The 72,089-nt window shown below is 38.8% G+C and overlaps 2 protein-coding genes and 1 pseudogene across 2 annotated transcripts; 1 reads left to right on the top strand and 2 right to left on the bottom strand.

Annotated features, from left to right (window-relative positions):
• Positions 1 to 11,240: 11,240 nt before the first annotated feature.
• LOC105056164 (uncharacterized) lies at positions 11,241 to 13,024 on the bottom strand. The gene has a single exon (XM_073248026.1). The coding sequence runs from the start codon at positions 12,999 to 13,001 to the stop codon at positions 11,388 to 11,390; it is 1,614 nt and encodes a 537-aa protein (XP_073104127.1). The 5' UTR covers positions 13,002 to 13,024; the 3' UTR covers positions 11,241 to 11,387.
• Positions 13,025 to 33,792: 20,768 nt separating this feature from the next.
• LOC105056141 (cytochrome P450 81Q32) lies at positions 33,793 to 48,330 on the top strand. The gene is given in 4 exon segments (XM_010938225.4): positions 33,793 to 33,823; positions 33,826 to 33,926; positions 33,928 to 34,737; positions 47,345 to 48,330. Coding segments are annotated over 4 exon segments (1,548 nt in total). The 5' UTR covers positions 33,793 to 33,801; the 3' UTR covers positions 47,960 to 48,330.
• A 919-nt stretch (positions 48,331 to 49,249) lies between these two features.
• Positions 49,250 to 50,310, bottom strand: LOC105056165 (probable xyloglucan galactosyltransferase GT19; annotated as a pseudogene).
• Positions 50,311 to 72,089: the final 21,779 nt, after the last annotated feature.

Below are 72,089 nucleotides of genomic sequence, written 5' to 3'. Positions count from 1 at the left end.
TGTAGCACCTCGTCGACCCGGTCGACACTCGGCTGCTCGAGGTTCTCCACGAACGTCTGACCCAAAGAGTCGAAAGCCGAAGTCGCCAGTCTGGAGAGTGCGTCGGCACTGGCGTTCTCCGACCTAGGGATGTGGAAAATTTTAAAATACCTGAGGCGTGCCACGAGGTCCTTCACTTTCTGAAGGTATTTGACCATGGTCGGATCTCGCGCCTCGAATTCGCCCCTGACCTGCCCCACGATCAGCTGAGAGTCGGAGAATGCCCGGAGGCTGTCGATGCCCAGTTCCCTCGCCATCCTCAAGCCAGCGAGGAGTGCTTCGTATTCGGCTTGGTTGTTGGAGGCCTTGAAGTCGAATCGGAGGGCGTACTCGGTGACCACCCCATCCGAATTTGTGAGCAGGAGCCCGGCCCCGCTCCCCTGAGCGTTTGAAGCTCCGTCGATGTGCAGTACCCAGGTGGAGGCCGGATCTGGCTCGGAGACCGCGTCTCATCCCGGGTCCGCAGCTCCGACCCTTGGTCGGTTGTCGGGCACTCGGCGATGAAGTCGGCCAAGACCTGAGCCTTCAAGGCAGGGCCGGTCGGTACTGAATGTCGAACTCGCTGAGCTTCATCGCCCACTTTGCCAGTCGTCCAGATGTATCCGGTCGGCGCAATATCACCCTCAGGGGCTGGTTGGTGAGAACCACTATGGCATGAGCCTGGAAGTATGGACGGAGTCGTTGTGCGGAGACGGTCAGGGTGAGAATCATCTTTTTCGTCTCCGAATATCTGGCTTCGGCACGTGGAGCACCTTGCTGGTATAGTAGATAGGCTGATGGGTTCGGTTCTCGTTTTCTCGGACGAGCACCGAACTGACCGCCTCAGAAGATGTCGCCAAGTAGAGATACAAGGTCTCCCCGACCTGCGGCTTTACGAGCAGCGGTGGGGAAGCCAAGTACTTCTTCAGGTCTTCGAAGGCCCGTTGGCACTCATCCGACCAAGAAAAACCATTTGCCTGGCGCAAAGTTTTGAAAAATGGGAGGCACCTTTCAGCTGATCGAGAAATTAATCGGCTAAGAGCGACGATTTTTTCGTTCAGCTGTTGGACCTCCTTCTTGGTGTTCGGATGACGCATGTCGAGGATCGCCTTTATTTTCTCAGGGTTGGCCTCAATCCCTCTCTGAGAAACGAGGAATCCGAGGAACTTCCCTGAGGTCACGCCAAAAGCGCACTTGGTCGGGTTGAGCTTCATTCGATGTCGTCGTAGGGTGCGGAAGGTCTCTTCGAGATCCCGAACATGATCCGGGATCTGCGCACTTTTCACCAGCATGTCGTCCACGTACACCTCCATGTTGCACCCGATCTGGTCTTTAAAGACCTTATTGACAAGTCACTGGTAGGTGGCGCCGGCGTTCTTCAGTCCGAAGGGCATCACCCGATAACAGTAGAGGCCCTTGGGAGTCACGAAGGCAGTGTGCTCCTCATCTTCAGGCGCCATCCGGATCTGATTGTATCCGACGAAGGCGTCCATGAAGCTGAGCAGTCGAAATCCGGACGTCGCGTCCACCAGCTGGTCGATCTTTGGAGTGGAAAGCTATCTTTTGGGCAGGCTCGGTTCAGGTCGGTATAGTCGATGCAGATCCTCCACTTCGTTGGCTTTTTTGACCATGACAACATTGGCGAGCCAATCGGGATACGTGGATTCTCGGATGAAGCCCGCTTCGAGTAGCTTGTCCACTTCTTCGTCGATGGCCCTCTGTCTCTCTGGAGCGAAGGACCTTTTCTTCTGCCTCACCGGCCTCATCGTCGGGTCGATGTTGAGTCGGTGGGCTATTGTCTCTGGGGGGATGCCCGACATATCGGCTGCCGACCAAGCAAATATGTCGCATTGGCCGTCAGCAGCTCCGTCAATCGTCGTCGTTCGGGGTCGGGCAATTGAGACCCGACCCATACCTTCCGGTCAGGATTTTCCGCTATCGGGATCGCCACGAGCTGCTCGACCGGCAATCCCCGCTCTTCCTCCTCCCGTTGATCCAGCTTGTCGATCGTCAGGGAGCCCTTCAACTCGTCTTTTGAGCGGAGATCTGGAAGCATCGTCGGGCGAGCTGTTGATCCCCGCGCATCTCCCCGACCCTGTTTTTGGTCGGAAACCGAACGAGGAGATGGTACGTCGAGACGATTGCCTTGAGGGGTTTAGTCCGGGTCGTCCAAGTATGGCATTGTAGGCCAAGGCACTTGGACGACCGCAAAAGTTAAGTGGACGGTGCTTTGCCGTGGTTCGGTGCCGGCCGTCACAGGCAGGGTAATTTCTCCTTCCATCGTGACAGCGTCCCCGGCAAAGCCGATCAAGGGCATAGAGACCCTCTTAAGTCGGTCGGTTGACAGTTGCATCGGGAGAAGGTCGAGTAAAACAAAACATTCGTCGAACTTCCATTATCAACAAAAATTCTTTTTACATCATAATTTGCTATTGTTGCCGAAACAACAACAGCATCGTCGTGGGGAGTTTGGATGCCCCGAACGTCTTCCTCCGTAAAAGTGATTACGTCGTCCGGGCGCGACTTTTTCATCGGCTCCCCTCCCGCAGACGTCCCCGGGCCCAGCCGCTTGGAGATCATGTTGATGACTCCGGCCGTCGGCTGATTAGTCGCCGCTTCTTCAGTCGGCCGGGATCGTCGATCGGCAACTGGTTGGGTCGGCGGGTTCTTCTGAAATTTATCGAGATACCCCCGGCGGATGAGAGCTTCGATCTCATCCTTAAGCTGGATGCACTGCTCGGTGTTGTGGCCGTGGCCTCGGTGGAATCGGCAGTACTTCCGACGGTCGAGGCCTTTTGCCTTCAGAGGCGGAGGCCGTCGCAGGTATTCTTCCCCCTCGATCTCCATTAGAATCTGTGCACGAGGAGCGGAGAGAGGAGTGTAGGAATCGTACCTGGGACGTGCCGGCCTTGGAGTCTGTTGCCGGGGTGACTTTTGGTTTCGTCGGGGTGGCGAGACCCGACTTTCGGTCGGGGGCCTGCTGGGTTCGGCGGGTTCCCGACCCTTCCTCTGCTTCTCCTTCGGGCCTCTGGGTTCGGCCAAGCATCGGTCGGAAGCTCCTTCATCCGCGCGCATGTACTTGTATGCGCGCTCCAGCAGCTCGACGTACGTTCGGAGGAGGGTCTTGTCCAGAGAGTAGGTAAATCGGGACGCCCTCAGCCCCCGCTTCATGGCTGAGATAGCCATGTCTTCGTTGAGGTCCCGGACCTCAAGCGTGGCCGTGTTGAATCGCGCCACGAAGTGTCGAGCGTCTCATTTTCCCCCTGTTTAAGGGAGAAAAGGCTGTCCGACGTTCGCGGCGGCTTCCGGCTGGTGCTGAAGTGGGCCACGAAAGAGTGCTCGAGCTGCCCGAAGGAGTGGATGCTTCCCGATCGAAGATCGGAGTACCAGGCCCTGGCAGCCTTGCGGAGTGTGGCGGGGAAGCCGATGCAAAAAAGAGCATCGGTTGCCCCTTGGATCGTCATGAGAGCTTTGTAGCTCTCAAGGTGGTCGATCGGGTCGGTGGAGCCGTCGTATGGCTCCACGTGCGGCATCTTGAACCGACTGGGAATCGGTTCGTCGAGAACTAGTCGGGAGAGAGGTTGGGCGGTCCGGAAGTCGACGTCGTTCGAAGACTTCTGGCCGTCCACCTGCAACTGCGCAAGCCGACGGTCGATTTCTCGAACCTGCGCTCGTAGTCGTCTGTCCGTCGGTGCTGGGAAACCCCAGGAGTGGAGTCTCCGGAAGATTCCGACAGGGAGGCGGACGGCGTTCGCGGTCGCTTCTCCTTCCTCGCCCGTTCCAGCAGGGAAGGAGAGGGCCGCTGGACCGTCGGTCGTCGCGCCATGGCCGTCCCTCCTCCTCTCCGTGGGAGCGCTGTTGCGGGCCTCGCGCGGAGGCGACGGGATCGGCGGGGCGTCGGCGGTGCTCCTGGAGGGCATCGGACGGGCCGCGGTTGTTGCTGGAGGCTCTTGACCGCGTCCGTCAGTACGGTCATCTGCCGTACGATGGCCGCGATCTGCACCTCCGTGGTCACCGCGGGGTGCGGAGAGCTGGGCTCCGCCGCTGAGGGGGGGGGGAGGCCTCTTCCCGACGGGAAAAGCACCTCGCCGACCCGGTGATCTTCGATCGCTGGGCTCTTATCTTCGTCATCTTTCTCCTACCTGGGCGCCAATCTGTTGCGGCCAATCCCCTCGTCGCCTGGTCGCCGGGAACGAGCGCCTGCAAAAAAGGAAGTCCACACTGACCGGAGGTGGCTCCGGCGGGACCCTCCGACGGTCAAGTCAGAGAGGTGACTGGGCAACAGTGAAATGAAGACAGAGAGCTCAATCGAGAGAGAGAGAGAGGAGCGAGCCTGTGGTTTCGAAGTCGAGAAGTGGAGATCCCCTGCACTGTTGCCTTCCCCGATTTATATAGTGGAGCACGGTATGGCACCGTCATTAATGACGCGGACAATTGAGGAATTGTCAACTCACTGTAGACTGTCAGAGTCGCCGTAAAAGTATCATGTCGCCGTGGGGCTGTCAAATCACTAGGGTTGACAATGCCCTAGGCGGGACAATGCCCCTAGGTGGCAGTGTCGCATGTTGCTGTCAGAACTGACAAGCTCTGGCGGCTGTACGGCGATCGGAGGAGTCGACCGACCCTAGGTCGGTGGCCAGCTGAGCGGCGTCGGGCCCCTCCGTTGGTCGGCGAGTCTTACGTGAGTCGGCCATCAGGCTTCCAGGTCCAGTCGTCGGAAAAGTATGCCCGACCGACACATCCTCAGTCGGTTGGGGGGCCGTTAATTGGCCGGTGATGGCGTCTGCCGGTCGGTCCCTCCGCCTCAGTCGGTCGGTCGGTCCCTCCGGCCGTCAGTCGGTCGGTCGGTCCCTCCGGCCGTCAGTCGGTCGGTCGGTGGTATTCCCCAACAGGATGAATGTAGGGTTATGGCAGGAGGACTAATGATCACTTTTTTTCTAGAATATCTGGCATCTAGTGAGGGAGTACATTGCTTTCACTATGAGGTATATTTATCGGAAGGTGAACAGGTAGCCCACTGGTTGGCTTCGTTCGTTGCTAACCACTCTGAAAAGATGTTGTGAATCATTTTTGGTTGTGCTCCGAGGGCATTCATGTTAGGATTGTATGAAATACTCGATTTAGCAAAAAAAAAAAAAAAAAGAAAAGAAGAGAGAAGGATTGGATGAAATTTTCTAGGCATACGGTGAAGCTGCTTTGAAGCTTACAATTTATCAAGTTCAAATGTTTTGTACTCATGTAATATGATTTATCAGAGATTAGTAGTATAACACACATAATAGGTGTTTTTAAACATCGAACACAAATTGAGATCTATGATCTATCAAAGTGTTTTGTCTTTTGCATCCATCCGATTGGCTAGCGTATAGTGTCCTGCCAAAAGAAATGCGAAACCTGAGCATATGAAAATAGGCTACTTATATGGTTTTGAAAGGCAGTGGAGATAGTTGATTTATTGCCATAATTGCAGTTTATATACGTGCATCATAAAAATAACAATATCTAATTGTAACTAGTACTTTAAACTTTTTAACTATTCTGTATGAATGAGTATAAGTGGCCAGATTGGCGCAATTTTAGGGATGTAGGTTCGAGGATGAGTGAATTCGGATGACCGTGAATGTTGAAGTTTATTGGTTAAGTTCTATTGTCCTAGCAAATTTGTACCATCAAAGTCCAGCAGAACAACATGCATCAAGGTATGATTGCTTCATAAGCGTCAAGACTGGGAGCTAAAAATGTAAAATTGCAAAAACATGAACCTTATCATTTCTGTTGTGGGGTCACACCACGTTGGTCTTCATCCTTCGTCTTTATCTTCGGGACATCATCTTCGGCCAGCATACAAGGATATCATTGGGTTAATACCAACCTCACAGTCAGATCCCAACCTACAACTTATGAAATCGGCGTAAGAGTCAAGCCATTATATATGAAATGTGGGCCGGCACCATTTCTTAAAATTTGAAGGTTACGATAAAACATAGCTCGCAAATTAATACCACTAAATATCCACTATCCACGATGGCATCGTGGACTATAATTCTCCATGATATCTATCGATAAACAAGGTAACATATTCTTTCCCCTCTGTAAAAGAAAAATATAGAAGATTCTTCGATGAGCTTTTTTGATGGAAAAAAGTGCTCTCTTGCCAATTCTCTTTCATAGTTTCCAAAGCTCCGACTAACTTAAGTATTGGAGAATCCTCTATTGGAGAACTGAACAGACTTTTCTTGCAAGTCCAAGAAACATCCAACCACCCTCAGGTCATCACCGACCATCGAGCTCCACCTCAGAAATACACCGACCCTAGCTACTCCTCCTCGGTCTGGAGCCTTGTGGTAACAGATAGGCACTAGAAGAAGAGTCAAGCCCATTGAAAGAAGGAGACTATTGCAAGGACTAAGGCTTGCAACAACTCCTTTGCTTCTCATCTATAATTTTTCTGACAAAGCGTGGGAGGTGCTGTGCAGGCACCCGCTTTGCAAGGGCTTGCGCAACCACTAGTCATGGCAGACCCCCAATAATTTAATGCCTTGGTCTATCAGGTCCAAGCATTGGCCAGCATCGTTTCACACCTATAACAGACCATGGAGCAGTAAGGACAACCCTAGCAACCTGCTCCTCAAGCTATGCCCTCTCGGCATAGCCAATGGAACCGCTCACTGATCCTGAACAATGCCCCTTGGGATGCACGCCGATCTGTCCTGATTGATCGGTTGGTAACCTTCTCACTGGGGTTCCCAAAATGAAGAATGACACTGGCGCTTCCTAGCCTCCTCCGATGGAGATTTAATCCTGGGCTATTCTCCACACCCCAAAAAATATTTCCTAAAGAAGGACCTCAAACAAAAGGTCCAAGAAATCAAATGCCTTTTGGGCAAAGTGCAAATGGGTAGCTAAAGGAACGATGATGTCCTCAGCTTCAATTTTCAGGTGTCTTTTGCTCGCTCTATTCTCCAGGAACCGATCCTAGGTCAGTTCAAGATGCCATAGGTAGAGCCATATGATGGCTCTACCAATCTTCTAGATCACTTGGAGGGTTACAAGATTTTCATGATGCTTTAAGGTGCCTTAGATGCTCTCCTCTGCTCGTCTTTCTAGCAATCCTAAAGAAGGCGACGTGTTTGGTACTCCAGACTTCAATCGAAGACTATTTACTCTTTTTAGCAACTTGAAAGATAGTTCATTGTTTGCTTCGATAATAATCGAGTTCAACTAAGAAACTCGGATAGCCTCTTCTTAATTCATCAAGAAGAAGACGAATCCTTGTGCTACTATGTGGCACGTTTTAATATAGTCACCTTAGAAATACATAATTTTAATGAAGTAGTTGCCATATCAATATTGAGATGAGGCTTCCGCAACGAGCACCTCGTCTACTCCCTTGATAAGATATTTTTAAAGGACTATGCCGATCTTCTAGCATGTGCTCAAAAGTATGCACAAGCTAAAGAAGGTCGAGTCGCATGTATGTGGGAGGGAGGTTGAGCTCTCCCAACAAAAAGTATGGAAGGGAGGACACAGGCATGAATCGAGCTGATGGAAAGTCCTCCTGACCCGTGAAGGCCCCTTAGCCAAGGAGTCCACCTTGGTGCTTCAACAACTATGCTTTGCTGACCACTCCTAGAGCTTAAATTTTGATGAAAATCGAGGGCCAAGGATACCTTCACCGACCTCCACTAATGAAGTCTCCATCCATAAGGAGGAATAAGCGAAAATACTGCCGCTTCCATCATGACTATGGTCATGATACCGAAATCTACCTCCAGCTCAAGGATAAGATTGAGGCTCTCATCTGACGAGACTACCTCAATAAATATATTTGGGCGGCACTAGTCTGATGAGGAGAACAACAGTAATCGACTAACAATTGGCATCATTAATCTGATCTCGAGCCTCGAAGGTGATAAGGGGACAGAAGACCGAGTTGAAGGTTCGAAGAAGTCAAAGACTGAGGGAATGATTTTTTTTTGATGAGGATATCCGAGAAGTCCAAACTTCTCATGATGATATTATTGTCATATCAATGATGATAGCTAATTACGACATAAAAAAAATTTGTAGATAATAGAAGCTCCACAGATGTATCATTTTATGATACGTTCCAACAAATAAAATTGCCATTTGATCGGCCAAAGAGAGTTAATATCCCCTTTGTCGGATTCTTGGGAGACTCTATAGCAGTTGAAAGGGAGATTATTGTACCTATGACCGTAGGAGTAGAGCCTCGACAAAGGACCATCCAACTTACTTTCCTCATCATCTGCATGCCTTTGGCCTACAATGTGATCCTCAGACGATCTGGGCTAAATGCACTTCGAGCAATCGTCTCTATATACCATTTGTTAGTTAGATTGCCAACCTGAAATAAGATAAGAGAAATTTGAGAAGGCCAAATGCTCGTATGACAATATTTCCTCACTTCCATCAAAGGGAAAAAATCAATGGAGGCCCTACCGATCGAAGATCACATAGAAGAATCAGAGAAATCTTAAGGAGAGCCAGCCAAGCAACTTGACACAATCCCCTTCAAAGATGACCCGACCCACACCATTCGGATCGGTTCTCAACTAATGCCAAACCACAAGGATCAACTAATGATGTTTCTGTGGGTTATCAAGGACATTGTTACCTGATCGGTGTCGCACATGCTAGGTATTCTCTTTGACATAATTGTCCATGAGTTGGATGTAGATCCAAAGTACCAATCAGTAAGATAAGAGAAGAGAAACTTCACCTCAGAGTGACAATGAGCCATCAAAGAGGAAGTGAACAAACTTATATATGATCTCAGAATTCGTCTGAGAAGCTCACTACCTTGAGTGGATTTCAAATATCATCATGATAAAAAAAGTTAATGACAAATGGAGGATCTGCATCGATTATACTGATCTCGATAAAGTATATCCAAAAGATAGCTTTTCAATCTTGAGGTTTGATCAGTTTGTAGATGCCACCTCGGGACATCAGTTATTGAGTTTTATAAATATCTTTTCGTGATACAATTAGATTTAGCTGGTGTCCGAAGATGAGGAAAAGATAGTATTCATAACTGATAAAGATTTATACTGTTACAAAATAATACCTTTCAGATTAAAGAATGCAGATGTCATGTACCAACACCTCATCAACAAGGTGTTCAAACATCAAATTGGCCACAATATGAAAGTCTACATTGACGATATGCTCGTCAAGAGTACCAAAATATATTGGTACATTACCAATCTAGAGGAAGCATTGGGTGAGCTGAAGCGACATCAAATGAAGCTTAATTCGAACAAGTGCCTCTACGGCGTCACCTCATGAAAGTTCTTTGGATTTATGTTGACCCAGTAAAGAATAAAAGCTAACCCAGAGAGAATTCGAGCACTATTGGATATGAAGCATCCCATTACAAAGAAAGACGTGTAGTGCCTGGCAGGTTGGATAGTGGCCCTTAGTCGATTCATTTCAAGGTCGGTCGAAAAATACCTCTCGTTCTTCAAGGCCCTGAGGTAGATGAAGAGTTTTGAGTGGATGAACGAATGTCAAACTACATCCGAGGAGCTCGAAAAAGCAAAGGGCTACCGATGCAGGAGAAGGTGATGGCACAGACGATGGCGAGAAATGTTCCGACAAGGTTGGTAGCGAGACTATGGTAGAAAGTTACTGGCAAAAGAATAAGAGAGGAAGGAGGATAGGCCTATTTATATTGTAGCTCAATGGTTCGATTTGGAGCCTTGGGCCATCGGATTCAATGAAATTGCACAAATCATGGCTGCCTAATCAAGTGACTCTTCATTGCACCCCTCTTTGATTCAGCCATGTAGAATGATCCGCGAGAAGCATCATTGGGCCAATCAACACTTGACATGTGGCAACTTGCGATTGGCTAGTCCATAACCATCGAATCTCACATTTTCTAATCGGAATAATGTTCTGTCTTGTGCCTTAGGGCATGATTTGTGAAGCAACACATCAAATCGGCATCGAAATCCATGAAATGACACGTTGAATCAGCTTCAAAATCTGTGAAGTGACACGATGATTCATCTGAAATTTGTGCGACTTAGACAATTCATCAGAACAGATAAAAATCGAGGACTTGTCCTAAGGACCTCTACTTTCTTCACCCAAGGCAAATGCCTTAAGCTTGGAAGTGGAAGCAAATATTGTAGGGTCATACTACCTCAGCCTTTATCCTCAGTCTTCATCTTCGGACATCATCCTCGACCGACATACAAGGACATCATTGAATTAACACTAATCTCATGGTCAGATCCTAGCTGACGACTGATAAAATCGACGTAGAAGACAAATCATTATATGAAAAATGTGGATCGGTACCATTTCTTTAAAATTCCGAATGGTTACAATAAAAGGTAGCATGCGAATTAATGCCACTAAATGCCCATAACCCATGATGGTATCATGGATCAAGATTTTTTTTATGGTTATTGGTAAATAAAGTAATGTATTCTTCCCCCTCTATAAAAAGGAAACATAGAGGATATTTTGGTAAGTTTTTTTGATGAAGAAAAGTACTCTCTTGTCAATTTTCTTTCATTATTCTTAAAATTCCTACTAACTTAAGCATCGCAGGGTTCTCCATCGGTGAATCTCTGATGATCGGATATTTTTTGTATATCTCAAAAGCGTCAAATCATTCTCAGATCATCACCTACTATTGATCTCCATCTCAGACATGCACCAACCCTAACTACTCCTTTTTGGTCCGAAGTTTTGCGACAATAATTTTCATCATGTGACTTACAAGAGTCCATATTTCTTTTCTTTTTTTTTTCTTTTTCTAGAGTACAAATCAGTGCAATAAAAAGAAAAAATCTATATGCATGCCTTTGTATATATATATATATATATAGTTTGTGAGCCAAATTTTGTATATCATTGGCATGACCGTTCCATATTTGAAAAGCAAAACGCTTGCTTCTGCTCAAAGGCGCCAAAATTAATGAAGAAGAAAGCAACATGGCAAATATCTTATAATATTTTTTCTATCTGCAGTCAAACTTTCCTTTTAATTCAGCTAGTTGGCACCTGCCTCTCCCATTGGAAGATATTTCATTCAAACACGAATGGCAGCAAATACTCATTTTATTTCTCAAAAAAAAAAAATGTTAGCTATATTGTTTTGGTCCAAATTCATATTGTCAAATTATTCATAATTAATTTGATAGCAAGATCATGCCCTCGATTAGACTGGGTGAATAAAAATATCAAGAAACGCTAATTGAACCATAAATTCCAAAATAAAAAATAAACAAAATTCTGTAGAACCAACATCTCTGTAAATTGGTTTAGACAAACCTAAATATTAATAGAAAAATTTACAGTATATGGTTTATTAAGAAACATCCCAGCCCTCACGCCCGGGTACTTTCACCTCCAGCAACCAGAGCCAACTCCACCTCCTCCCGCCACTCCACACTTCTAGTCTCGTAGTAACTCGTCTTCACCTCATTGGGAAAATAGCTCACCCACACCCTCCCCCCAACCCTCCACCTCACCACCCTCCCCTCCATCTCCCTCCCCACTCTCCAACTGACCCCCTCCGCCAACTCGTCGCCGGCCACCACCACACCACCGGCCTTGCTAAACGCTCTCCCCGATCCACTGTACCTCCGCCGCATCCCACCTCTCGGGTCCCCTCCTCCTCCTCCTCCACCGCCGCGCGCCGGCCTCCACCCCGCCACCTCCGCCCCCGTCGACGCGTCGCACAGCACCCCATCGAACACCCCAGCGCCCCCCTCCGCCTCCTGCTCCCACCGCCAGCTCCGCCCCCGAGACCTCGCCGAAGTCCGCGCCTTGGCCTTAATTCCCGGCGCTTTCGACCTAGCGCCACCGAACCGCCCTGTAATGGTCCGGACCGTCTCCACCTCCCGCTCCGGGTTCCCGCTTGACCGGCCCAGGCTGGGACCAATCGCGTAGGCCGCACCGGCCTCCGGTCCGACCCAAAGCCGGACCCTCGACGGAAAGTGCCTCTCGTCCTCTACGCCATCGCTCTCCTCCTCTTCGTTCCTCCTTCCAAACCGAAGCCCCACCACGTGGAGCCTTATATTATCGACACGTACTCCTATCTTGATGAACCGTGGGTCCCGCAAGCAGACCGTGTACTCTAGCTGGACTACGGCTTCCAGTTGCTGGTGGGCCAACGCATATCGGAGGACCGACCCCTTCGCCTCAAGATTCGTGCCCAAAGAAGCGGTGCCGACCGGGGCCATGGCGCTGACCGGGGCGAAGCCTTTGAGGACCCAGAGACCGTGGGCTTCGGCCGCATAGGAGGGGCAGCAGGTGGCCGGGAGGCGGCGGCCGGCGCCAGGCTGGAGCTCGCGGAGGAGGCACCACTTGGCGAGCATGTAGCCGAGGGAGCGCACGAAGCGCTCCTCGGCGTCGGGCCCTGCGGCAAGGAGGAACCCGCGGAGGGCCCAGCGGCAGTCGAGCGCTCGCTCGAGAGCCGGGCCTAGGGACCGGAAGAAGAGGAAGCCGGCATCTGCCGGCGCATCGTAGGCGCAAAGCCAGAACAGCCGGAGGAGGAGCGCAAGGGCGAAGAAGACCGCTGCCTCATCTCCGGCGCCGGCGATGGCGTCGGAGATGCGCACCATGTCTAGCTTTATAGAGGCGGTGTCGAAGTGGAGGAAGGAGGTGGAGGGGGAGAGGGAGATGACTTCGTGGAGGAGTTGGAGGAGGAGGAGGATGCGGGAGGAGGAGGGGGAGGTGAGGGGGAAGGGTTCGGAGACCCAGATGGTGCTGACGGGATTGGAGGGGTGGGGGAAGCCGTGGAGGGAGATGGAGAAGGTGGCAAGGGCCTCAGCGTTGGAGCCGGCGGTACGGTCGGCGGAGAGGAGGATGGAGCGGTCGGCGGAGGCGGCGAGGGGGAGGGAGGGAGGGGAGGAAGGCCAGTCGGAAGGGCTTGGGAGAAGAGTGAGCCATGACCACACGTCGTCCATCTTTTGGGCTTGTGGAGAAGAAGGCTCCATTTGGGGCTTTGCAGTCTGGGTGATTTAAAGGTAGGGGAGCCCGGCCACAGGCGGAGGATGAGTGGATAAAAGGTGGGCCTCGTCGTTGGTTTTTGTCCTCCTTTTAATTTCGCCTCAACGAGTGGCGGTGGTCCCACAGATTGGACCACCGCCACGTATGCAGAGTCCGTGGGCCAACAAAGTAATACCTGTGGGCCGGCCAACAAAGCTGCCACGTACCTTTTAAGTTAAGCATTTTCCGGTTATTGAGTATATAAACCAAGCGCTGGGGACTGCTGAGAGCTCCTGTGACTTTTGCTACGTGGCTCGTGCAACCACGCTTGTCGGTTTGTGGCTACAGGTTGGTACACCTGCGCCGGCTGGAGGAGCACCGGAGCAGTGGCATTTGGTTGAAACCATTCCACGTCAAGCTAAGTACCGTTACAGTTTTTTGCTCGGGCAGCGGCCACGACATGTCCACATCTTGCATCCACGGCTGGTTCTTGCAATAATTATCGCCTCCGCACTGCCGCCCCAGGCCTCGTTTGGGCACCCGTGCTCCCGCCGTGCGCTTGTTCTACATCGCCCATGGTTTTGCCACCGTAAACAATCTTAGCGCTATACAAGTGATGATTCGCGCTATAAAGTGCCACCATTTAAAAACAAATAAATAAATAAACCGTAAGGTTTTATATTGATATTGGATATGATATACTACTTCCAGAATACTAATATAATAAAAAATTATATAAAATGGTATGAAACTTGTTGACTGCTTGACATATAAGCTATGGTTGTTCAAATGATATGATTGTTGGTGTGTAAAAATTTACAGAGAATAGATCATATATAATATTTGGATCATGGATATAGAATTTTTATCGTTTAGTTCGTAAAAAAGTTAAATTATAATAATTACATTAATGCAATTTGATACATGCACATATATATATGCTGGAGAGTTTTTGAATATTTATATAAAACTAAAAAAATTAAAATAATAATTTCTAGCTAGTTATTTTATATTAGATTTTGAGTCATTAAAAATAATATGCATGGCTCGATCAAAAACCCATGTAGATTGGGGAATATTTTGATATGGGCATTTTTAAGATTAATCACAAAGCAATTGTGGTATGTATAATTAGATTTGATTGAATTTTAATTTTTAGCCTGAAAATAACATTATGGCTTAAATGGATATATGTGTAATCATATGTAATTGGATTTGATTGGATTTAAATACTTAGTTATGCATCGTTTGTATTCGAATCCTTAAATTAGAAAGGATGCTAGGCTTAAACAGACCTATGAGAGCATTTGTTCGGTCCCATAAATTTTGATTGGATTTAGATCCTTAGCTTGATGAGGACACCGGAGTTTAAAAATATTTATGAGAATGTTGGCATAGTCCTGCAAGTATTGATCAAATTTGGACTCTTAATCTGGAGAGGGTTCCAAAACTTATGTGCACTCGTATAAGAGTGAACTCCTAGCCTGAAAAAGATGCTTGGGCTCAAACATGTTGATTGAATCTAGACCCTTGACCTAACAACAATGCCCTAAATCTTGACTCTAATGAGGATGACAAGGTGTAAGTTTGTTGATTGAATCTAGAATCTTGACAAGCTGCCCTGAATTTGGACAATGTCGAGGATGATGGGGTGTAAGCATATTGATTGAATCTAGATCACTAACTTGATGAAAATGCCGTAATTATGGACTTTGACTTTTAATGTGTTTAGTCACATATTTTGATTGAATTTAGACTGTTAACTTGATAAGGTTGTCAAATTTAAACATGCTAATTGAAAAAGGACATTTTGACTCTTAATGTGTTTAGTCATACATTTTGATTGAATCTAGACTCTTAACACTACAAGAAAACAGGACATCAGTGATCGAAAAATTCTATTATAAATTATGATGGATTTATGATGGATCCGTGATACATAGCAAAATAATTTTTTTGAACCTTCATAGCAAAATGATCCATCATAAATTCATCACAAATTTATGATGAATTTGTGACGGATAAAAGATACAGATTTTTTGACAGCTTTCAATAATGGATTTGTGATGGATATATTTGACACAAAAAATCCATCACAGATTTGTGACGAAAAAAATATAATTTTTTGATTTTTTTCAATGACATATTTGTGATGGATATATTAAATATAAACAATCCATCACAAATCCATCATAAATTTATGACAAAAAAGATATAAATTTTTGATTGCTTTTAGTGATGGATTTATGATGGATATATCCAGCATAAATAATTGATCATAGATCTGTCATAAATTTATGATGAATTTGTGATGAAAAAGATATAGATTTTTTATTACTTTCAATGAGAATTTGTGATGGATATATTCGACACACAAAATCCATTACAAATCTGTCATAAAGTTATGATGAATTTACGATGGAAAAAAGATATAGATTTTTGATTGTTTTTAGTGACGGATTTGTGAAGGATATATCCGACATAAAAAATTCTTCACAAATTTATGATTAAAAAAAGATATAGATTTTTAGAAGCTTTTGGTGATAAATTTGTAATGAAAAAGTAAATCATAATTCTATTCTTCCCTTCAAGACTAAAGGCTTATTTGGATATCTAAGATTTTTAAACTTAGGATAAAAATTATGATAAGATATAAGATTAATTTGATCCTATAAGATTATATGTCAAATATTCTTTTTGTAAAAAAAAATTTATGTAAATAATCATATCCTATATTTGCATGATAAATTAAAATTTTTCTCCCTTCCTTCTTAATTTCTTTTCCCCTTTTCCTCTCTATGCCTTGTTTTATCAAAATAATAAATTTATCATTATCAAAAATATCATATTAATCATTAAAATTATAAAATAATTTATATTAAAAAAGTAATTAATATATCTTTGTATGTTTATGAAATTTAAAATTAAAACTCATTCTGATTTAGAATAGATTTGAAATTTGGCCCTATGAATTTAAAATTTGTCTCTCGAGTACTTGCTACTTGAAATTGATTATATATATATATATATATATATATATATATATAATTTATTTTTATAAAAATTTTGATCATAGATCCAATTCCATTCAATCTGATTCAATCCGACCCAACCCAACCTCTCTTATCTAGTCGATCTAATTCAATTCAACTTGATTTGATCCGAGATGGATATTAGATGGGTATAGATATAAAATTTTGGATTATTTGTAGGATAGATATAGATATCGATCGATCCGACTGACACTCAATACTATCCCTAACTTGTTTAGCAGTATCCTATAAGATTTGAGAAAAATTTAAAATTTAAAAGTAAAATCCATTTGGAGTCGAGATTTGTCCATCAATATCTCCCATCGAAATTTAATTATATATACACACACACATATATACTTAAGTATCTATATTTAAGTCATATCAAACTTATAAAACCATTTATATCAGAAAAACCTAGTACATCTTTATGTATTTTTTGAAATTTAAAATTAAAACTCGTTTCGATTTGAGATAGATTTGAAATTTATACCTATGATTTAGAATTTGCTCTTTAGATACTTGCTAATCAAATTTGATTATATATATTTCATTATTTTTTATAAAAATTTTGATCATAGATTTGACTCTATTCAACCCGATCCATTCTGACCCGACTCGATCTGATCCAAGATGAATACTAGATGGATATTGACTTAAAATTTTTAATTAATTATAGGATAAATATGGATATTGATCGATCCGATCCATGCTCGTTTAGCAGTATCCTGTAAAATTTGAAAAGAGTTTGGAATTTAAAATTATAACCTATTTGGATTTAGAATTTACCCATCAGATACCTCCTATCAAAATTTAATTTTATATATTTATATAAATAATAATTTTATTAAAAATATATATATCTAGAAACATATATAATAAATTTTTATTGAATTTTTATGATAAATATATATAATCAATTATATATATTTATATGTATTTTATTAAAATTTTCATGTATATAAGTAATAAATTTATTAAAAATATATATATCTAGAAATATATATAATAAATTTTTATTGAATTTTATAATAAATATATATATAATTAATTTTTATAAAAATATATAAATAATTGGATAGTAGAAGGATTTGAGCCTTTGATTATTGGATGGCATATTCACTATCTTAATCAACAAAATACAACTTTCTATATGTAAATTAAGTACTAATAAATCTTTTAAACCTATTCTTTTAACCCTTTCCTATTCTAGATTCCAACCGCCACAAGCCTCCAATCTGACTGCGACCATAAGGATGGAAAAATAGAGGAAAAATCCATCACTAAAGCATTATTTTGTTGTAGTGATAACTTGATAAGGATGCCAAACTTAAACATGCTAATTGAATAAGGACCCTTCTTCTATCATCATATGTGATCATGGTTGTCATGGCTCTCATCACTCGTTGTACCCTTCTTTCTCCCCGTTGGCATTGGGTTTTAGGGTTCTTTCCTTTTCTTTTTTTATTGCTGTACCTTGAGACTCTTTTGATTAGTTTTCTATTTTGTTGATTAGTCCAGAGAGTTTTGTTACAGTTTATGTGTCATTGATCCATCTTTTCAGTTTTGCTTGATTTTATGCAAGAAGAAAGGGAGTTCAAAAAATGTTAATAGAGAGGCTGACCCATTCAGAGCTTGTTTAGGAAATCTAGCAGCATTGAGCTAGATTTTCCATTATTTGTGGATTGGCTAAAACTAAGACGAGCTTTTAGAAAAACATTGGCTGAGCAGGCCAATAGACTCAATTTGCTTTTATGCTCTTAATCATTTTTCCTTCATTTTGGGTTCAAGTTAGTGTTTTCTATTGTGTGTGTAATACTGAAATAGGTTCTCAGTTTTATTTTTCTTGTCGTGCACTTTTATATTCTTAATTCTGGTTTCAAGTTCGTGGTTTTTTGCCCCCTTATTTTTTTTCCCCTTCGTTCTAGGTCCACGTTAGTGTTTTTTTTCCCCTTAAATTTTGCAATGATCAATATGCAATTAGATCCAAGGCTACATGTTGAATAACCTGTAAATCATCTAGTTTGTGGACTAGTTGACCGAATTTAGGTGCAGTTTTTTTTTTTTTTTAAATAATATTAGTGTTTCTTTAAGATTGTTTTTGTATACATGATCAACTCTAGAGTAGCTTGCTGTTTGCATGAGAACTTGAGATGTTATAACTCTGACAGAATCAGAATCCAAAATTGAACAATAGTCCTTGAAACTGAAATTAATTTCACTCAAGCCTATTAAAGTTTGTTTTAGGCCTATTAAGGCTTTTTTTCAATCTGGTTTTAGCCCAACTACTGAAAGTTAGAGAAATTAAGCTTGTTGGTCCTTAATGTAAAATGGGCCTATATGCATGATCCTCCGTTTGTTGAAGCAATCACAAGCATTTGCTAGGGCTCAACAGGTCACAGTGGTCTCATTTTGTTATGAAGATGAACAATCCTATGACAATTCCTAATATTCTCGACTACGAATGCTTGAGTTAGTTTATATAAATGTTTGGGAAAATCTAAGGATATCTGATAGCTTCGTCCATTATATGATTTGCTATCTGCTATGATTATTTTTTTTTGGTACAGATATCTGCTATGATTATGAAGTGGCTCCTCGGCAAGTAGATTGAGCGACCAAGGATCAAATTCTGCCTTTAATTGTTAGCATTTTCGGGGTTAGGGATACTTGGGGGAGTTATATCCCCATTTTATAGCTCATTGCCTTCAGGTCCATGTGTGAAAAAAAGGTAGTAGGTGCTAGTTTTGCCATCATGTTATTTAATTAGCATGGACAGATTTTACCGTAATTTCATGCTTATTAGTACGTAGGAAAACTGGTATATGAGAGAAATGTTTAACATCTACAATATCAACTGCAGATTTGCCCTACCTTATTTATCTATGTATTTATTTGTTAATTGGACTTTTATTATAAATGTTGCTAAGCAAGTGCACTATGCAATCATAGCTATAGCTTGCAGATCATATTAATAACAATAGTGATAGTGATGACTGCTGTTGTACATTGTTTTAATCAATGGTTATTGTAATTGTTTTTGTGAGTAAAGATAATATTAGATAGCATTAAAAAAAATAAAATAGTGATATTTTGAATTGTCACTTCCACAAATAATTATTGTATTTTAAATTGGTATGGATATTTTGATGAATTCAAAAACAATGTTGCACAGGTTGAATAATAGGAGTGATGGGCAAAATTTTTAATTATTGGAAGTCAACGATTCCCACATGAATTTCTTAATAGATCACACGTATCTCTAAAGCTTAGGTAAATAACTTGAGAGTATTTGTTGTGATCCAATGTTAGTTCAGGAAGTTTCAAATTCTTGTTATAAGCCTAGGTTAGTTTAGTAGATTTTAATTTTCGTTGAGATTATTTATTAGAAAGTTCATGTAAAATCATTGACTCCCAATATCAATTACAAAAGAAAATTTTGTAATGAGGATAATTGCATATTTTTTATAATTTTTTTTCACATCATATAGTCACAAATAAGTTGGCAGACTATCCTGAATTGCTTAATTCGAGGCATACTAAATTAAAAAATTCTTTGTGCACCATGTGGTGCATACGTATTTTTTATACATCATGCGCGGTGTGCGAACGCATATACCGCGATGAGTGGCTCATGCACGAGATCAGATAATTTTTTTTTTTTTTCATACTACTGTCTGGCTCTGTACGTGAGTCAATCACCACATGTGGTGCACATATACAGTGTGCATGGTGCATAAAGAATTTCTCAACTAAATTATACCAAAGGTGGCATGGCACCTCAATTCAAAAAAATTAAAGAGGATAGAAGAGAGGGAGAATAGGAGAGGAAGAGAGAGAGAGTGTGGGTAAGGGAGAGGGAGAGGGAGGAAGGAACGGAGAGGAAGGAAGAGAGAGGACGGGCGGCCTTTGTACCCTTATTTCTATTATTTTTGAGAATTGGAGGGAATAGTTAACCTTGTCCTTTGTACTCTTGTTCCCACTGGTGAACTAATTGGAATCAAACCTGCATCTCATGATTAAGTGATAAGATATAGTGCCATCCAAACTAAAATTTAGGAACATTTTCTTTGTCTAATGTCATCTAATTCCTTATGTAATTCTTTTTGTTTGACTTGCTAAAACACTAAACGAAGATTCCACAGAAATTGAAGTGAGACAAGAATCCAAGATTTAAAACATGCAGCAAGTTATTTCTTTTGTTTAGAATAATGATCTTTCCAGGATATGCCCATAAAAATTTTTATGAAAATGGTCGATCAATCATCTAGGTTGCCATACAGATGCATTCCTACTTAGGTATCTGAATACAGTATGAGGCATATACAAATGCATAAGATGAGGCAAGCCTAACGCAAGGAGACAAGTTTCTTTTAATAGTCTTAACCTTATAAATAGTTTTGATAACCTATGTCGGATTAATATCTAAGATCAGAGTTAGATCGGAGTCATTTTCATTTTATGACCTGGTCAAACGCAAAGTTAGTTTAAATTTTGTAAACGAATGAGTTTTTTTTTTTAATTAATTTGCTTTGTTCTCTCTTGGACATTAAGTTAAGCCTAACCTCATCAAGCTTGCTATCCATCCAGCTCTTCATTATAAATTATATTAATTAATTTATTTTTAATAACTTACTTCCATGACATTTTTTGATGTTTTTTTTAATGATGGAGCCCATTTTCATGACTGTATTATATTTTTGAGTGAATTACAAAACTTCATTGCGGTTTGCATTTATTATATTTATATCTAATAATTTGTAAAACCAACACTTATACTCAGTTAAATTAAAGGTGGCATTAGTGAAACCATTTAATATGTGATGCAAAAAGTCAAAATTAATGGTAGCACTAGTGAAACCATTTAATATCTCATGCAAAAAGTCAAAATTATCCTTAGGCAGAGAAAACAATGCATAAATCGTCTTACATCCTTTGATATCTATTATATCACTTGAGATTATTTTGAAAACTTTTTTTGATACGGTATTTGGGTCCTATTTAAGCTAGTTTTTGTTTTTTTACTTTTTAATAAGGATATTTAAGCTAGGTTAATGATTTGACTAGCAGCTAGTTTTTTTCCTTACCGTGGGATTCAAACATGTCCACTCCAATGGTTCTCTAAATTTTTATAAATATCAATTTAATTCAATTTGATTTATATCCTATTTAGCTAAGCTTCTAGTACGTTAGAAAGTACTTTCTAATCCTTCAAAAATATTTTTGAATAGTACAATAATATTTGATAAAAAATCAAAAAACTATTTTGATTTTATCAGAAATATGAAAAGATCTACTCGAAAAAAGCTTTATTTTGAAGTTTCTTTAAAAGTACTTTCTAGCTAATGTCGAAAAGTTATTTTGATTTCATTGAAACTTTTTTAATAACTGAAATATCTACTAACAAATCTCATAATTATATCTTATATCATATCATATTATATTATAAATATAATATAATAATAAATTAATATTATGATATATTATAAACATATAATATAACCTATTATAGTATTATTATCTTATAAAATATAATTTGAAATAATAATATTTAATAATAGTATAATATTATTATATTATAACAGTATAATATAATCTGTTATATTATAATTTATTAGTAGATTAGATTATAATCTATTATATTATATTACATTATATATTACACCATAATTATAAAAATAATATAATATAATATAATATAATAATATTATATAATAAAATAATATTATATAATAAAATAATATTTTATGTTATAAATATATAATATAATGTATTATAATATTATTATCTTAGAATAATAATTTAATATAATATATTATTAAATTAGATTATAACCAATATGTTATATTACATTATAAATTATATTATAATAAAAATATTACTATATTGTATTATAATATTATATTACATTATATGATAATAAGATACAGATTTGGGTAAGATCGATCGGATTTAAGCTCAGATTCGGTCAGATCAAAATCAGACAATAAAGATCCTACATCAATAATTCAAGCTGTTGTATGTGATTTACTACCTCAAAACTGCTTACACACAAAAAATAATATGATTTGAACATCCTTAACCTATGAATCAAGTGATCAAAAAATATATTTAATTTAATTTTATTTAGGTTATCTAAATTTTGAATGCTTGATGCATACACTAGAGGTCTCTAAATCATATAATTTTTTATATACAAGAAGTTTTGAGATAGTAGATCACATTCAACTGCTTAGATCATTAATATAGGATCCCTATTATAGAGTTTTAATCTGATCAAATTTGAGTTCAAATTTGATCGATCTGATTCTAGCCTGGCTCATGATAATAATATATAATATAATATAAAATATTTTAATACATAATATATAATATAATATTATATTATTCTCTACTATACAATACTATATAATATTTATTATAATTATTTTATTTTGATTATCAAACATATGTTAAAGCTTCAAAGTACTTTATAAATATGGTTACTAAATAGCAAAAAACTTTCAAAAATTTAATTTTCGATCTCCTTTTTAATCTCGCTCTAAAAAAAAATCTCTGTTGACTAAAACTCTAATTTTTAGTCCATTGTTTTAGGCCTACCATGATATGATATCCTTTTGACGTCATTTTACTTAAAAAAATACTAGATATAACCTTTGCTAGGTCTAATCATTTTCAGAGGCAGAGGGAGAGGGACAGGGAGGTGGAGATGGAGGGGAATGAGATGCTGGAGATCATGTCAGTGGAGCACTTATCAATGGAGACATCGTCGGAAGTCCATGAATGATGACGGCAGGTCATCGAGGTTGGCAGTAAAGGAGGACGGGAAGCATGTGATTGTGGTGGTGGTGACGGCAACGGCCGCCATGGGATGTGCCGAATTTAGAGACTAAGAGGGAGAGATAGAAGAGGGAGAGGGATTTGCTGAGGGAGTAGTGGTCATCGAAAAGCTAATAGCCGAGGGAGAGACAGGGGACAGAGCCATTATAGACAACGGTGAAGACGGTGGAGGGGGGTGATGGTGAGAATGGCCAAGAGGAAGAGGAGAAAACCGATGGCGATCGAGTGCTAATACATAGCTTTATCCGACCATAGGGAGGATGATTACCAAAGTCTACCTTGCCAAACCTTTATCCGGCCACAGAGAGGAGGATTACCAAAGTAGAGGGTCCTTCCCTAATATGTAACTAGAGCTTATATGTCACATCATATTAATTGGAGTCCTTTCACATCGGTTGTTGGATTTTCTTTATTGGATTGCCTATGGATCTGGATATCAAGCAATCACTTTCTAAAACTATGGGTAGTGGGGTATGTGGATAGGAGTAATGAAGATGTGATGGGATGAGAGGGCTTTTTTTGACTCGTAGTGTATTGGTTTGGATGGTAGATCAGATCAATAATATTCATCACATTAGCTAAGATTTTTATGAGCTATAATAATAATAAAAAAATAAAAATCTAACTTTTGATCTCCTTTTGACACCACTCTAACAAAAAACTTTTATTGACTAAAACTCAAATATATCTAGATTATAGTTAAATAAATATGGTACATAGTTAAATAAATATAATACACAGTTAATTTGCTATTATGCACAGTTATATATGCATGATACACAGTAATTTACCACTGTACATAGTTAATTTACTATTATATATAGTTAAATGAATATTATATACAGTTAAATTAATATGATATATAGTTAATTCATCACTATACACAGTTAAATTAATATGATATATAGTTAACAAAACATGATATACAATTAATTTATTATTATACATAGTTAAATTAATATAGTACATAATTAAATAAATACTGAATATAGTTAAATGAATATTATATAATTAAATAAATATGATACATAGTTAAATTAATATAGTATACAATTAAATGAATACTGTACATAGTTAAATAAATATGATATATAGTTAACCAAATATGGTATACAGTTAAATTAATATCGTATAATGAATGCTATATATAGTTAAATGAATACTGGACATAGTTAAATTAACATGGTACATAGTTAACTAAATATAGTATACAGTTAAATTAATATGATACACAATTAAATAAATATTGTACATAATTAAATTAACATAATATATAGTTAACTAAATATGATATATATTTAAATTGATATGGTACATAGTTAAATGAATATTATACACAGTTAAATAAATATTATATAAAATTAAATAAATATGATATATAGTTAACTAAATATGGTATGTAATTAAATTAATATGATACATAGTTAAATAAATACTGCATAGTTAAATGAATATTGTACACAGTTAAATTAATATGGTATATAGTTAATTTACCACTACATATAATTAAATGAATACTATACATAGTTAAATTAATATAGATAAATTAACATGATATACAGTTGATTTACTACTACACACAGTTAAATGAATACTGTATATAGTTAAATTAATATGGTACACAGTTAATTTATCACTATACATAGTTAAATAAATATTGTACATGGTTAAATTAATATAGTATATAATTAACTAAATATGATATATAATTAAATGAATATGGTATACAATTAAATGAATACTGTATACAATTAAATTAATACTATACATAGTTAAATAAATATAGTATATAGTTAATTTACTATTGTATACAGTTATATATATATGTTATAAAGTTAAATTAACATGGTATATAATTAATTTACCACTGGGCCTGGAGGAGCACGGAGGGCCTGGAGGGGGCGGCCCATTGGGTGCCATCGGAAGTGGTGCTCCCCCTCTATTGCCTCAAGGATGGCCTGGTTGAAAATGAGGAAAGTAAGGCTGACAAATGGGCAGAGGTCGAAGAAGTGATGGTGGGTGAGGAAGGCCTCGGATGTCGGTTGGATCGGTGCCACCAATAGAGGGTGGAGCGCACGATAGAGGCCCGACCAGAAGCAAAGGATATGGCGGGCGTGGTTCTCCATGAAGTAGGATGCGATGCACTGCATGGTGTTGCTATCAGAAGCAGCAAGAAGTAAAAATGCTCGAGAGACGTGTTGGCATGTTCGAGCTTGCCAACAGCGATGTGGTTGGTGCAGTTGAGGAGAAGATGGATAAAATATAGCCCCTCTCATCAGACTTCAGCTCTTGTAGCCATGTCATCGGCGGCAACATCAGCTGCGCTGTTGGTGAGAGGGACATCAGTGAGAAACACTACAGCGACGATGATATCACTGACGACGATTCCTCATCCTGCACCATCCCTCCCATCAATAATATTATTTTACGTTGGATGGATTTTTTAGTCAAGTCTCCTACAAAAATCTCAAACAACAGAAATAAAAACTTCTATGCAATATCTCTCTGCAACTAAGGCTCCAACCACAATATCTCTCTTTTTCTATGAAGAAAGAGAGAGGGAGATTTTGGGTTTGGGATGGGGAGTCAAATTTTCTTATAGCGAAATGGATTGGAAAGGAGGTAGTTTTGGAAAGGCTAGCGATAAATACCTATGTGTGGGGGAGGAGGCCCTCATTCATGTCCTCAGTATCATGTGAGAGAGATGTATGGGATGGAAGAACCCAGTTGGCAGTGGTTTGTGAGAGGGAGAGCCGATGTGGGAGGAGAAGAAATATGGAGGGTATTTCTATCCTTTATAGATTGAAAGTTACAAGAGCATTTGTCATGCCCCAACCCAACATCCGGATCGAATACGTGATGGCCTCACACTCCTTAGAGCAAGCCCTAAAGAATATGCAAGGCCAAAATAAATCATTACAACCTTAACATCCATAACAATTAATTTCAATAATAATTCGTAAAACTAGCATAATTACAATTAACATTCCTTCAATTCTCTGATCAGGTATCAACGGTACTCTATCTATGCATCTGCTCACTCACAAATCCATACCATAGCTAACTATGGACATCTTGTAACTCTGAGAAGAAAAGAAAGATAAAGGGGTGTGAGCTTTACAGCCCAGTAAGAACTCCCATATCACACCAATATAATAATATAATCTGAAAATAAAGATAAGCAATAACACATAAAAGCCGATGTTCACTGTCCAGAATACTGCAAACATTTATAGATTATCTGTTTTAAAAAGAGATGCATTATCATATGTTAATAAGTGAAATAATTTTATTCAACGATTGTTTCATGTCTTATCTTTCTATTTTCTTCTATTATCACATCGTCTTTAATCATTTTCTTTTTGGCTTTGGCTTTGGACTACCAGGATCATACGATGATCTTTTATTCGGATCGATTTCTGTGATCTTTCTCGGATCAAATATTCATCATCTTTCTCGGATCAAAGTGGCCATGATCTTTCTCGGATCAAATTATTCATGATCTTTCTCGGATCAGATTCTTCCACACATAAGCCTGTGGGGGCTGTCCCAGGCATAAGCTCCTGGCAGGCTATTCCACATGACAAGACTAGTCCAAATAATATTTCTCTTTTTTTTTATTTTCATGAAATTATGATATTTGACTTCATTAATCAATTCAAATTTTACAGTGTAATAAATATGTCACACCCATATAATCATGCCATCAATCGCTGATACATATGTATTGATATAACATACTCATGCTCAAAATTACATAAATAAATAACAGTGTCTCAGATATAACAAATTCATCGATCTCAAATCCAACGACGCAAAATCAATGAGATAAAACCAATGGTAAAGTAACATATATAATGATGATCATGTACAGGAATTCTTACCTTTACCGGTGACTGATCCAAGCATAGAAATCAATGTTCTTCTTTGATTTATGAATTTTTTTAACAAAATATTTCACTCGATATTATATGCAGACAATCATCTCTTCATAACCCTAATCAAATATAAAAATCATATATGAAGAAAATTATCCGATAATCAATCTTAATAACACAAATCTAGGACCTTTCTTAGGATTAATCAAAATTAAGATTTATCTAAGTATCTGGATCCTCCACTGATCCATAAGACTTCTAGAGAGAGAAAATTCATGAAGAGAGAGAAAATTCTAGAGAAAGAAAGTGAAAAGAGAATCTTCGTATCCTTCAAATAAGATAATCATGATCGAGATCATCAGAGATCATATCAGGGTGACTTAATATGAATTAACCATGATTGATGTTATCAATTTCGAATATAGATCGGATCGGAATCTAATCTACTGCATGAATTTCGGAGCAATCTCAGGTCATCATATTTTCATATCAATTTTATCTTAGGATTCGTGATGAAATCAGAGAGAGAAAGACACTAGAGAGATAAAATTCATAAAGAAGAAAGGTCTAGAGAGAGAATCTAGAGAGAAAAATATAGAGAGAATGTAGAGAGAGGAGAGAGAGAAAATTTTTCTCTTTTCTTCTTTTTTTTTTATTTTTTTTTCTCTTTTTCTTTATCTTTTCTCTTTTTCTTTTCTTTTCTTTTCTTTTCCTTCTTTCTTCTTCTTTCTTTTTCCTTTTCTTCCCACGGCCTCCCTTGGGCCGAAATAAGGGACGAATGAGGGCCTCCAGCTTGGCTCCGGCGGGGGCGACGGCTTCGTCGGAGGTTTGGCAGCAGTGGAGGTGGAGCAAAGGATGGCCGGCGATGAGGTTCAGCCGGCAGGATATTTAAAGGATTTGAAAAATAGAAGATTTGCCCCTTTTTTTCTTATTTTTCGATCATTGGCCGATCACCGACGGCCAAGATCTTCAAGAAGAGGGATAAAGGGATGAAGATCCTATTCTAGGGATGAGATGTCGCAATCGACGGCGCCGGTGGCCGAAAAAGAGAGGAAATGATCCGACCGAAACAGAGCAAAATAGGGTCATGATGTTTTATGGATTTTTCGACGATCCCGACGGCCGATGAGGGTGCACGAGGCCATGGAAAAGGAGGAAGAGAGGAGGAGAAGGGCTTACCTCAAGCTTTAACAGTATTGTCGGCTCCAATTTCTGACGAGCACGAGTACGAGAGGCCTTGACTTCAATTGGAGAAAACAAGGAGAAAGGAGAGAGAGAGATCGGTGATCATTGTGGTTTGTTTAGGAGAGAGAGAGGGGTCTTATAGAGTGGAGGGGAGGTCGAATCTCCCTCGGATTCAACTTCTCCTCCGATGATTTGGGTGGAAGAAGACTCCCAGCGGGAGTCTTCTTCATCCCTTTTTTTTTCTATATGGGCTTTGGGCTTTTGGGCTTGGTCCAAGGCCCAAATGGGCCGAGTTGTTACATTCTCCCCCTTCAAATAATTTCGTTCTGAAAATTAAGTTATATCGTTCGAGATATATATTTCAAAGTGTACATTCTTCATGTCATTCTCAAGCTTATGATAATGTCTTATATATTATTTTTTTCTCATGATCTTGTTATAACAAAAATATTTGAAATTTCAAATTCATCTCCTCTTATTGATTTCTCAACTTTTTGAAAAACTGTAATATTTTGATTGTATTAATATACCACCGTTATTTGTTAATACATTCCACTCGAAATTCATAATTATCTCGGACTACTCTTGATAGAAAAATAAATAAAGGTCAAACATCGGGCACTCTTACAATCATCGATTTCTTTCTTCTCTTGACCTTCCAACAAATTTTATATGTAGACTCCATCTTAAGAAAACCTCAATCTTCTATATCAGTCCAAGTAATAATATTAAATTTTAAAAAAAATATGAGATCTATGTCAGGACATTCTAAGTTTGAACTAATATCAGAACTATCAAGCTGTTAATAAACTTGAGATATCTAGAATTTCTTGGCATTATCTACAATGAAATAACCTACTGACAAAAATTATCCGGCTATGATCATATTAGATCAAAATTTATAGCATCCTTTCATTATCAATAAAATCCTTCCTTATTTACAACTAATGTATTCCATCATAATATCTTTTGATTTAAAAGATTAATATTTTTAATCAATTTAATTCACCATACTTTTGCTGCGCACTCTGATCTTAATTTATCAAATTATATAATTTATCAAAGATAAAAATATCTTTATATGTTAGATCAATCCAGGATAGATCCAACCTTCAAATTTCATATAAGTCTTAGAGCAAAATTTTAAGTTTCTTTATCTTTACTACCTTTGGGTATAGTACATAAAAATTAAATCTTGATCCACTTCCTATGTTTGAAATCATTGCATAAGTTTCATCACTCTTTAAGAATCTAACATGTTTAGAATCAATTGAGTTAACCTTAAATTTACCTTACAATTATTTAGATAATTTCTAAATCAATCTTTCTTTTTAAAAGAATTAATTCTAACTTGATAAACTCGAAGAACTCAAGCCAACATCCTTAAGTAGAATCAACTTGATTATTTCTTATAGAGCTTCCTTCATCACAACCCTTAATATTAATCAATAAATCCATACAAAATCTTGTTCCTTATATAAGTCATTCAAAATTTAACACTAGCAAGATGTCTTAGTTTAATTTAAAAAAAAAATTTAAACTTTGACTTGAATAATTAATACACTTCATCATCTTCAACAATCATAAGAAAAATTTAAAAAAAAATAATCCACAGATAGTAATATAAATTATTAAAGATTTCATCATAACCTGTATATCATACTCTGACAAAATAAATTTTCTTCTTTAATTTAACAACAATATCAAAATACTTTTGATCCACTTAGAAAAGTAAACTTTTGACTTAAATTCAATGCAACTTGAAAGATCAAGAATCATATTTAGAATATGATATTTTGAGTAACCAAAGATTTCACCAAGATGTGTATCTCATATTCTCATAATAAAATTCAAGTATATTTTTTCATCTAAGATTGAGTTTCATATATGATCCTCTTATAGGTTCAATGCTCAAAAATATTTTTCTCTCATATGATGAAATTTCTTCTTAGACCATATCCTAACTTCTTTTAATAAATTTAAAATTTGTAATGCTCAGATAATTAACATCAAAATTAAAAAAATTATCATGATTTCCTTCCATATAAGTTTAGTATTCCAAAATCATCGAGTATACTCAACATAACATATCAATACCTCCCGTTCCTTCCAGGGTCAACTCTTTTATATTCAGGCCACCCTACTAATTGAAATTCAAGATATAACTTGTCAATTTTATTATAGATATCATATGCCACTTATGCATAAATTTATCTTAATATCTATTGATTCAAAATCTAAATATTGAATCTTCTCTTTTATATCTATCATATTCCTCATGATCATAACTTAAGTTCAGATATCACTAAAATTATAATTCTAAATAATTATAACCTTAAACTCAAATATCACTTAAATCATATTTTCTAGTGATCATAACCTAAACTCTAATATCATTCTATCATATCTTTATGATCATAATCTTAAACTCTGATATTATCAATCATACTCTATTGATTATAATCTCAAAGTTTTGATATCACTTATATGACAATCTCTAGTGACCTTAAACCTGAGCTCTTGTACTGTTCTATCATATTCTCTGATATTACTCTGTCACATCCTATTAATCATGCATAAAGTTTTAATATCTCTTCATAATCTTTAGTGATCTTAAACCTAAGCTCTGATATTATTCTATCATATTCTAATCACTTATATCATAAATCTCACATGATCATAACCTAAGCTCTGATATTACTCTGTAATATTCTAATCACTTACATTATAATCCTTAGTGATCATAACCTAAGCTCTGATACCACTTTGTCAAATCCTATTGATCTTACATAAAGTTTTAATATCTCTTCATAATCTCTGGTGATCTTAAACCTAAGCTTTGATACTTTTTGTCACGCCCCGAACCTAACACCGGGTCAGATACGTGATGGCCGCACATCCTTAGAACAAGCCCTAAAGAATATGCAAGGCTAAAATAAATCATTACAATTAACATTCATAACAATTAATTTCAATAATAATTCGTAAAACTAGCATAATTACAATTAACATTCCTTCAATCCTCTGATCAGGTATCAACGGTACTCTATCTATGCATCTGCTCACTCACAAATCTATACCATAGTCAACTATGGATATCTTGTAACTCTGAGAAGAAAAGAAAGATGAAGGGGTGTGAGCTTTATAGCCCAGTAAGAACTCCCATATCACATCAATATAATAATATAATCTGAAAATAAAGATAAGCAATAACACATAAAAATCGATGTTCACTGTGCAGAATACTGCAAACATTTATAGATTATCTGTTTTAAAAAGAGATGCATTATTATACGTTAATAAGTGAAATAATTTTATTTAACGATTGTTTCATGTCTTATCTTTCTATTTTCTTCTATTATCACATCGTCTTTAATCCTTTTCTTTTTGGCTTTGGCTTTGGACTACCAGATCATGCGACGATCTTTTATTTGGATCGATTTCTGTGATTTTCTCAGATCGAAATATTCATGATCTTTCTCGGATCAAAGTGGTTATGATCTTTCTCGGATCAAATCATTCATGATCTTTCTCGGATCAGATTCTTTCACACATAAGCCTGTGGGGGCTGTCCCAAGCATAAGCTCTTGGCAGGCTATTCCACATGACAAGACCAGTCCAAACCATATTTCTTTTTTTTTTATTTTTATGAAATTATAATATTTGACTTCATTAATCAATTCAAATTTTGCAGTGTAATAAATATGTCATACCCATATAATCATGCCATCAATCGCTGATACATATGTATTGATATAACATACTCATACTCAAAATCATATAAATAAATAACAGTGTCTCAGATATAATAAATTCATCGATCTCAAATCCAACGATACAAAATCAATGAGATAAAACCAACGGTAAAGTAACATATATAATGATGATCATGTACAGGGATTCTTACCTTTACCGGTGATTGATCCAAGCACAGAAATTAATATTCTTCTTTGATTTATGAATTTCTTTAACAAAATATTTCACTTGATATCATATGCAGACAATCATTTTTTCATAACCCTAATCAAATATAAAAATCATATATGAAAAAAATTATCCGATAATCAATCCTAATAATACAAATCTAGGACCTCTCTTAGGATTAATCAAAATTAAGATTTATCTAAGTATCTGGATCCTCCACTGATCCATAAGACTTTTAGAGAGAGAAAATTCATGAAGAGAGAAAAAATTCTAGAAAGAGAAAGTAGAGAGAGAAAATGGAGAGAATCTTCGTATCCTTCAAATAAGATAATCATGATCGAGATCATCAGAGATCATATCAGGGTGATTTAATATGAATTAACCATGATTGATATTATCAATTTTGAATATGGATCGGATCGAAATCTAATCTACTGCACGAATTTCGAAGCAATCTCAGGTCATCATATTTTCATATCAATTTTATCCTAAGATTCGTGATGAAATCAGAGAGAGAAAGACACTAGAGAGATAAAATTCATAAAGAGAGAGAAGGTCTAGAGAGAGAAAATCTAGAGAGAGGAGAGGAAAAGAGAGAGAAAGGAGAGAGAGAAAATTTTTTCTTTTCTTCTTTTTATTTTATTTTATTTTTATTTTTCACTTTCTCTTTTTCTTTATCTTTTTCTCTTTTTCTTTTCTTTTTCTTTTCCTTCTTTCTTCTTCTTTTTTTTTTTCCTTTTCTTCTCACGGCCTCCTTTGGGCCGAAACTGGGGATGGACGAGGGGCTCCAGCTTAGCTCCGACGAGGGCGACGGCTTCGTCGGAGGTCCGGCAGTAGGTGGAGGCGGCAGTGGAGCAAAGGATGGCCGGCGATGAGGTTCAGTCGGCAGGATATTTAAATGATTTGAAAAACAGGAGATCCGTCCCTTTTCTTTTTATTTTCCGATCATTGGCCGGTCACCAACGGTCAAGACCTTCAAGGAAGAGGGATAAAGGGATGAGGATCTTATCCTAGGGTGAGACGCCGCAACCGACGGCGCCGGTGGCTGGAAAAGAGAGGAAAGGGTCCTACCGAAACAGAGCAAAACAGGGTCATGATGTTTTGTGGATTTTCCGACGATCCCGACAGCCGGCGAAGGTGCACGAGGCCATGGAAAGGAGGGGAAGGAAGAGAGAAAGGAGGAGAAGGGCTTACCTCAAGCTTTAACAGCGTCGTCGGCTCCAATTTCCGGCGAGCACGAGAACGGGAGGCCTTGACTTCAATTGGAGAAAACAAGGAGAAAGGAGAGAGAAAGATCAGTGATCATCGTGGTTTGTTTAGGAGGGAGAGAGAGGGATCTTATAGAGTGGAGGGGAGGTCGAATCCTTCTCGGATTCGACTTCTCCTCTGATAATTTGGGTGGAAGAAGACTTCCGGCGGGAGTCTTTTTCATCCCTTTTTTTTTTAATTTTTATATGGGCTTTTGGGCTTGGTCTAGGACCCAAATGGGTCGGATTGTTACAATATTTAACTATGGATCGATTGTTATAAAAGTAATTTATAAAGATTAAAAGTTAAAACGTAGTCAACGAATGAACTGATTATTAAAATCTTTAAATTTTTTTATAAAAATTTTACTGTTTAAAAATTTTAAAAATTTTAGTGTTAACAGCAATCTCAAACAAGATATGTTAGTTGATTATGTTGATTCCATTTTGGGATCTCACAAAATTTTGGATGTAGGTGTCCCAACAGGATATTATATAAAGAACAAAGAAAGGCATACGTAAGTGCATACGCATGCAACTACACTCTAGCTTTTCTTTTTACCTTCCATTCATCTAATGGGAGGAAAAGTTTCTCCATACAACAATAAATTAAGTTCTAAAAGAAAAATCTGAGTACATCCCCCAACACCCGCAACCATACAATAAATGATTCCGACTCTTCTCCCTCTCCATCTCACAACCATGCTCATGGAGTCCCTCTGTTCCTACCTCGCACTCTTCCTTTCGTTCCTCCTCCTCCTCCTTGTCAAAGTCTTCCTCTTCTCCTCCCCTTCTTCAAAGAAGAACCTATCGCCCCCAAGCCCTCCCTCTTTTCCAATCATCGGCCATCTTCACCTCTTGAAGAAGCCCCTCCACCGTACCCTCGCTGGCCTCTCCGCCCGCTACGGTCCCGTCATCCTCCTACGCTTCGGCTCCCGCCCGGTCCTCGTCGTCTCCTCCGCCCGCCTCGCCGAGGAGTGCTTCACCAAAAATGACATCGCCTTCGCCAGCCGCCCCCAGCTCCACTCCATCCGTCGCCTCTCCTATAACTACACCACCCTCTCCGGCGCCCCCTACGGTCCAAACTGGCGCAACCTCCGCCGCATCGCTACCGTCGAGCTCCTCTCCTCCGCCCGCCTCAAATCCCTTTCCGACATCCGCGCCGAGGAGGTCCGAGCTTTGATGAGCCGGCTGTTCCGCGAATCCGGTGGCAGGGATGCCGAGTTTGCGAAGGTGGAGCTCAAGCCCAGGCTGTTCGGGCTGACACTGAACGTTATGATGAGGACTATCGCCGGGAAAAGGTATTATAGGGAGGACATGGCAAGCCACAAGGAATCGGCGCAGTTCATGGAGATGGTGGAAGAGCTCCTGGCGGTGGGTGGGACGTCGAATGTCGCCGACTTCCTTCCGATATTGAGGGTGATAGACTTCCAGGGCCTGAGCCGGAGGATTGATCGACTCGAAAAGAAGAAAGAGGAGATCTTGCAAGGACTAATCGACGAGCACCGGAGGAAGGGTGGTGGTGAAGGTGAAGGTGAAGAGAGTAGCGACCAGAGGACCATCATCGGCGTTCTGCTCTCTCTCCAAGAGAAAGATCCCGAGTCTTACACCGACCAGTTCATCAAGGCCTTCATCATAGTAAGCCATCGTTTGACCCTCTATTTCATTTTTTAAAGAAACTTGACAGCCAGTGCTTTCTCTGACCATTGACATTTAAGTTTTACAATTATATTATAGTACTTATAGTAGTACCTATATATTGTTACCGTTGAAATCCTACTTTAGACCGGATTGACTGCAGTAGTAGCTCGTTCTCTTGAAAGAGTGATCTACAAAATAAATCTGACACTCAAGTCAGATCTCAGAAAATAAAAAAAAAATATATTTTTTGAGAAAGATTGTATGCATATCTTGGGATCCTTTGTAGGTTTTTTTTATAGATTAGGACTGAAAAATCATGTTGGACAGATTGTCTGACTGATTTGACTATGATATGATAAGATTTTTGTCCGAGATCTTTGAAACTGGGTAGTTACATCTGCCTTATTTATTTTGGAGTCAGCTGTGGTGTCGCAGGCACTTTTGTATTTGAAATGAGGGTGCAGGTAAGATCAGACTGACTTCAGTTGAGGAGACTTCGAAGCGGTCCGATGAATATAGACACCAAAGGAAGGAGGTTTCCAGGGCCAGTTGTGTTCATTGGGATTTGAATCGGTGGAGCTTGAAGTATATTTGCCATCAAAGTCTGAGATCGACATATTTAGATGTTAGCTATTGCGGGGACTGGGATCGGTTGGTAGAGTCTTGGTTATAAGCCGAAGTTCGGACTAGTTGGGATCTGATGTTCCACTTAAGATTACTGGGAATTAGGATCATTGGGGTCTAAAGTTAGGATCGGAGAGGTCGATAGTTGGGCACTAAATGACCTCTTTCAGACAGCACTCTCATGATTCAGAGGAGGTATATTTACCTTCGGGATCAGGCATATTTATCTCCAATAATGCTATGGTGCTGGTCTTGTACACTTTATCATCATATGCCTCTTCGTTGACTCATGTCTTCGGTCTGGATAATAAATTATCTTCTAACACATACCTCCTACTCTTAAGTTCGACGTGGACAAAAGAAGTACATGAGTTTTATCTTGCCGAAGATATGTTATCGTTGCTACTGAAATGGCGTCTGTGGCCTTTCGATGAAATGAAAAATCACATCAACAGGTAATCATGACCATAGAAAGCGGAGCAGTTAGCAGAATTCGAAGAGCGACGTACCTTATTTCCAATGCAAATCATTAATGGGCTGACTGATGTCTCCTGCTCGCTAATAGAGACATGCCAAGTTCCTTATCAGACAATTATGTGGGTTTCGATATCCGAATCATTTTGTCCTTCTGCGCCTATAAAAAGGGGCCATATCCCTTACCTTCTCTTTCTTATGCTTCTAGATTTTTTCTAGCTTTTCTTTTCCTTTATTGTCCAGTCAACCTGCCTACTTCGAGAGTCCTTTTGGTCGTCTCTTTCAGTCTTCTAGGATCGTTGGCGGCTCCCTTTTGATCCACTGTCTCCACCTCCTATGCTGTCGTAAGTTGATTTTCTTCTCCATTTCTTGATCTCTTTTTCGTTTCTTTAGTCCAATTGCCTTTTTATTCTTTTTCTGTGTCCATTTTCTTCTATTCTCTTCCTATGTCTTCGAATGGCTAGTTTCGAGAGTCTTAGTGAGAATTGGTCTTTCAAATCATCTTCCTCTTTGAAGGAGGCTGGAGTCTCATCCATGTCCGATATGGAATCTCATTATCCTACGAACTAGAACTCTCTGGCCCTAGTGGTAGGATCAGTAATCTCCCTTTCTGTCAGATCGGCTTGTACGAAGAAGTTTTTAAGGTCAGGCTTAAATTACCTATTGATCCTTTTGTCATTGAGCTTTTTCGCTTCTAACATTTTTCTTTATTCTATTATTCCGAACTCTTTTCGTTTCATCATCAGCTTCGTCGTCCTTTATTTCATGACCAAAGTCCAACCTTCAATTTCTCTTTTTCAATCCTTCTATACTATAAAGAGGCATACCGGTGATCAGTGGTATGTTTCTCCTCTAAGAGGTATTCCTACCTTGATAAAAGAGGCTCCGTCTTCGGTCCATGGTTGGAAGGACTGATTTTTCTTTGTTTTGGAACCTTTTGTCGAAGAATGGAGATTTTCTTACTGGGGTCGATCAAAGGATTCTATCTTTCAGATCTTGAAGCTGGAGGGTGAGGACTTAGAGTGCTCTACAACTTTGCGAGGGTATAAAATTTCTTTATTAAATGAGTTGTTATTGGAGCAGACTCTCTTTAATACTGTCATTAGTCTGATCGACCCTAAAGGTGAGGGCTTGTCTGATCTTCCTGATGTTTGATCACTTTCTTCTTACGAATGTTGACTTTTCTTAATTGTAGAAATGAGACTTGAGGAGCTAGAAAAATAAAGAAGGGTGCAATAAAGAAGAGAAAGACACCCTCTTCATTTGCTGTTGAGGCCCAAAAAGACCGAAGACTTTAGGCGAGAGTCAAAAGAAAGTGCTCCCCCTCAGTCGTTGCTCAGGCGGGAGCCGTCCTTCGAAGACCACAGCGCTTCCAGCCCCCCAGACTGACAGGGGTGACAGTCTAACTTAGGTGAGATCGGACTCCTCGGGGATGTCTGCAGAGCGAAGATAGGGTTCAACTTCGTCATCCATTGGTGATCTCTTCGATGATTGGAAGACTGCCAATATTGCTTTCCAAGAGATGCATTTTGAAGCGGGCTTAGAAAAGATCGAGAGGGGGAGCTCTGCAAGGCAGTAGAAGTGGATGATAACCTTCCTAGTCTGGGTGAGTTTTTTCTTCCTTCTCTCTTTCTTTTTTTTTTTTAAACTAACTTTTTGCTTCCCAAATGCAGACGGGTCACTATGCCCCACTGTCATTAATAGGCTAAGGGACATCGAGGTGGAATTGGTCGATACGTGTGAAAAGCGTAAGGCGGTCGAGGCTTCTAATGCCAAGGTGAATGCTGCTGCTGTGAAGCCAAGTCCAAGATGAAAGCTGTGGAAGCCGAAGTTGCCCGCCTGAAGAAGGCATTGGAGGAGGCTGAAGCTGTGAAGGCAAAGGTCGAGGCCGACTTATTTTTGAAGAAAAAAAACAACAGGAGGCCTAGGCCAATGCCGCTAAAGCTGAGAAGAGGGCGGAGGACCAGTTGCGAAGTCGAGGATGCAATAGTAGAAGCTTTCTATGCGTTTGAGGAGTTCTCCTAGGAGAAAGTCATCTTCGAACAGGAGGCCTTCATTATCAGGTGGGATGTCTGCTATCAAAAGGTTGCAGCGCCCTTCTCAGAGATGAATCTGAGCTTCCTAGATGAAGAATAAAAGAAGAAGGAGGCGAAAAAGAGGAAGAGCGAAGAAGGAGCCAAAGGAGAAGGAGGAGCCATAGAAAGTGAGGCTCCCCCATCTGCTGAGACTGCTGAATGGCATTCCAAAGCTGTTCCAACATCGGAGGTTGTGCTGGCATCTGTTCCTACCAAAGCTATGCAGCTTCATTGCCTTTGGTGGAGTTAGAGCAACCAGCCGCAGATGTCCCAAGTTCGTCTGTCGGTCCTCATATTGAGGTGGAGATATTTGAATTTATATTTTTTCTTCTATTTTTCTATCATTGTAATGAAAATTTTTGTATCAATGAAGAAGTAATTTTTACCTCTGTGTTCTTCGGTTTGTGTTTGTTTGTGATATTTATCTCAGTTGGCTCGATATGAATGTTGCCATCGTGCATTTATTCGATATCGTGCTAAATCTTTGCTCGTGTCTTTGCCTCTAAAGACTTGGATTGAGAACCTTGAAGAAGACCTATACCTGGCTCAACGAGATGCTATTGAAGTAAAGGAAAAACTCCGAAAGATGAAGAAGAGTAATGAGGAGGTTTCGACAGAAGTAGAACGTCTGAAGAAATGCCTTAAGCAGACAATAAAGAATATTTTATAGAAAGACATAGGTTGACTGAAGAGTGTAATAAATTTGCGAAGTCGACTAGAAAGAACAACTAGAAGATGGCCGCGATGATGGTTCTTGCATCGAAAAATTGTGTAAGTTCAAGATGAGATAGCAAAGATGAAGTATACTATGGCATCGGATAAAGTTGCTGATGAAGCTAGAGATGGTTCGGTTGTGTGAATCAGCCAACTTCAGAGTGACCTTCGTTCGACTGAAGGTGTGATCAGAGAAGTTAATCGAGCGATAGATGTTGAGAGATTGGTGGTTGATGATATTTGGAGTGAACTTATCTTGGCCCGACAAACCATCACGGACCTTTTGGAAGCTTTGAGTAAGGGCAAATTTGCGATGGTCGAGTTTTGCATCAAGCTCACGGAGAGCATGGCGGCAGCCAACTATGCCGAAGCTACTATTAAACAGTTGGAGGACAAGCTTGCCATGACTTTGTGCAATGCCACTCTCAAAGTTTCGGATGCATCAGCCATGGCTTTAGATGTCGGCTTCGAAGAGTGTAGGAGTTTAGTTAGATGATATTTTTTCAAAGTTGACTCCCATCTCAATACCCTTAGAGATAGTGGACATGTCGATCTTGTGGGCCTTGCAGCTGGGGAAACATTGGGTACTATAGTCGAAAGAATATCAGATCCACGACATGCCGAAGCTTTATTAACCAAAGGTGTGCCTTCTGAATGATTGATGTACTTTTGTTTTTCTTCTTGTAGATATCTTTTTACAACTTCTGTAATCGGGTTTATCAATAAAATGAATTTGGATTGAGATTTTTTGTTTCACTTGTACTTTTGTGCTTTGGTGACTTTGTGTTCATATAGTAATCATAGATCGACTTTATTCTTCGCTTTGAGAGTCTTTGGAGGTTAGCTCTCCAAAGGTTTTTCTAGATTGATCTCCATTTCCTGCATAGCCGAAGTCGGTGGGCTAAGGGTTAGCCCTCCGAAGGTCTTTTTAGGTTAGTCTTTATTTCTTGATCAGTCGGGATCTTCATCAGTCCTGCTCACTGAAAAGCGAGGGGTCATCAGAGGTCCTTATAGATTAGCTCTCACTTTTCAACTATCGAGGTTTTCTGTCCATGTAGGTCAGATCGGTGAACACTGGAGGTCCTTATAGGTTAGCCCCTACTTTCACACGATTAAGATTTTCATGGGCACTGGCTTGCTGAAAAGCGAGCGGCCTTCGAGGTCCTCATAGGTTGGCCTCTACTTCTTAACCATCGAGGTCTTCATCGTTGATGTTTTGGATCGATGGGCTTCAAGAGTCCTTTTAGGTTAGCCCTCACTTTCATATGACTAAGATCTTCATGGGCACTGGCTCACTGAAAAGCGAGTGACTTTTTGGGTTCCTTATAGATTAGCCCCCATTTCTTAGTCACCGAGGTCTTTGGCCTGAATGAATTGTGTTTGTGGGCTCCGAGGGTCCTTCATGATTTTCCTCACTTCTCGCACGGTCACGGGTTTCCGCTTTTCTCATCTTGAGATGAGTGACATTCATCGCTCCAGGTTGTGCGATGTCTTTGGCCCGCTGGTTGCAAAAGATGATAACATTTCTAAAAAAAGATTATTTTATTAGCTAATTATTAAGTTATATTATTGATAATACATTCAGAGATTTTTCGAGTTTCATGGCGAGATAAGGGTGTTTCATCCAATTGCTTAATAACTTTTCGATTTGATGACTTCGTCCACTTGGTAGGGGCCTTCTCACTTCGAAGATAATTTTCTATGTTCTGTAGGTTGGGAGACTTCGGCTCGATGTAGGATCAAATCACCAACTTTGAATGCTTTATTCTGGATGCGAGAGTTGTAGCTAGTATCGTGCCATCCTTTGCTGATAAGCCACCATCCGCAATTGTGCTTTCTTGTGAACTCTTTTGTGCATATCTAAATTTGTATGAAGCTGCTCTATATTACTTCGATCATTGTAGTCCTCAGTCTGATGCAAAAGGAGTCCGATTTCTATGAAAATGATGGCTTCCGTTTTGAAGGAGATATTGAAAGGAGTCTCTCCTGTGGGTGTTTTTTGAGTGGTTCGGTAGGTCCAGAGCATACTATATAGCTCGTCCACCCATGCTCCTTTAGTTTGATCGATTTTGACCTTCAGTCCCTACAAAAGGGTTCAATTAGTTACCTCAGCCTCGCCCTTGGCCTATAGCTGGTGTCTCACTGTGGTGAAGTGTTAGAAAAAATTATAGCTTTGATAGAATTCGACAAACTTGGAGCTCGAGAATTGGCATCCATTGTTGGTGATCAACACCCATGGAAGAATGAATCGACAAATAAAAATTCTAGATGAAGTCTGTTACTCTATCTTCGGTGGATTTGGGGAGGCACTCAGCTTCTAACACTTGATGAAGTAGTCGATGGCTACAAGTAAGAACTTTCTTTGGCTCAGTACTGGTGGAAAAGTGTCTAAAATATTCATCCTCTACTATGCAAGTGGCCAAGGAGCGGCTATTGGGACTAGCAGAATAGCTGGTTGACGCTGAACATTAGCGTTTCGTTGACATTGATCACATCACTTGGTAAAGTCAGCTGCATCATTCTGTATTGTAGGCCAGTAGTATCCCTGTCGAAGTATCTTTTAGGCAAGTGACTTACTGTCCAGATAGTTTCTACATATCCCTTCGCGCACCTCTTGAAGGGTGTACTCAACTTGAGAAGGATGAAGGCATATAAGAAGTGATAGAGAGAAGAATCATTTATAAAGCTTGCCTTCATAAAAAACATTATAGAGAGCTTGATATTTGATCTTTCGAGCCTCTTTAGAATCTGCAGGTAGCACTCCATCTCATAGAAAGCGAATGAAGGGATCCATCTAATAGGGTTCATTGTCGATCTGCAGGACTAGAACCAATTCTTCAGTATTAGGCTTCTTCAAAACCTCAAAAATATTTTTGAGATAGATCTCTTGGGGCCGAATTCGTCAGTTTGGATAGTAGGTCGGCTCTTGAATTTTCGAATCGAGGTATCTGCTGAATATCAAAATCAGCAAACACTGAGATTAGGTCCTTTACCTTTTGGAGGTATTTCTTCATATTCTCCTCTCGAGCTTCGAAATCTCTCTTTACTTATCTTGCCATCAGCTGTGAATCAGTGCAAATCTTCAGCTTCTATATTTCGAGCTCCCTTGTGATTCTCAGTCTAGCAATAAGAGCTTCATACTCAGCCTCATTATTGATGGCTGGAAAGTCAAACTTTCATGACAAATCCTTCAGGTCCAAAAAGTAATAGGCATTCTCTCGATCTTGTAGTGTTCGATAATCCATCCACATGCACTATCCAAAGATCATTTGGTTCTCCCGATGAACCTTGCTCCACTAGTGTATCCTCTTCCTGAGTTGGCTCTGGTATGTCTTGATCCTCCGAGATGGGATATTCCACAACGAAGTCTGTCGAGATCTAAGCTTTAATAGAGGATCGAGGTTGGAACTTTACCTCAAACTCTATGAGTTCATTGCCTGCTTCACCAATCATCCAAAAGTGTTGGGCCGATGCAAAACTGTCTTAAGCAATAATCAGTCAACATTGCAATGGGATGTGCTTAGAAGTAGGGCCGAAGCCTTCAAACTGTAATGATAATGGCGAAAATCAACTTTTCCAACCTAGTGTATCTAGTCTCTGCATCATGCAGAACTCAACTTAGTAGATCGGCCTTTGAACCTTATCTTGCTCATGGACTAATACTGCACTTTTGGTAGTTGGAGAGATTGCCAAGTATAAGTAGAGTTCTTCATCAGACTTCACCTTACTAAGGAGTGGCACTGAATTGAGGTAATGTTTAAACTCCATGAAGGCATTTTGATATTCTTCGATCTATTACAGTTCTTTGGTTGCTTCGAAGTCTGAAAGAATGGAAGGTAGCATTCGATTGATCTAGAGACAAACTAGTTTAACGCTGCCACTCTGTCTATGAGACATTGTACTTCCTTAATATTCTTAGATGGGCTCATTTTTGTATAGCTTGAATCTTCTCAAGATTGGCTTCTACCCCTCGACCGGACACCATGAAGCCTAGGAACTTATCTGATGTAACTCCGAAGTATATTTAGTTGAATTCAACTTCATCTGATACTTTTTTAGAGTGGTGAATGTCTTTTCGAGGTCCTCAATGTGGGTTTGTTTGGTTCTGCTTTTGTCAAGCATGTTGTCCATGTAGATCTTCATGTTTTGTCCGATCCGATCTTTGAAGATTTTGTTCATAAGGTGTTGATAAGTTGTACTTGCATTTTTTAGGCCAAAGAGCATAACTCCATAGAAGAGACCTCAATCAGTAACAAAAATAGTTTTCTCCTCACCTTTGGATGCCATCCGAATTTGATTACATACAAAAAAGACATCCATGAAAGTGAGAGTTCATATCTCGAAGTAGCATCCATTAGCTAATCGATCGAAGATAGAGGATAGTTATCTTTCGGATACATTTTGTTGAGATCAGTGAAGTCGATGCTGATTCGTCACTTACCATCCATCTTTTTCATCAGGATCACGTTCGTGATCCAGCTTGGATAGGTCACTTCCCGAATGAAGCGTGCATCGAGTAATTTGTCCATCTCTTCAGCTATCACCTTCTATCATTTGAGAGTGGAGCTCTTCTACTTGATGGGTCGATAGTTCAGACTGATGCTTAGCTGATGCGTCATCACTTTGGGATCGATGTCTGGCAAATCAGTTGGGGTCCAGGTGAATACGTCCGTATCTTCCTGCAAAAAGGAGATGAGATATTTTTTGATTACCTGATCGAGGTTTGATCCGATCTGGATAGTATGCTCCTTATTGCCATCATTTAGTGGTATCATCTCAGATCTTCCACTGACTTTTTATGTTCTTTGGATAGCTCATCTCGAGCGTCTAGTCCATCAATCGAATAGGCTTCTGAGGGCACTGCACCACGAAGTGTGATGGTGTAATACTGTCACGCCAGGGCCTAATCTCCTTTGACTTTGCCAACTTCGAACTCAGTTGGAAACTTTATCTTCAGGTGATAGGTGGAAATCACAGCTCGAAATACATTGAGTCCTAGGTATCTGAGGATGACATTGTAGGCTGATGGTGCCTGAACCACCAAAAAATGAATCTGAGCCTTGGATCGTCGAGGAGATCGTTCGACTACTATGGAGAGAGTAATGACTCCTTCAATGGGTGCTGTGTCTCTAGTAAATCTCACAAGAGGTGAGTCCAGTCACCCTAATTGCTCAGGAGGAATGTCCATTTGGAAAAAAATATCATAAAATAACATGTCTGTCAAACTTTCATTATTAATCAAAATACAGTGTACATCATAGTTTGTAATATTTAGAGATACAACCACACATCATTATGCGGGAACGAAACTCCTAGAGCATCTTCTTCAGTAAAGGCAATGGATTCTTTAGTTTTTTGCTTCTTCGCAGGTTCGGCTGACTCCTCCACTCGGCTTTGGTGTCCCCCAGTTATTGTGTTGATTACTTTGATGGGAGGTCGATCTTTGGAGGGTTCTCCTTGCCGTTGTTCTGATGGGCGAGGCGACCTCTGTCGTTTTTCCGATTGCTCTACTAATGCTCGATGAACTGATCTAAGCGCCACATCGAATAAGCTCCTCGATTTCATCTCAAAGTTGAAGATAGTCTTTAGTGTCGTGGCCATGATCGTGGTGGTAGAGGTAGTACATATTAGGATTTCATTGATCTGGATGGAATCGCAACTTCTATGCCCAAGGGATTCGATCCCTAATCTCCATTAATACTTGGATTTGGGCAGCATTCAGCAGCATGTAGTTTGTGAATCTCCTAGACAGAGACACACGTCACTTCCCTCTGAAGGAATTCTTTTGTCGGTGGTTCCGTGGGGGAGTTTGGGACCTCTGACGTCGGGGTGGAAAGCGAGAACGTTGCTAGTTCCTTAGTGGAGACCTCATCTCCTCTTCTTTCTTTTTCTCTTCGGTAGCCACATCTGTTGGAGGCATGTATTGAAATACTTCATCGGCCTGTACATACTTCTTTGCCTGAGCCAACATATTGTGAAGTCATGAGGATAGGTCTTCTCCAAAGAATATTGAAGACTATTCTTCAGAAGTCCATCCTTCAGGATGATTATGGTGACCGATTGATCTAAGTGCGAACCTCCAGTATAGCCGCATTGAAGTGATTGAGGTAGTATCGGATTGACTCTCTCTCCTTCTGCTCGATGTTCATCAAAGAGTCCAATCTTTTGTACTACCTTCTGTTGCTGATAAAGTGACCCATGAGCAAGCGACTCATTTGGTCAAATAAGTGGATCGTCCCTAGCTTTAGGCTTGAATACTAGTGCAAAGCTATGCCTTTCAAGGTAGATGGAAAAGCTCGACAGAGGGCAACATTAGTAGCCTCATAAAAAGCATCAGGGCCTTAAAACTCTTCAGATGGTCTATGAGATCGATAGTCCCATGGTAGCTCTTCAGCTGTGGCATCTTGAAGTTGCTGGAGAGCGGCTTCTGCATGATCCGGATGTAGAAAGGTAGATCAATGTGGTATCCATCATCTCATATCAGGGTCTGGTTGTGGATTGCTTCAGTTTTGCTCATTCATCTCTCAAAGTTTATGGTTGATGTCCGCATCTTGAGTGGTGCAGTCCTCCAAATGCTGTGGAGGAGATCACCGGCTAGGGGTTGAGTCCTGTCTGGAATAGGGACTCGAAGATCGCTGCCTTCTCCACTTTGGGTTTCAGAGTCAACTATGGCGAGTCTGCCTCCCCCACTCAGGGCTCTATGGGGGGATCTGTGGTCGCTCCTGTGGTGGCAATGTGGATTGTTGCACAGGATTGGCCGATCGAGCTCCGCCACTGGTGCAGCATTGGTCGGCTGCATTGTTGCTGCCATCGATGCGGCATTAATCTGCTGCATTGCCTGGACAGCAGTGGTCAAGTTCTGCATTTGCTGAAATAGTAGGTTGAACTGCTCCGTGCTGACAGCCACCAAATGGTTGCGGAGGCGGTTGAGGGATCTTCAACAGTTGCACCTGAGCCTGGTGGTTGGCCGTGTTCTCCACCGATTGAAAAGTGGTGGCATTGGATCATCGCGAAGATACTCTTTGCGGGGCCATTGTTTCGATCCTCTGCTCTTTCTCAAAATCAGTTTAGAGCTCTTTCTCTAGCGTCAATCTGTTATCGCTGAAATCTAACTCTCGATTGGATTGACTAGAGTGGTGGCGTATCCTCCTGGGAGAGCGACCTGTAAGACAAGTCATGACCGAAGTTGGCTTCGGTGAGAATCCTCCGATGCTTAAGTCAGATCTCAAGAAACAGAAAAGAAGGATCATTTTTGGGAGAGATTGTATGCATACCTTAGGGGTCCCTTGTAGGTCCTTTTGTAGGCTAAAGTTAAAAAGCTATTTTGGATAGGTTGTCTGGCCGATTTAGGTGTGATATGAAGAGATTTTCATTCGAGATCTTTAGAACTGGATAGTTATACTTGTCTTATCTGTTTCAGAGCCAACTATATGTGGTGTCGCAAGTACTTTGAATTTGAAATGAGGACGCAGGTAGGATCGGATTGGCTTTGGTTGAGAAGGCTTCAGAGTGGTCTGATGAATATAGCACTGAAGGAAGGAGGTGGTCGGGGCCAGTTGTGTTCACTGGGATAAGGATCGGTGGAGTCTGAAGTATATCTGCTACCGAAGTCTGAGATTGATATATTCAGATGTTAGCTCGTTGTGGGGACTAGGATTGGTTGGTGGAGTCTTGGTTATAAGCCGATGTTCGGACCAGTTGGGATTTGATGTTTTGCTAGGAAAAATCATCGGGAATAAGTATCATTGGGGCTCGTAGTTAGGATCGGAGAGGTCCGTAGTTATGCACCGAATGATCTCTTTTAGACGGCCCTCTCATGGTTTAGGAGAGACATGTCTATCTCTGGAATCGGGCACATTCATCTCCAATAATGCTATGGTATCGGTCTTGCACACTTCATCACATGTCTCTCCGCTGGCTTATGTCTTCGGTTTGGATAACAAATTATTCTCCAATATATACAATTATATTATTCTTGTTATACTTTGCTATACTTAAGTCTATATGTACAAAGTTATTTTTATTTTATGTTTTAAGAAAACTTAACACTCAGTGCTTTCTTTGATCGGGCTTTAACAGGGGTCTGTTGATCATTAACATCTAAGTTTTACTCATACCCATGCATACATGGGTTTGGGTTGTATCTTTCGCAATATCAACTGTTGGATCATTCTTGGTCTAGCTTTCAAAATGCTCCAATCTCTTTCTTCCATCCATGGTACATATCATAAAAATAATATCATACTTTGGGATCTGTGCCAAGCATGATCCAATGGTTGATATTGCAGAAGAAGATCAAAATCATTCTTTGATGCAAAACATACCACTCAATCCCTGCATATACTAGATTTGTGCACACTTAAAAACAGTATTTTCATACAATTATATATCCCTATGTACAATTATACTATTCCTGCATATATTTATATCTGGTAACTGTGGCCGCTAGGATCCAGGAATTGATGAAACTTCGGAACCTAGGGCGAGTGTGAAACTCTGAGTCAATAGGGACTAAAACTTGTGGTCTGGTTTTAATGGAGAGACTGGCTATTAAGAGAAACCAAATTGTTACCATTATCCATCATGTCGTGGGCTATGAATAGCTCTTCTTCTTCCTCTTCTTCTTGATTTTAGCCATACAAGTGGCGACATAGCTTCTTTTGTTACAAATTGTGGAAACATAGAACAACGAACGCTAACATTGTGTTTATGTGAAGACCTTGTTCGTCGCAGGGACCGACACATCGACAGAGACAACGGAGTGGGCGATGTCGCTCCTGCTAAACAATCCAGAGGCGCTGCACAAGGCCAGGCAGGAGATTGATGCGTGTGTGGAGCAGAAGCGCTTGCTTGAAGAATACGATCTCCCTAAGCTTCCTTATCTTAATGGGATTATCAATGAAACGCTTAGGCTGTACCCTGCTGCCCCACTTCTATTACCTCACGAGTCACACGAAGATTGTGTCATGGGAGGCTACGACATTCCACGTGGCACGATACTATTGGTCAACGCCTGGGCCATTCACAGGGATGCAAACGTGTGGGCGGAACCCAGCAAGTTCATGCCAGAGAGATTCTTGGATGGTAGAGCGGAGGGTGGAATGGCGCTTCCTTTCGGGATGGGGAGGAGGAAATGTCCAGGGGAAGGGCTTGCTATGAGATTGATAGGGTTGGCGTTGGGGACCATGATCCAATGTTTTGAGTGGGAAAGGGTGGGAGGCGGGGAGGTGGACATGCGTGAAGGGAGTGCACTGACGCTTCCAAAGTTTGTACCCCTGGAGGCAATGTGTCGGCCGCGTGAGAGCATGGTGGAGGTTCTTGCATGGCTTTGAAGCATTCGGGGAAGGCCTCCGTATTGCATGCACCTGGTCCACGATGGATAACACGCCACGCTACCCCTTGTATTTCACCAATTCCCGATCGCGCGCTGTCCACCGTGCATATGCTCCAGGATTTGCCCTGGTTGCATGCAATAATTTCTCCACTGGAAGTGGGTGCCTACAAATAATTTAAGAATTAGATAGCTGCAAGCCTGTATGGACAAGGAGGAGGTCAGGTGTATAAATGTCTATCTAGTTTTCTCTGATTTCCTTTTCATGGATTGGTTGAGATGCATCCGTCTTGAGTCGTCAGCTGCCGGCTACTTGGAGACTTTTCTTTTACTTTTAACAGTACAAGACCTAACTGGTTTCCACCTGTGTTAGTGGCATGTTTGTAGCCTTGTGATGCCCATGTCATTGATTTGCCGCTTTTTCTACCCATCAAGTAATTGATGGTCTTCTTGTTTTGATTACACTTAGGGTGTATTTGATTCACGTTCAAGAATCAGTATCAATTAGATGAGAATCAGAATGATAATATCCCTTGATATATTTAGTTTGTGACGGAATCAAAATTGGAACTAGAATGAAATTTGAATACTAGATGAGAGTAGGAACTGGATTTCGTAGAATTGGTGTATTTTTATTTCTCTTTGGAATCGGAATAGGAATAGTATCTTTTAGCCAAATTGTTAGAATGGATTTACTCATTCCCATTTTTATTTCAGAGTCCTACTTTTTTCTATGAAACATGCTTTAATAAAAAATAATTTCTTTCTATTCTTTTTTTATAAAAAATTACAAAGATGCCTTCTTAATTTTGGATTAGGTATATTTTGATCCTAAATTTTTAAAAAATTTCAATTAGCCACAAAACTTAATTTTTATTATAATAGGCCCAACCTTCAATCTAGATCCCAACATCATTAATAGTGTGAGACAGATAAAAATACCCTTGATTTATTGGAGGCTGGATCATGAATTTCATGTGAAAGAAGATTCATTTTACTTTTCGCAAAGCCACCAAACCGGGCCTAGGCCTCTTTCCCATGCTGCAGGGTGGTGTCCATTTAATGTACGCTCTCTCCCAGCACTTGGCGCCAAAGCAAAAAAAAGAAAAAAAAATATATTTTTGTACAATAAAATTTAGAGATACTAGCAATCGAGTAATTCAAGTTTCATGTTTATCAATTTGATTAATAATGTGACAAGATCGATCAAAATTAAAATGGATAGATAGAGCTCAACACATTTGTCATGATCGTCATGTGACTACATGTGGCTCACTAGAGCCAATCCAGATCATCCATCCGACCACCACTCACAAGCATCTTTATCGTAGATGAGTGGATTCGATCCCCCCTCCTCCAATGCCAGCACCTGATGGTGGATTCTTCCGAGCACCTCATCGATGGCCAGATCCATGGTATCCTTCCTCACCCGGAGCCCTGTTGAGTAGCCGTGCTGCTGGCACATCACTCAAGATGCCAACTCCAACATGTTCTTCCGCATCCACCGCACCTCCACCGGCGGTATCACTGCCAATACGTCAGTGATCAGAACCCCATTGAAGCCAACCTCTTCCTTTGGAATAAACATTGAGAACTCCTCGAATCGATCATTCGAGAGGTGCCACCTTGTTGCACTTACGCCCTGATCTCCTCGAAGAATATTGGGATGCAACTTGCCAGGATCCCATCGAAGATGGACCTTTGGGTCGGCGTGTCATCGGATGGCTGGAGGTAGAAGTTGGATCGGAGCATCGGCCACATGAACTGGATAGGGTCATGCAAGCAGGCCCCCTCGGAGCAATCGGCCACCTCATAGATGTCAGTCTGATTCTTGCACTTAGCCCGGATGCTGCTGTGAATGTTAGGGCCGCCTCCACCTCCGCCACCACCGCTGGCGAAGAGCATGAGGTTGGCATGCTTGGCATGGTGGGTATGGGTGAGCCAAGCATTGAGGCAGGTGAGGGTGGTCGAGTGGAAGGAGTTGGGGTGGGGGACGGTGCACTCCTGCTAGGGCTAGGGGCAGGCCTCGAGGGAGAGGACGATGACATTCAGGAAGTTAGGGAGATGAAGGAAGGAGGTGCCCCAGAGAAGGGAGTTGGCGTTAAGGTCTTGGGAGACATCCTAGGCGGGGCAGGCAAGGATGAGGAAGTGGTTGTGGCCATATTGCCAGCCCCAGATGGTGGGCCGATCGCGATGGAGGAAGTCGGCGAGGTTGTGGCCGTGGAGGGCACTGGAGCTGATGAGGGGCAGATGGTAGAGGAAGGGGAAGGCATCGAGGGTGGCATAGTAGGAGAGGAAGACGACATCGGTAGGCCCAAGTCGGGGGTGACATATGATGAAAATCAGAGACATTGTTTAGTAGGTCACATAACAGTTATAGGCAAATAGCGTTGAGTTCTGTTTATCCATTTTTTTGATTTTGATCGATTTTGCCATATTATTGATCAAATTGGTAAACATGAAACTTGGACCATTTGATTTCTAGTACCTCTAAACTTTATTATAAAAAACATATTTTTTTAAGAAAAAATGAATGGGAGGTGAGGGGGGGGGGGACCAAATCAGGGGCCTCCCATTGATGCTCTCTCTTCTCTTCTTCCAATCCCTCCACCTTTCTCTCTCTCTCTTCCTCTCTCCAACTCATGTTCTCTCTCTCCAACCTGTGTTCTCTTGCTCCAACTCATGTTCTCACACTCCTGCACGCTCCCTGATTCTAACACACCTCTAACTCCCTACCGTCTCTCATTTTCCTCTTATGTGTCTCTCTTCTCTCTCTCTGGGCTTCACTACGTCACCTCCTGCTTCCCTTCTATGATAGAAAATAAGATAAGATTATTAGCCCATTTCTCTTATTATAATAATTGTAAATTAGAAATTGATTAGATTTTTGAGAATTTTAAAAATTTTAGAAATTCTTTTGAAATATTAATATGTTGTTGAGTAGACCCATATATGTGTGATTTTGGATTAATTGTTAGGTCTCGAAGCATTCATGTGATCGAATTAAAATTATCTAAATTTTTACATATGCAAAGTAAGTGATTTAACACTTCTAAGTGTGTTTTTAAAATAGTTTTGATGATTTTTGTATTTTTTAGTTATAGGGTTTTTTTGCATGCAAACCCTCATTACCACAAAACAGGTTATTAGCGATGAAAAAAATCATCGCTAATAACATATTTTCGTCGCTAATAGTTATTAGCGACGAAATTTTTATTGCTAATAGTTATTAGTGACAAAATTTTTGTCGCTAATATTTAGTCGCAAATAATCACATTATTGATAATATTTTACGATAAAAAAAATTTCATCATAAATAATAGATATTATCGACGAAAAACTTTATCGTTCAAAAAATTGATTTTTTTTGAAAATTATTTACGATGAAATATTTTAGTCATAAAAAAGAATATTTGTGATAAAATTTAACATCACTAATAAAAAATAATTATTTACAATGAACCTTATTGTCACTATTAATTTAATTAAAAATTTTTATGAAAATCAAATTTAAAAAAAGTATTAGCAACGTAAATTTTTCATCACAAACAATCCAATTTTTGACATAAATTTTCATCACTAATAAATAATAAATTAATAGTGATAAAAATATTTTTATCGTTATTAATTTAATTAAAAATTTTTATAAAAATTAAATTTTTAAAAAATTTGAGTGATGAAAGATTTTCATCACAAATATGATTATTTGCGATGAAAACTATTTCATCGCTATCAATTTAATTAAAAATTTTTATAAAAATTAAATTTAAAAACATATTAGTGACATAAATTTTTTATCGTAAATATAATTATTCATAATGAAAATATTTTCATCACCATTAATTAAATTATAATTTTTTTGAAAAATTTAAATAATATTGGCGACATAAAGTTTAAATCATAAATATAGTAATTTTTTATGTAAATTTTTGTTGGTAAGAAATTATCAATAATTTATGACAAAAATAGTTTCATCGCTATTAATTTAATATAAAATTTTAATATTTTTAAATTTATTTAAAATTTTATTTACGATCAATTTTTCATCGCTAATATATTTTTTGGTGACCAATATTTCATCAAAAATAATTCTATCACTAATAATTTATATATATTTTTTAAAAAATAATTTATAAATATATATTTTTAATTTATATTTATAATATTTTTTATAAATCAAAAATAAAAAATTTATATAATTAATACATCTATAAATAAATTTTATTATTTTATTATATTAAATTAAAATTATAAGAGGTCTAAAATAAAAATAAAAAGCTACATAAAGAGGCCGTCAAGTGTCGGCATCTACAAAAAAAAAAGGGCTAAGAAAGGGGAGTGCTGGGAAGAGCTTGGACCGATATGCTGTTGCCTCATTAGCTGCATCATCTGCTCCATCTGTATTTTTTGCTCCACCATCTAGATTTGGAGCAGCTGATACTCGTCGACGCATGTAGCCAACTCATCAGCTCGCTGCTCAGTCCGCTGTCGATTCTCAGTAGCCTGTTTCTGCACCTCCGTCAGTCGAGCATTGCAGGCAGTATGGATGTCGTCCTAGACGAGCGTGAGAATAAGGGAGCAGTGATTCCATACCCTAGACCCCTAACATAATAGGATCTCGTACTAAGCACTGGATCACAGATCCATCATCTGTGGGTGCGGTTGAGCCCTCAGGATAGGCTGGGATCTGATGTCTATCATACGGTCCTAAAAATTAAAATTATAACTATTTTAATTTCATACTGAAAATCAAACTGTGAATAAAAAAAATAATTAAAAAAATTTATAAAAAGCTCCTGGCTCCCCATCGTCCACTCCCTGACCGTCGCTGGTGGGTTCGTTGGTAGATATCGATCATACCAGAAAGCTCGCCACTCTCAGTATCTCTCTATAATTTGAGAATAATTAATTAAAAAAATTTTAAATAGTTAGAGAGTTAAAATATATTAATTAAAAATTACTTACCATCTACTCCATGTGACGAGCGAATAATCTCAAACCCCCATAATATGGTACGATTTGTCTCATCTGATTCACGACATTCTGGGCACATATTCTCTGTACAGTTAGAAATTAAATTAGTAGGTAATAAATTTAATTTAAGAATAAATGATTCAATCATTAAACTCTAAAAAAAAAATTTAGATATGTAATCTGATATGCCGGATCCTCGTAATGCCGGTATATGGCAGTCTAATCATCCATAGTGATGCTGTCATAGGGCCCCTATCATGCTGCCTCCACCCCATGATCCTGCATCATATGGTACCAATGCTGATGGATGCGGTAGCAATACTCCTTGAAATGCAAAGATAAATGAGCGTTCACAACTCGCCGCATGCGATCCTCCTCAGAATCAATAATATTAAATACACCCGATTAATAACTGTTGGAAATTGTGTCCTAAAACCAATCATGTGACGATTGAGTTCATCCTTGCATATGAATTATTGATTATTGAATAATAGTTATTCTGATATTTTTCATTACAAAATGACATCTTCTTTGAACTCTTGTACTGTGATGAAGTTCTTAGAACTATACTAGTGTACGATAAAGAGAGGATTTATCGTATAGTTTTTCAACAAGTTCGCGACCAAATGATACGTCATTACGGAATGATGACGTTTATCGAGTGAAGGTCGTTATGTGCCATATGGATTGATTGTTCTCTTAATCAAGAAGTATGGTGACACTGGTATGGCATACAGATGAGATGTAAGGGTACATCATCACTAAACAAGTGACTCACCTGCTGTGCATTCTGCTGTCAAGAGTTGCTCACGAAATACATGGGTATAAATATCCTTCAGACCTGAGATCATCATAATGACTTGCAAGCAACTCACTGTGCTTTGGTGCCGAACTACCTGAATTTTTAATACAGTGACGGAAGGCTATTGGGTACAGTCAAGTACTTACGAAGTTTGTATGTGGATCAAGATGGGATTGACCCCTTTAGATTATTGGAGTTGATGTATCACTATATTTTAATTTAGTAAAGCTTTGATCAGGGTAATCCATGAGATAGATTTGAAAGGTTGAAATACAATGTGGATGAAGTAATCTCGGTTGACAGTTAATCTAAGACCATCCTAAAGCATCCAGGGTCAAAAGGATGAATTATGCGATAACCATGAGTATGGGTTCTAGAATATTCTTTTACGGTAATTCAACCTATCTGAATGTTGGAAACCATTGCTAGATAGTATCTCGATTAGTGTAGGAATTGGTTCTTATGCTACCGGCTTAGTGTTTCCTATGTTTATATGTCCAATCTAGAAGTACTTGATTTGATTGAACATATAAGCAAACTTGATTGAGAATTGAGTTATGGGTCAAACGAGATTGAAGAGTTCACTATGTCTAGCTAGCACTACACATGAGGTTCAGATTCAATCCAGGGGATGAACAATTTCTGTCTATGATCCATGGAACATATGAAAGATTGAATTTAAGTACTAATTAATTTCAGATTAGATCTAAATTAATTAGACTTAAATAGATCCAAAATCTAAGTTAGACTTAGTACAAAAGTTCTAAAGAGTTTAGAATTGACAATCTTTCGAAATTATTTCGAACCGACTTCGAATCGAATTCGAATCGGACCTATTTTGGATGAGATATGAGTATTCCTACTTGCACTGGGAATACCCACTCATGAAGCACGACCAAAAGTTAGTTTGATGCTTATTTGGGGTGTCCCAAGTGGATGTGGGAGTGGGTGCAAAGTGGATGTCATAAGTGATGGCAATTATATCTCATGTAGGTCTTTCTTTCATGAGTATTGGATCAATTCAAATCAGATTTGAATAAAGAATCCTCCTCTCATTGGGTCATGAGAATCATCTATAAATAGAGAGGGTCTCTACTTATAGATGAATGAAGAGAATACAATAGCAAACAAATCAAATTGAGAGAAGAGAAAAAGAGAGAGAGACAGACGTGTGAAAAGAGAGGTCCTTCATCTTCTACATCTCTCTCTTTGTTGCCACCTCCTCTCCTTGGGCATGGATCCTTCTTGGGCATCCTACTTGCTGGTGTGAGGTGTCACATCATTACATCTCATCCCTTGATTGATTGTGTATCCGAAGTCAATTAGATTGGAGTTCATCCTGCTTTCCTGCAGCGTTTGACGTGCATGCAAAATAGAGGATCTGCATATCCAGGCCTCTATGAAGGTTTATATTAGATAATTTAGGATTTGATCCCTGGTTCCATTGCGATTCAAGTAAGAATTTGATCCTTAAATAAGTAGAACATTAAAAAAAATTTTAGATACAACCTGAGCATTCTGGAGAGAAACTGTTTCTTCCCTTCAAGTGGTATCAGAGTTGGTCTGAAATATATGCATATAAAATAAATTTTTTTATGATCATTTACATGAGATATAATTGAAATTTTTTTATGACATTAAATCTCATTTAAATCTATTTATATAAAATTTTTGATTTAATTTTGATTGGATTAGAGGTGCCTAATCAATAATTGATTGAGGTTGTTATAAATCTGTTATAATAGAATGCTGCTATTGCTGAATTTTTGATGAAAAATAATATGAATTAAAAATTTATTTTAAATCTATTTTAATAAAATTTTAATTCTATTATTTTCTTTATGAAGTGATAATTATTTAAGATTTAAATTGGATCCGTTTCAATGGATATTTAGATCTGAATCCTATCATAATTCAGCACTGTGCGAAAATAAATTTTATCAAAAATTAATTTTTTATACATTCATATTTATATCTAATTATTTTTTATTTGATATCAAATCTAAAATTGATATTTTATAATCAGTATAAGATAAGTTTTAGATTTGATATGATGTATATGATACATCAAATCTAATTAGATTAAATAAAGAACATAATTGATGAGATCAAGGATATATTCATGACATAAAATAGTTTTGTCAATAATTATATATTGATGTAATTATATATAAAATTAGATTTCAGATCTTAGTAACTTAGTACTCGGATTGATGAGATCACTAGACCGTCCGATCATAGGAGATTAATCTCTCTTTTGCCTATTCGATAGGTTCTCTTATGACGTGTAGGGATGTCGTTGTGATCCAGTTTCATGAAGAAAAAAAGTAAACAAACTTTTATGTATTATTTTGATCATAAATATATTTAGATTAGATCTAAAGTGATTTATGATTCATTATAATAGGATAAAATTTAGATATAAAATTATTTTAGATCTGAATTACATGTTACATATGATGTAATTGGTATTGATTTCAAAGTTGTCATGATACATGAGATATATGAATGAAGTTTAGATCATACCTATGTATGTTTAATTGTTAAACATATTTTAAAAATTTATTTTTATGTATTGAAATATATGGTATGCTTTACTTGAAACCCTTATAGAATAGTTCTATAAACTGAAACATACGTTTCACACACTTAATTTTGAATTAAGTTTGAATGATCTAGAATTGAGAATTGAAGATCATTAAGACACTACATAATATGATGAGCAAAGAGTTAGCAGGAATCAGATCCTTTTAATAGGTTAGACCTAGGGTTAGGAACACATATGGATCAAGTAGAAAAATTAATTAAATCTAATCAAGTGTTGAATTAGATTAGGTCAGTATTTTTCTAAATCAATCTCAATAGTTGAAGTTTGATCAAGTCCATATTTTTGACCCTAATAAATGGATCATAATCATGGCTCTATGGTTGAGCTCGAATCTTCTGGTGTGCCAAATCGAAACTAATTAACTAATTGGTATCTATGGTAAGTTTGACAGATTCGATCAAGTAATTTTTAATTAGGAGCTATTCACCTAGATGCATCTACGGTGAGTTAAGGACAGATTTCTCCTGTTGATCTCACTTACCTAGCCAATATGGTAGATTATATTTTGATTAGGTCACTAGTCGATTGGTGCAGACCCATGCCATTAAGGTGAATCAGTATGACTGATTTAGGTGTCTTTAAACCAACTTGTGTTTAATCCTTTACATGACTTGGTGAAGTCAGTGAAAGGATTTACAACTTGCAGGTCGACTTCTTTTCTTATTCTTAGATTAAGAAATCAAATACTTTAAATTATTAGGTCCATAAAGTGATAAAGTTATAAGATAACTTGATCATTGCCTCTCATTAAGGTGTGTGATAATGAGTCTAATATTTCAAATAGGCATTGGAGGCGCCACACACCTGGTGTCTATTACGTATTGGAATTGTCATTCATCATATGACCATCATGATGTACCTTCAGATTAATGCTCAGATTGGTCGAGCCACACTCAAACCTAGACATCCGTTTGTTGGATGCACTTGATGTGTCATGTTAATGGTTGGACCTAACCAGGATTTTCAGTGGAGGTGCCACACGCCTACTGAAGGGATGTCTGGGCAAAACCCAATGCTAGAAGTTGTTTGGAGAAATAATTGGTTATGAACCTACCCATGGATGCACTAGGGTTAGTCGAGCCACACTCGGGTCCAAATGCAGTCCGTGTGGATTCTAGTACCTGCTAAGGAATTAATGTAATTCTTTGAGTTGGAGGTAGAGACTACCAATTCGCAAAAAATAGTGGGAGGACCTTTAGACTAAAGTTTATATTTTCAGAATTAAAAAAAAATAATTCATATACTAATACGCTAATATTTTTTCTTTTTAGTTATGGCCAACACACTATCCCTCTGTTCGCTGTTGGACAACGACAAGCTCATCAGATCCAACTTTGATAGCTGGTATCGAAAGTTGAAGATCGTGTTAGAGCACGAGAGGATTTTGTATGTCCTTACGGATCAGGCACCTAAAGAACCTGCAGTCAATGCTCCTCGTGCTGCGAGAGACACTTACATGAAGTGGCTCAATGATCGCACGACTGTGCGTTGCGTGATGAGGGTAGTTATGAACGATGAACTTAGTCGTAAGTTCGAGGATGCGCAGCCTGAGGAGATAATTCAAATGTTGAATGAGTCCTTCGGCACCCCTGAGGATGTGGAGAGACATAAAACCTCCTGCATAGTATTTAATGCCCATATGTGAGAGGAAGCTTCAGTCACGGATCATATATTATATATGATTGAGCAGATTGAATGCCTTAGCAAACTTGACTTTCTGTTGCATGAACAGTTAGGCAAGGATGCTATCCTCAATTCGCTACCGAAATCCCACCTATCCTTTCTCAGTCATTATAGAATGACGAAGCTTGCAGTAAACTACCATGATTTGCTAGGGTTATTGCAGACTTTTGAGAAGGATCACTAGCTCCAAAAGGAGCCAGTGAATTTAGTGGGAGGTTCATCTGCAGGACGTTGATCCTCTAGGAGAGAAAAAAAGAAAAAGGTGCAAAAATCTCATGCCGTCGATCTCAAGCAGAGCAAACCGTCAAAAGTTGACAAGAGCCAGACAGAGTGCTTCTTCTGTAAGAAGTTGGGTCATTGGAAAAAGAATTGTCCTGCTTATATAGCCATCTTTGACCCAAACAGGCCTAAGAACAAGAGAAAGAGGTAAGTGGTTGCTTTATAAGATATTTATATGATAATACATTATAATTTCTTTGTTTGTGATACTACTACTGGGTATTGGATACCGAAAGTCTTATTAATATATGCAATTCATTGTAGGGACTGCAGGTAAATAGAAAATTTCAAGAGGGCGAGCGGTTCCTTAACGTTAGAGATGGAAGTCTTGTTTCAGTTCTGACCTTGGAAACTTTGCAGCTTATCTTCAAGTCCAGTAGTGTCATATTAGATGATTATCATTATTGTCCCTCCTTTATGATGAATGTCATTTCTGTAGGCCTTTTGACCAAACTTGGTTACAAGTTTATAATAAAAGATAATTTTTGTGATATCATTATGAATGATACTACAATTATGCATGGACAATTAAAACATGGCATATACATAATATCACGACCTGTTAGTATAATGTACACACCTAGTAAACGCTCCAAAATAGATAATGTCAGTGAATCCTACCTTTGGCATTGTAGGCTTGGTCATGTGAACAAGAATAGGATTGACAGGTTGATCAAAGAATGTGTCCTTAGGATAGATGATTGTAAATTATTGCCTACCTGTGAATCTTGTCTCCTTGGTAAGATAACTAAGTCACCTTTTAAAGGTAAAAATGAAAGAGCCAGTGATGTCCTAGGTCTAATACATACTGATGTATGTGGGCCTATGAACATAAGTACCAGAGGAGGATACTACTACTTTATTACGTTTACAGACGATCTATCGAGGTATGGGTATGTCTATCTTATGAAGCATAAGTTAGAATCATTTGAAATGTTCAAACGATTCCATGCTTAAGTAGAGAAACAAATTGAAAAGAGTATTAAGATCCTTCGATCAGACCGAGGAGGTGAATACCTCACCAATGAGTTTCTGACCTCTCTGGAAGAGAATGAGATTTTCTCACAATGGACCCCTCTTGAAATACCACAACATAATGGTGTGTCTGAGAGGAGGAATCGAACTTTGTTAGACATGGTCCGATCCATGATGGACTTTTTCTAGTCTGTCAATATCTTTTTGGGGATATGCTCTAGAGACTGCCTGCTATATTTTGAATAAGGTGCCCAGCAAGTCTATCGATAAAACTCCATATGAGATATGGACTGGACGTAAGCCAGTGCTCTCACATCTTAAGGTCTGGGGGTATCCAGCTTATGTCATGCATTTAAAGACAGATAAGTTTGGACTGAAGTCCGATAGATACTTATTCATAGGGTACCTAAAAGAAACTAAAGGATACTACTTCTACCTCGTTACAGAACAAAAGGTATTTGTCAGCAGCCGGACAATCTTTTTGAAAAAAGAGTTCCTTGGTGAAGGAGCTAATGCCTGTAAAATTGAACTTGATGAAGTTCATGAGGTGGAAGGACCGACACATATAGAATTGGATTTGGTTGGTGAATCGAATTTGGAGCCAGTAGAGACACCATTAAGGAGATCCGATAGAGTACCACATTAGCCGGATAGATACTACTCTGATCCAGGACGGTGATCCTATTGAACTTGATGAGAACGATGAGGATCCGATCACCTATATGGAGGCCATGCAAAGGCCGACTCTCAAAAATGACTTGAGGCTATGAAGTTCGAGATGGAGTCCATGGAGATCAATAGTGTCTGGATACTAGTTGATTCGCCCGAAGGGATAAAACCCATAGGGTGTAAATAGATTTTCAAGAGAAAAAGAGAACCGATGGGTAGGTAGAGACCTATAAAGCCCGTCTAGTTGCTAAGGATTACCATCAGCATTATGGTATTGACCTGACGAGATGTTCTCTCTTGTGGCAATGCTCAAGTCCATCCGGATTATGCTTGCTGTCACTACACACTTAGATTATGAGATTTGGCAGATGGATGTTAAAACTGCTTTTCTTAATGGAGAGCTAGAAGAAGAGGTGTATATGATACAATCTGAAGGATTCAAATCCACAGACGAGTCAAAAGTGTACAAGTTGAAAAGGTCAATTTATGGACTTAAGCAGGCATCGAGGAGTTGAAACATGCATTTTGATAAAGTAATCAAAACGTATGGCTTCGTTAGGAATGGAGAAGAGCCTTACGTCTACAAATGGGCTTCCGATTTTGTGGTCATTTTTCTTGAGCTGTATGTGGATGACATACTGTTGCTAAGAAATGACATCTCGATTTTGCAGAGCGTGAAGCTATGATTATCATCACAGTTCTCTATGAAGGACTTGAAAGAAGCATCCTACATCCTAGGGATGAAGATCTATAGGGATAGATCTAGAAGGTTGCTTGGATTATCCCAATCCACGTACATTGACACCTTATTGAAGCGGTTCAACATGGATAATTTAAGAAAGACTATCTTCCGATAGGTCATGAAATTACTCTTTCCAAAAGGATTATCCGACAACTCCTGAGGAGAGAGAGCGTATGAGTAGAATACCATATGTTTCGACAGTAGGATCTATCATGTATGCTATGATATATACAAGACCGGATATGGCCTATTCACTAGAGATAGTGAGTAGGTATCAGTCAGATCCGGATGAGAAGCATTGAAAGATTGCAAAAGCAATTCTTAAATATTTGAAAATATTAAAGACCAATGGCTTATTTATGGAGACTCTGATCTGAAACTTGTGGGATATACTGATTTCAATTTTCAGTCAGATTGTGATGATAGCAGAAGCGTGTCGGGCTACGTATTTACCTTGAATGGAGGAGTTGTTTGCTGAAAAAATTTCAAGCAACATACTGTGGCCGATTCTTTATGCGAAGCGAAATACATTGCTGCATCGGATGCTGCAAAGAGGTGGTGTGGTTGCGAAAGTTTATTATCGAGCTGGGAGTTATACCTTTCATTAATGGTCCTATCCTGCTGTATTGTGACAGCTCTAGTGCCATAGCTCAGGCGAAAGGACCTAAGTCGCACCATCGCATTAAACATATTCTACGTCGCTATTACCTAGTGTGAGAGATCATGAACCAAGGTGACGTCGAGCTTTAGAAGATCGACGGAAAGGAGAATCTAGCTGACTCCTTCACTAAAGCTCTCAGGATCAAAGAGTTCGATGACTTCAAATAGAAGATGGGTATAAGATACTGCCCGATTGGCTTTAGTCCAAGTGGAAGTTTTGAAAATTATATCCTAAAATCAATTATGTGATGATTGAGTTCATCCTTGTATACAAATTAGTGATTATTGAATAATAATTATTTTGATATTTTTATCACAAAGTGACATCTTTCTTAACTTTTGTACTGTGATGAAGTCTCTAGAACTATGCTAGTGTACGATAAAGAGAGGATTTATCGTATAGTTCTTAAACAAGTTCGCGATCAAATGATAGTCATTACGGGATGATGATGTTTATCGAGTGAAGATCGTTGTGTGCTATATGGGTTGGTTGTTCTCTTAACTAAGGAGTGTGGTGACACTGGTATGGTATACAGATGAGATATAAAGGTACATCATCACTGAACAAGTGATTCACCTGCTGAGTTTCTGCTGTCAAGAGCTGCTCGCGAAACACATAGGTATAAATATCCTTCAGACCTGAGATCACTATAGTGACTTGCAAGCAACTCACTGTGCTTTGGTGCCAAACTATCTGAATTTTTAATGCAGTGACGGAAGGCTACTGGATACAGTCAAGGTGCCCACGGCTGACCCCCTCCTTGGAGGCCGAACCCCTCCCCATCAGCTGACCCCCTCCCCGGCCCCATGGCGCCGCCAGCTACCCACAGCCCCCTCCCACAGACGGCTCCGCCCCCCGGTGGCCCGATCAACACAAAAAAAAGGGGTTGGAACCTTACCTCCGACGGACGGCGGTTGCGATGGTGGAGAGGGGCTCGCCGGTGAGAAGAGAGAGTGGGAGAGCATGAAGAGAGGAGAGCTCAAGGAGAGGGAGAGAGAGAGGGGAGAGGGAAAGAGGGGAGAAGAGAGGGGAGAGGGAGGGGGAAGGGGGGAGAGCACGAAGAGAGGAGAGCTTAGGGAGAGGGAGAGAGAGAGAAGAGAGAGGAAAAGAGGAGAAGAGAGAGGAGAGAGGGGAGAGGGGAGGCAGGGAAAAGGATTTTACATGAAGGGACATCGAGTTGATGTGGGTTAAATGCAGAACTATTAGCGATGAAAATTTTTATCGCTAATAATATTATTAACAATAAAATTTAATTTTATCGCTAGTAATTTTCACTAAAAATAAAAATATTTTTTCATTAAAAAAATTTTTCTCTTAAAAAAAATTATTTGCAATAAAAAAATAAATTTCATTGTTAATTACTTTATTAGCAATGGAAATAAAATTTTTATCGCTAACAATTTCTGCCAAAATTTTTTTCATGAAAAAAATTTTCTCTTTTAAAAATGAAAAAAAATTTATCATTAATTACGTTATTAGCAATGGAAAATAAATTTTCATCGTGAATAATTTTCATCAAAAAAAATTTTCTCCTAAAAAATTTTTTCTCTAAAATATTATTTGCGATGAAAAAAATTCATCATCAATAAGCTTATTAGCAATGAAAATTTGATTTTCATTGTCAATAATTATCATAAAAAAAATCTCCACTAAAAAAATCTTTTCTCTTAAAAAAATTTGCAAAAAAAAATTATTGGTGATGAAAACTAAATTTTCATTGTTAATAATCTTATTAGCAACGTAAATATAGTTTTCATCAAAAATAATTTTTATAAAAAAAGTTCCCTAATAACAATTTCATAAAAAAATAATTTTAGATTTTTCTCATAAAAAAAATTTTTCATCCAAAAAATTTAACAATAAAAAATAACATTAAAAAAATATTCATGATAAAAAATAAAATAGTTTTCTTTAATCTAAAAAATTTTTGGTCTAAAGAGCCTAGTTGATCTTCATATGATTTTGTTAGGGTTGATCAATTAAGTGGTCTGAAAATTCAGTGATATTTTTTATATGATTAGGAACTATGGTTTCATATAATCTTCTTAGTTTTAAGTATTTACATAATCTAGTTTTATCTAGTTTTCAAAATAATTTTTATCAATTTATCTATATTTTGTTTCCATTCAGGAGACCAGCAGACCAACATATTGTCATGTACTGTTGGATGATAACCATTTTTCTACAGATACATTACAGATGTTAACTAACAATCTTTATTACATGTGAGTTAAATTTTGATCATATTCTTATGTTTTGACAGATACCTTGTTTGAACCAATTTTTAGGTGATCTGCTGGCCTTAGTTTCTATATAGAGTCTGATCTTTTTGATGGAGGATCGACATCAATTGATAGTTTCAAGGATTAGACTGCTGTGGTACATCATCTGTCACAGATTAAGGACAGCATTCAAGAAGTTATATTTTTCTATTAAAGATATTATAAGATTTTATTGTTACAAGGGATTATTGGCCAAATTTTTTTGGGATAGTTTAGAAATAAATGATACAATTTAGTCTACCGAACAGTTGATACAATTTTTCTGAATCAAATTCTTTGCATTTAATTTTCTGAAGCGGTTTGCTCCTGAATCTTATAGATGATTGATTCGGTTGTGGATGAAAAATTTTCTTGCATTATCCAACAATGCTTGATTATTGGGAGAATGTTTCTTTTTCAGTGTTGAAAGTTATTTTTTAAAAATTTTGATTTATTTAATTATTAGTGATGAAATTATTTCATCATAAAAAATGATGTATTTATGATGAAAATTATTTTTCATCACAAATAGTCAATTATTTATGATATTTTTACCATTTCATCATAAATAATCTGTAATTTTTATATTTTTTATTTTTTTATAATATTGATGATGAAAATATTTTTATCATAAATAATTAACTATTTATGATGAAAAATAAATTTTCATTGTAAACACTAAGTTATTTATGATGTAATATTTTTATCATAAATAATATGTAATTTTTATATTTTTAAATTTTTTATTTTTTAGAAATATTGAGGATAAAAATATTTTTATCATAAATAATGGACTATTTATGATGAAAAATAATTTTCATCATAAACACTATATTATTTATGACATAATATTTTCATCACAAATAATCTATAATTTTATATTTTTATATTTTTTTAATTTTTTATAATATTGATGATGAAAATATTTTTATTATAAATAATTGACTATTTATGATGAAATATAAGTTTTCATCATAAACACTAAGTTATTTGTGATGCAATATTTTTATCATAAATAATCTATAATTTTTATATTTTTTAATTTTTTTATTTTTTTAAAAAATATTAATGATGAAAATATTTTCATCATAAATAATAGATTATTTATGATAAAAAATAAATTTTTTATTATAAATATTTTATAATTTATGATGTAATATTTTTATCATGAATAATCAATAGTTTTTATTTTTTTAATTTTTTTTATAATATTGATGATGAAAATATTTTTATCATAAATAATTGACTGTTTATGATAAAAAATAAATTTTTATCATAAATATTAAGATATTTATGATGTAATATTTTTATCATAAATAATTTATAATTTTTATATTTTTTAAATTTCTTATTTTTTAAAAATATTAGTGATAAAATTATTTTCATCATAAATAATGGACTATTTATGATGGAAAATAATTTTTCATTGCAAACACTATATTATTTATGATAAAATATTTTCAACATAAATAATATATAATTTTATATTTTTTAAATTTTTTTTCAAAATAATGATAACGAAAATATTTTTATCATAAATAATTGACTATTTATGATGAAAAATAATTTTTTATCATGAACACTATATTATTTATAATGCAATATTTTCATCATAAATTATTATAAATTTTATATTTTTTAAAATTTTATTTTCTTTCAAAATATTAGCGATAAAAATATTTTCATCATGAATAATAAACTATTTAAGATGAAAATTATTTTTATCATAAATATTAAATTATTTATGATGTGGAACTCCTCTTAGGTGGCTAAGAGGGGGTGCTCAAAAGGGGGGGGGGCGTGCACAAGGAGGGCGCTAGAAACCCTAGCGCCTCCTTTCTTTCTTTTTTTGGGTTGGCGGCCAAGAAACCTTAGGTTTCTTACTTCTAGAATATGGAGAAGACCAGAGAGAGAGAAAGGAAGAGAGAGAAATATTAAGAAGAAAATAATTTCATATTTTTTCGATTCATCGAGTCAGAATATATTGTATCTTTATATACAGGGTCAATGTGATCCAACCCAAAAACTCCCTTTGCTAACTCAATACAAGATTGCGCTCACCCAAGCCTATGTATACCCATGACTTGATCCAATCTCATAATCTTAGACTTAATCCTAGTTCAAATATAAGTTAGCCCCTCAAGGTTCAAAACTTCTGAACCTCAAGATCCGAAAGGCTGACAGCCTTTCGTCCTAGAGCCCAAACTAGCCCTAGAAACCCCATGACCACCTTTTGTACTTTGAACCTTAGCCTTAGCCTTGATCCTCTGAGCCTTAGGAGCACCATATAAGGCCCAACAATATCCATCTTGGTGCCCCAAGGCCTCAACTAACTATATCCTATCTATCAAGTATATCAGTATCACACATTTTCGAAAGCTGTCCCGTGAAAGTACCTTCGTCAGTGCATCTGCTGAATTCTCCTTGATATGGATCTTCACTAGCTCCACCTCGCCTTCTTCCACAAACTCTCTGATCCGATGATACTTGATATTGATGTGCTTCATCTTTGCATGGTAGATAGAGTTCTGTGCAAGCAACAATACACTTTGATTGTCACAGTGCACTCTGACGGCCTCCTGTGCGAGGTCCATCTCCAATGCTAAGCCTTTCAGCCATAGGGCCTCCTTCGCTGCCTCCGTAGCACCAATATACTTCATCTCAGTTATGGATAAGGCTGTGATGGACTGCAAGCATGATTTTCATGAAAAAGAACCTCCAAACAGGCTAAATATAAAATCTGTCGTCGACCATCAAGTGTCCACATCTCCATCAAAATTTGCATCCACGAACCCGCCTATCAGCCCTCGAGTCTCCTTGGATGTGTTGGAGAGTCCCTCAGCACCTCCTCGCTGTCTGTAGCAGATGCCGACTCCAACAGTACCCATCAAGTACCTGAAGATCCCCTTCAGCACTTGCTAGTGCTCCCTGCCAGGCTGCACCATGAACCTGCTGACGTGGCTCATTGCGTGGGCGATATCCGATCTACAACACACCATGGCGTATATGAGGCTCTCCACACTAGAGGCATATGGTACTCTCTCCATCTCTTGAGCCACCACCTCAGTCTGTGGCGACATCATCTTCGAGAGTCTGAAGTGCCCGATGAGTGGCAGCTCCGTCGATTTTGCTTCATCCTGAACCTCTTCAAGATCTTCTTGATGTAACCTCCCTGAAATAAATGCAGCACTTTCTTGGCTCGATCTTTGAATATTTTTATGCCTAAGATTTTTCTCGCAGGCCTCAAATCCTTCATCTCAAACTTTCAATACAAGGCTTCCTTTTGTTCCTGCACAATCTTCCTACTCTTGCATGCTATAAGCATGTCATCTACATACAAGAGTAGAAACATCCTAAACCCATCCTTCAAAGATTTAACATAAATACAAAAGTCATACTCATACCTGGAAAGCCCGATGCTCCTCACATAAGAATCAAACCGCTTGTACCATTACCTCGACGATCGATTCAGCTCGTACATGGATTTCTTCAACAAATAGATCTTTCCTTCTGCTCCTGGCTCTCAAAACCTAGGTGGCTGCTCCATGTAGATGCTCTCCTCTAGATGCCTATGGAGGAATGCCGTCTTGACATCCATCTGCTTCAGCTCCAAGTCCTGAGCTGCAATGATACTCAGCAGCACCCTGATGGAAGTATGCCTGACGACGAGAGAGAAAATCTCGCTGAAGTTGATGTCTTCTTTTTAGGAGTATCCCTTGGCCACTAGCCTCACTTTGTACTTGATACTTCTCTGCTCCAAAGGTCCCTTCTTGCGTTGGTAAACCCACTTGCAATCAATGAGTTTTTTTTTCTTGTGGCAACTGCACCAATTGCTACGTCTCGTTCTTGTAGAGAGATTGCATCTCCTCAGACATTGCTTGGACCCATCTCTCTCTGTCTTGGCTCTCCATAGTCTCCTCATAGATGTGGCTTCTCCATTTGCTGTCATCAGGATATATGGCACCATCTCTTTAAAATCATATCATTCTGGTTGCCTGACGTTCTTTTTAGGCTTGTGCAGTGCAACCCTGATATCCGTCTTAAATCTAGTTTACTTCTACTAGACCTCCTGACTTCTTTCATCCATCCGAGCATGCTCCACCTGTGGAGACACCTTTGAAGAGTGCTCCACCTGAATATCAAGTCCTCTCGATGTACCTGCAAGTGGAAAAATAGAATAGGATGTTAGTTGTCCGGTACTGCCCTTCTAGACCTCCTGCTGCTCCTGCTGCTCTTCCATGCCATCTTGCCTTTGGAGAACTAAATTTTCATCAAAGGTGACATCCCTACTGATGATAACTTTCTTCTCTAAGGGATTTCACATCCAGTATCCCTTAACTCCTTGCAGATATCCAAAGAACATCATCTTCTGTGATCTGGCATCCAATTTGCTCCGCTCACCAGCACCGATGTGCACAAATACCGTGCACCCAAACATCCTAAGATGGCTCAGCCCAATCTTCCTTTCAGACCATTTTTCCTCTGGAATACCATCATCTAACTTAGTGTGAGATGACCGATTCACTAAATAATAGGCTGCATCCACTGTATCAACCCAAAATACCTTAGAAAGCCCTATCTGCAGCCTCATGCACTGTGCCTTTTCCATAAGGATTCTGTTCATCTTCTCGACCACTCCATTTTGCTGAGGAGTCTCTTTCACTGAGAAGTATCTTTTGATACCACACTCCTCACAAAAAATCTGAAACTCCTTGCTGGTGTACTCTCTATCATTGTCGGACCACAAACACTTTAAGCTCCGACCTGTCTCCTTCTCCACCTCAGCTTTCCACACCTTGAATTTGAAGAAAACTTCTGATTTCTCCTTCATGAAGTAGATCCATACCTTTCTTGAGAAATCATCTATAAAGGTCAAGAAGTATCTCACCCCATTTCTAGCTGAAATCGGGGCCGGTCCCTACACATCAGTGTGAACTAGTTTCAGTGGGGCTGCACTGCGGGATGAATTACTGAAAAACTACACTCTCCTCTACTTTTTCATCTGTCATGGCTCACATACCTTTGAGTTACCTTCATCCAGATCTGAAATCAGACCATGCTTGCTCAGCTTCTTTATCCCACGATCTCCCATGTGGCCTAGATGGTAGTGCCACAACCGGTGAGTCTCCTGCTAATCCTGCACTGCTACTGCATCAGATTCTTCAGTTACCACAGATCCTTCCATCCTGTAGAAGTTGTTCTCCATCCTCCTACCTCTCATCACTACCATGGATCTATTTGAGATGTTCAACACCCCACTCCTAGTACGACTGCTAAAGCTGTAGCCGCTCTACTCCAGGTAATCAAGTGACACGAGATTCTTCTTCAGATCAGGGACATGCTTCACATTAGTGAGAGTCCGCACTATCCCATCAAACATCCTCATCCGAATGCTCCCAATATCAGCAACTCAATACGGGTGATCATCTCTAAGTGTCACGCTCCCTTCATCCGTCCTAGTGTATGTAGCAAATCAAGACCGGTTTGGGGTGTAGTGATGCAATCAGACTGAATCCAGGGTTCATACATCTATGTTTTACTTGTGACCATCTGATACCACCAAGAGATCATCCTTCACCTTACTATCAGCCACTGTACTCAGCACATAAGATCCTCCCTTATCTCCCTTTTTATTCTTTCACTGCGGGTAATTTCGTTTAAAGTGCCTGATCTTGTTGCACTTGTAGCACCTGGCTTCCTTCTTGCTCCTGCTCTTCCGAGACTTTGATCATTCCCCTTAACTTGCCTCTTTCTCTTTCTCTTCCTGATCTCTCACCCACAACCAAACCCTCCTGAGGAGTACCTTCCTTGGTCAACTTCTCCCGCTGTTCATTGGACCGCAGCATCGAGACCATGTCTTCAAACTCCAGAGTATCCTTATCGTAAAGTAGTATCGTCACTAATAGATCATAGGAAGGGGGCAGCGAGCATAGCAGTAGCAACGACTTATCTTCCTCCTCCATCTTCACTCTGATGTTCAGCAACTCATTGCACACCTGATCGAATTTCTGGATGTGACCCAAGACATCTTCATCTTCCTATATCCGAAGACTGTACAGTCTCTTTTTCAACATCAATTTGTTGCACATGTTTTTTCATATACATGGTGTGCAACTTCGACCACAAACCTTTTGGGATCCTCTCCTTTAATACCGAATAGAGTGCCACATCCGTCAAACATCCTCTAATCAAAGAATAAATCTTCTTCTCCAGAGACATCTACAGACGATCCGTCATTCCTTCAGACTTCTCCTCCAATATTTGATCTAGATCTGCTTGAACCAAAAGATCTTCTATCCAAACTTTCCATATGAAAAATTTTTTTTTTCATCAAACTTCTTAAAATCAACCTTCATGTTGCTTCCCATGGCTAGATCCAAACCAAAAACACAACAAAACTCTAAGGGATTTGAGAAATACTTTGATAGGGTCCTTGCTGAAATTTCAGTCTTTGAAGATTTTCAACTTCTGGAGCCTCCTTCTTTCTGCACACAACCCATGCTTTGATACTAATTATTGGAGCAACTTTCTCAAGTTGTGGACGTCAGGAAATAGCAAAGATCTGGTTGTTGAGGTCCTTGAAGGCCAGCAACCAAGCAAAACAAAAACAGCCTTCAAGATTTCAATAGCCTTGTAGATCTTATCGGCAGGATTTCTTTCTATGATTTGAACTCTTTTTCCACCAGATCTGAAGTCCACCTTTTAAGATCTGAAAGTACTCTTGATGAAGCCTCCAAAAAATAAAAGATGAGGCATAGAACTCCTCTTGGGCGACCAAGAGGGGACACTCAAAAGGGAGGGCATGCACAAGGAGGGTGCTAGAAACCCTAGCACCTCTTTTCTTTCTTTTTTTTGGGTTGGCGGCCAAGAAACCCTAGGTTTCTTGCTTCTAGGACATGGAGAAGACCAGAGTGAGAGAGGAAGGAAGAGAGAGAAAGATTAGGGAGAAAATAATTTTATATTTATTTGATTTATCGAGTTAGAATACAATGTATCTTTATATATATGGTCAATGTAACCCAACCCAAAAACTTTTCTGACTAACTCAATACAAGATTGCGCTCACTCAAGCCCATTTTCACCTATGACTTGACCCAATCTCATAATCTTGAACTCAATCCTAGTTCAAATATAAGTTAGTCCCTCAAGGTCTACAATTCTTGAATCTTAAGACTCGAAAGGCTGACAGTCTTTCGTCCTAAGGCCCAAACTAGCCCTAGAAACCCCATGACCACTTCATGGACTTTGGATCTTTGCCTTAGCCTTAGTCCCTTGAGCCTCGAGAGCACCACATAAGGCCCAATAGAAAATATTTTTCATTGCTAAGATTTCATCGCAAAAGGTCAAATTTCTTGTAGTGGTGCCACAAGAATCCAAGATCTAAAACATGTAGCAAGTTATTTTGTATGCTCAGAATAATGATCTTTCTAGGATATGTCCATAAAAATTTTTATGAAAATGGTTGATCAATCATTTATGTTGCCATACAAGTTCATCTCTACTTAGTAGCTTAATACAACATGAGGCATATACAAGTGCATAGGATGAGGCAAGCCAAATGCAAGGTGACAAGTTTCTTTTAATAGTCTTGGCCACATAAATATTTTTGATAATCTGCATGAGATTAGTATCTAAGATTTAGAGTTAGATAGGAGTCATTTTCATTTTATGACCCGGTCAAGCACCAAGTTAGTTCAAATTTTATGAACGAACAACTTGTTTTTTTGTATAAATTTACTTCCTTATCTCCTTAGTGATTAAGTTGAGCCTAACTTGATCAAGCTTGCCATTTATCATGCTCTTCATTTGAAATTACATTAATTAATTTATTTTTTTATAACCTACTTTCATGACTTCTTTTGATTTTTTTTTTTAATGATGGAGCTTATTTTCATGATTGCATCACATTTATTATATTTATATTCAATAGTTTATAAAACCTACATTTATATCCGATTAAATTAATGGTCGTGTTAGTTTTGAAATTATTTATCTCATATAAAAAGTTAAAATTATTCTTGGGTGGAGAGAAAGATGCATATTTTATTTTTATATCCTTGGATGTATGTTATGTCATTTTGGATTATTTTGGTTATTTTTGAAATTTTTTATGATATGGTATTTGGGTCCTATATAAGCTAGCTTAATGGTTTGATTGTTTTTTTTTTCCTATGAGATTCGGACTGATCCATTGATGATTCTCTGAATTCTTAAAAATATAAGTTTAACCCAAGCTGATATGACTTAACTAATTATAAAAAGAAAAAACACAGATATACGTAAATGCACACGCATGCAACCACGCTACAGCTTTTCTTTTCACTCCCCTCTCAACGAATGGGCAGCAAAGTCTATGCCACAACTACTTCCTTTGTATCCTTAGCTGGGAGTGCTGTTACTTGGACGTCGGCTTGGCCCATTGGCCCATGATATGTTTGTAGGGAGGATACTGTCTTGATGCTCCCCTCATGATTCCG

Source organism: Elaeis guineensis, chromosome 13 (assembly GCF_000442705.2).
Source record: "Elaeis guineensis isolate ETL-2024a chromosome 13, EG11, whole genome shotgun sequence".
Lineage (NCBI taxonomy): Eukaryota > Viridiplantae > Streptophyta > Magnoliopsida > Arecales > Arecaceae > Elaeis > Elaeis guineensis.
This window is presented reverse-complemented; position numbering and strand designations above follow the sequence as displayed.

Coding starts and splice junctions, on each gene's coding strand:
- LOC105056164 (XM_073248026.1), bottom strand. CDS start 13,001: ATGGAGCCTTCTTCTCCACAAGCCCAAAAGATGGACGACGTGTGGTCA.